The sequence below is a fragment of the Lacerta agilis genome, chromosome 9 (assembly GCF_009819535.1).
Source record: "Lacerta agilis isolate rLacAgi1 chromosome 9, rLacAgi1.pri, whole genome shotgun sequence".
Classification (NCBI taxonomy): Eukaryota; Metazoa; Chordata; class Lepidosauria; order Squamata; family Lacertidae; genus Lacerta; species Lacerta agilis.
Genome location: NC_046320.1, coordinates 35,324,243 through 35,385,190, shown reverse-complemented (window position 1 = coordinate 35,385,190; position 60,948 = coordinate 35,324,243). Strand labels below are relative to the sequence as shown.

At 43.0% G+C, this 60,948-nt stretch overlaps 1 protein-coding gene across 1 annotated transcript; it reads right to left on the bottom strand.

The window, feature by feature from the left end:
* Window positions 1-9,708: 9,708 nt before the first annotated feature.
* On the bottom strand, window positions 9,709-16,701 carry SFRP2 (secreted frizzled related protein 2). The gene is made up of 3 exons (XM_033159895.1): window positions 16,047-16,701; window positions 13,551-13,631; window positions 9,709-11,166 (listed from the first exon to the last, which is right to left on the bottom strand). The coding sequence occupies exons 1-3, from the start codon at window positions 16,543-16,545 to the stop codon at window positions 10,862-10,864; spliced, it is 885 nt and encodes a 294-aa protein (XP_033015786.1). The 5' UTR covers window positions 16,546-16,701; the 3' UTR covers window positions 9,709-10,861.
* Between the last annotated feature and the right edge of the window lie 44,247 nt (window positions 16,702-60,948).

The window sequence follows — 60,948 nt, the reverse complement described above, 5'->3', positions numbered from 1 at the left end:
ACATATCTCTCCCATTGAACTCCACAAGGCTTATAAATGGTGAACCTTGGATTGTACATAATGCTGGCAACAGAAGCCCCAGGGGTCCACCTGGCTTTTGGTCTCATTCATAGGTACAGTGGGCCCACAACTTACTCTCACTTCACATATGTGATCGCAACCTTATGCAGGTGGGAGGGAATAAATAAATGGGAGCAGGGGGAACCTGTTGTTCCCCTCTCTCCATTTATCTCCCTGCCCCGCTACCCATGCAGCCAGCAGATTCTCCTTGCTTACCAAGCTCTGGGAAGGAGATGTGAGGGCTTTGGCATGCTCTGAGAACTCATTTCACCTCTTCTGGAAGCATCCCAGAGGCTGGCAAGGAAAGTGCTGTCTTGCTTACTTGGCTCTCAGAAGGTGGAAGGAGGACTCTGCTAGCTCACCTTTGCTCAAGGACCCCAGAACCAGACCCTTGTGTAAGTGGCGGGCCAACTGTATATAGTTTTAGGTTTTGTGTGTAAAGTCTAAACTGCTTCAGAAGGCATCACTAGTGAAGGACCCCTGGATGGTTAAGTCCAGTAAAGGTGACTGGGGTTGTGGCACTCATCTCGCTTTCAGGCCGAGGGAACTGGCATTTGTCCACAGACAGCTTTCTGGGTCATGTGGCCAGCATGACTAAACCGCTTCTGGTGCAATGGAACACCATGACAGAAGCCAGAGCGCACAGAAATGCCGTTTACCTTCCCACCGCAGCAGTACCTATTTATCTACTTGTACTGGTGTGCTTTTGAACTGCTAGGTTGGCAGGAGCTGGGACAGAGCAACGGGAGCTAGCCCCAACACACATGGAGATTCGAACCGCCAACCTTCTGATTGGCAAGCCCAAGTGGTTCAGTGCTTTAGACCCCAGTGCCGCCCATGTCCCTACTGAGGGTACATAAAGGCAGAGAGTGGAGGCTGTGCAGCAAGATCTTTTAAGGTGTTGGCTCTGATGCATAGCTGTCAACTTTTCCCTTTTCTTGCGAGGAATCCTATTTGGAATAAGGGGATTTCCCTTAAAAAAGAGAAAAGTTGACAGCTATGCTCTGGTGTGAGGGTGGGTGGGAAACTATATGGGCCAGCTAATCATCAGATAAATAATTTCAAAGCAGAATGGCATTTCCAACATGCCATTGCCTATTACAAGCCATTCAATATCATTCATTTTGAAAAAGAGTGATGTGTCAGTTTTGGTCATGGTTGCCCACATTGTGCTTTGTGCCTGACCTTTTTGTTGTAAAAGAAGAAGGGAAGGGGCAGTATTTTTGTGAACAAGTGATGGCATTCCCAACACCAGCCTGCACAGCTTTATGAAAGTGATGCTCACATCTACAGGATGTAACCGTTGTAAGAGGAAAGCAGAAATCAATTTGTAAACAAACGAGCTGCTTAAGCAGCCTCTCTGTTTTTGCAGCCGTAAGTTAATTTAGCATTTCCGTTGCAATTGCAAATCTGTGCAAAAACTAGAAATGCATCGCAAACTGTTTATGCAGCAGCTATCACAGTACTCCTGCATACCAATACTTCAAAGCAGCGGCGGGGGGGGGGGGGGAGCTAACCTTTGGCTCTCCAGATTGTGTCAGGCTCCCAACTCCTATCAGCCTCAGCCAGGATAGCCAGTGGTCAGGAATGATGGGAGTTCAGCAACATCTGGGGGGCCACAGATTAGCTGCTCCTGCATTAAAGAAAAGCTTTAATAAAAAGTATTTTTAAAAAACCTCCCCTAGACGGCAAACAGTAATAATGATGGCAATTATGCAGAGGTCAACACCATAGGAAATGAGGCAACAACTGTGACTGGTGTAAACATTTGGTGAAATTGTATCCTAATATATTGGACTCCTGGGGCCAAAATGATTAGTTGGCACGGCTCCACAGAAAACAATGGCGCTGACTAAATTTGGCTGTAAAGAGTCATGTAAAGTCGGAGTCCCAACACTGACATAAGTCCCTAGCGAATCGGCCATGAACACACACACACACAGAGTTACTTTCTAAGTGTAAGCAGAATTTTCTTATGTGATTTCAGTGTTAATTTGTTGTGAGTAATGTTGACAAGAATAGAATCATAGAGTTGGAAAAAGCCTCCAAGATCATCCAGTCCAGTCTCCACACAAGAAACCCACAACATACCTGAGAGGCGGCCATCTTGGCTCTGTTTAGAAACTTGTTTGTTTACGTCTCCACTTTTGTTCACTTGCGTGTTTATTATGAATTGGTTTCTCACCTGCTCTTCACCATAAGGGGTCCGAAGCAGGCTTGTGTGAAGTGCTTCCCTAACTCAGGTGTAAAAAACCAGGATGCATTAGCCTATGACAGACTGACTTCATGAAGGTGTCGGATGCACCTCTATTGGGAGGGAATTCTACAACTTGGCTTCTCGGCCTTATTCATAGAAGCCAACTCCTGGGGGCTGAGGTCCCCCCCCCCCAAAATTGACAAGCATTGCCATTAAAATGGTGTTGCATGTGCCACGTCTTATGATGGATTATGCGGGACAGGGCTTATATTCAAGTTGGCACGCCTGCCCATATTTATGTCCCATCTTAAGCACCAAGAGTGAGTCCTGATAGATCAAGGGTCTATCTAGTCCAGTATCCTATTTCCTAGGTTGCCAGTCAGATACTGCCAGGCTCACAAAGCAGGGCATGAGGGCAGCAGCTCTTTCTCATCATTTGCTCCCCAGAAACTGATATGCAAGAACACAGGGCAAGACCTGGTCTCCATTAATTTCTCTTCTCTTTAAGCCAGTGGTGAAGAACCTCTGGCCTGTGGGTCTTATCAAGTCTGCCAGCCTTGCCCATTTGGCATGCAAAGGCATTTTGGGCAAGCAACACCCACCTCCCCATTACGTCTAAATTGGTTTGTGATGTTAGTGGGATGTTAAACAATTTGGATGAGGAGATCTGGGATGTTTCGTAATTGCTGCAAGTTGCAGGTCATGTGCATATTGAAAAGGAGTCATAGATTAAAAGCAATGTTAGATTTACCGGCGAAATAATACAGAGGGCCTGATTGCTTACTCCAGCTTAAGAGCTGTGGTTTTGTTTACTTCCAGTGCAAAAAACAACAACTCACCAAGCACAGATTGAGAACCAAGCAGTTCTCAGTGCAGCCTAACAGAAAGCAGGATGTCTGTAAATAAGCATAAGGTAAGCTAAGTTTGTATTTTGGTTTTTTGCTGCAGGGAATTGTGCTGCGCTTTCTTTGCTGAGGTAGGATGTGAAAATACATTGCAGAGACCAGTGATGTTAGGCGGTGTCTTTAAAAAGCAAAAACAAACAACCAAACAAACAGCCTTTGGTGGTTAACATCGGAGAAGTTCAGATTCTGAAAGATAGCTGTGTATTGGTTCACACATTGCTTTTGAATTGGGTACATTCACATTAAAATATAAGCCAAACAGATGTTGCCCTCATCCATAGTTTAAACTAGTAAGGCATGCTCCTGTTGAGTGCAATCAGTGGTTCGAAATATACCTGAGCAGCTGCATACGGCTTAGGACCAGTCTAGGTGTGAGGTGGAGGTGCTGTTTTGTCACCTGTAAATGTATGCTCATAGAATCATAGCGTTGCAAAGGACCTTAACCTACTGGAGGATCTGCAGGCAGACAAAGATTTGGAGCTGATTTCATCCTGACAAGGGCCAATTGGAAAACTAAGATCCAAACTATGTATGTGACTGCAACATACAAGTAAAGCTTATGCCTCCCCCCCCCCCAGAATTTTGGGAAATATAGTTTGTTGTGGGTGCAGGGAATTGTAGCTCTGTGAGGGGTAAACTGCAGTTCCCATCATTCTTTGGGGGAAGTTGTGTGCTTTACATGTGTGGTGTGCAAAGATTACCATTTAGCATATCTGGTTTTTGTTATTTAAATAGCAACCCCGAATAGGGGGATGGATGCAGTGGATCAAGATTGCAATGACAATTTTGGGAGGATAGTTTTCACAGAGACTACAGCACGGGGTGGGGGGGTAGATTAACCCCCCCTTCCCATATGTGATGCAGTCCTCATCCCTATGGGGTTCCCCTATGGTTACTGTTTAAGTAACAACAACAAAAGATTGTGTAGTTGGCCCCAACATTAGGGGAACAAAATCAAGAATATTATTTGTCAGGAACCAAAAAGTGGGGTCTTCCTTTGGTAAACAGTTGGGAGTGCATTGGTGTTTTGTTTTTAAATCACAGTATGTCTGTGGAGCACCACAAGTTTCATACCAAACATCATAGCTGTCAACTTTACCCCTTTTTAAAGGGAAATTCCCTTATTCTGAATAGGATTCCTCACAAGAAAAGGGGAAAGTTGACAGCTAGGCCAAACATATACAAACCTTGCCCATTAAATCAGGCCTAGATCATCTATAGGCAGGCATTTGCAAAACAGAGAGCAAACTTCTATCATGGTTTTGACTTTCACCCGTGAGGCAGTGTATCAGCATGCCGTGCAATAAATTAACATTTTTTTTAGGGAAGATAAGTTTTGTTAGGGTTCAAGTTTTTTTTTTTACTATAATCTGCCTATATATTGTATATTACAATTGTTATTCTCACTTGCTTTAGTCATGTGGCTTTTCCCACCAGAAAGTAGGAATTCAGCTCTTAGAGTGCCCCCTGCTGGATTGTTTGCAGAACACATTCCCAGGGATTCCTGGAAAAACAATATTGCATATAACCATATATTTTGCTTAACAGTTTGTATGGGGTGAAGCATTTGCAGATGATGCAGGGGGGGGGGGTCAGCCCCGAAGTCACAGTCCAGTGGAGTTCCCAAAGCAAGCAATCAATGGTCCATCAAGGAAGAAAGATGAACAGATGTAGAGCCTCTGCCTTGTTGCCCTTTTTCTTGATTGACACATCTGGGTTTGCTCCAGCCAAGCAGTTCTCTATTTGACGAGGCCTCAGCCTGCTCACCTGCCCTGAGCTTAATCCAGCTGAGTGACCACAAACCTCCTCCCAGACATAACAAGCTCCATGATCTCCACCTGGTCCACTAGTGAGCTGGGCTGTGTTTCTTTGCCTGCCTCAAACTCCTAGAATGCACCTCCTGCTGTTCCTGACACCTCAGAGCCCACACTGTCTGCAGAGATGGGACTACCTCTGGTTTGGATGAAGTGCCCCCTTCCCCTGGGTCCTGCAATGATACCCGGATGTCCTGTGAGTACCCAACCTCCCCTTCCCCATCTTCAGCATGTCCTGATGTTTATGTACCAATCAGAGCTACCCACCTCGCTGGGATCCTCTTCCCCTTTCTTGGTGTCCTGCCAGTTTATGGCAGCCAACAGGCCTAGTACCTGAAGCCAGGTCCCTGTAGAACATGTCCAGTTTGTGTACATGACTAAGCCATGAATTGTGAAAGATGTGTGCATATATTTGAATTTGCCCTTATGTGTTGCCTGGCTTTAATTGGGCAGGGCAAGTGGTCACAGCTGGATTCAGGAGACCATCATAGTGTGTGGCAGTGGCTGTACCAGTTTTCCATCTTACTTTGTGGTGCAAGGAGCTTTTCTAAGAGGGGCAGAGGGAGGCAAGCAAGGTGGACATAAACACTGGCCAGGACCCTTCCTTGTCTCCCTCACTCATGGCTAGAGTATAGTTCTCCAAGTCTGTCCTTAGACCAAATGATGCCCTAGGAAAGGAGTCTCTTTGATTCTTCCTCCATTTTTTTTAACTGAATATTTCTTTAGGCTAACTGGGAATACAAGTAACTCACAGCTTAGGTGTATTCAGCTTTATGTGCTTGGCAATTTTATATTTTAATTTTTTAATTTAAAGGGGTGGAAGTGGGGCAGGTGTCCAGGAAAAAAGAGACTTTGGCAATCCCACCCAACATTGAACCTGATGTTTGGGCTCCACACGATTTTGGCTTTACTTGCTATCCACGCATTGTAGCCCCTGCGCCAGCTGAGAGTCACCTGTACTTTATTTTGAATTTGTAATTCATTTCACAATTATGATTGACGGCTTATATGAATGACTTATCTCTGTCATAGTGTAAATTTGCATGTACCGACCTGATTGGTTAAATTCACACCATATGTTTGAAAGGACATTGGAGTTACACATTTCCCCCCCATGAACAGTTTAAAAAGTCAGTGTTGGCCACTGAAACAATTTGTTGTAGCTGTATAAAACTGGCCCTATATGCCCCAGCTGGAATTGAATTATCAAAAATGGAAGAATGGCTACATACGTACCATAGGTTTACAGCTCTCGACTTCCCACCAAAGAAGCCTAAGAACCGTAGTATGGTAAGCGTACTGGGAATTATAGTTCTGCAGCAGGTAAACTACAATTCCCAGGATTCTTGTCATTGGCTTTAAATGTGGTGTGTATATGCAGCCAGTTACCTGTAGCTGGAGGGGGGGGGTGATATCCAGCATCAGTTATTGTCCAAAGGACCCATGAAAATTAGTGGTTAATCTGAATATGATTCAGTTGGATCAGTTTTTAAAGTGTCAAATTAGTTAATAACATCATTTACAACTGCTGCTTGTCTTACTGGAGCTAATAAGAGGAGCGAGATGGCCGCTCTCCCAAACTGTGATGTCTATATGTGGTGTACGGCCGCAGGAAACAGTTTTCCTCATTTTTGTGTGTGTGTGTCATCTTTGTGACTTCAAAGAGCCAGGAGAAGCTGATGACTTCTGCTTTAGTGTGTTTAGCAGTCCATTTACCTTCCATCCCTCATTGTTTCCTTTCACAACCTAATAAGGGAAAAATGGCGGTGTAAATAAATAACAAAAAGAGAGGTTCCACAATCGGGCCTGTTGTGGTTGTAATGCTCCCTTGAAAGGAAGCTGTCTGGGGTGTGAATGGCGCAGCTCCTGGTAGGCAGGAGCAAGGGAATTAAATGACTTGGCATTGGACAGTTGCAGCCAGCAGGGTGCATGTGGCCTAGCGGAGGGACAAATGATGGTTAATCTGGCCCCTTGAAGATCTAATTGAGAGGACATTGTTTAACTCTTTACCCGTAACTAAACTGAAACTTGAAAAGCCTTTCGACACATCTGGCTGCTACCCCACTTCAAAAGCTTAATAGCTAAATAGTGGATCTAAGCCTTGGACAGAAAGCCAAGATTTGACGAAGTGAGCACAATGCACTTTACCCTCTTATGCAGATTAACCGTCTTGCAAGGCTATTATGTACTGGAACTTCGGTGCTGCGTTTTGATATCGGCCGGTATTTTGCAAGATCAGCATCGCTGCAGGGTAATTGAGTTGTGTGGCCTAACGCTAATTGCCCACTTCTGGATCCTTCACTAGATTTGGTGATGGCAGAGAAAGCGTCCTCATGCAGGGCTTCGCAGACTTTATTAAGGGTTCCGCCGATTGTATTTTTGCTTAGAACCTGTTTTGTCTGTGACACCCTGTGACCTGGAAATCACCCGTCGATTTAACGCTTTGTGTAGCTTTGTTTCTGGGTGCTCACTTCTGACAGGGTGGCGACCTAAACACCAGCTTCCCATGACCTAGTCACCGTATGAGATTTACTGGCTTGGAATCTCATTTCTTGGAAGCTGTACCCAAATAATGGGATATGCATGTGCTGGGGTATGCTCTGTGAAAAAGAGTAACTACCTATTGGGCAAGGATTGTTTCTACTCGGAAGTTCCACCGGAAACCTATGGTTCTTAAATCTTTAGTGCAGTATTTTTAACCATTTTACATATTTGTATATTTAAACATCTTCGGAGACATTTTAAATAATCTTTTAAATAATGGCTTAAACAAAACCCATACCTTATGAAATGAGGTTAAGTACTGTGTGTTGCAATTAACCTTACTCCAAAACAAAAAAGGATCCACAGGCAATGTTTCATAGGTTCACAGCAAAGCAGGGCATATTAATTTAGGCTTAAAGGGAAGGTGGCTGTCCACTGTCTAACCTGTATTTAAAGTCAAGAGAAAAACTTTTGTTGCCATCTAAACCACAACTATAACTGTGCTGGAAACCAATATTCTTTTTAAAATGCCAATGAATGAAAATAACAGTGTATAGAATAAAGTGTATCATTTCTGAACAACCGTCTCCTCAAAAGCTTGTTATATCCCTTTTTGGAGGAAGAAATTAAAACAGGGTCGAGAAAACCTTTGGCCCTGGACTCTAGCTCCTATCAGCCCCAGCCAGCATTGCCTGGGATAGCTCAGTTGGTAGAGCACAAGACTCTTAATCTCAGGGGTTTGAGCCCCACATTGGGCAAAAGATTCCTGCATTGCAGGGGGTTGGACTAGATGACTGCCAAGTTCCCTTCCAACTTTACAATTCGGTGATCTCTAGGAATGGCCAGGGATAACAAGAGTTGTGGTCCAACATCTGGAGGGCTATGTAAGATTATTGAACTGTGGGCGTTTTGTTCTATTAGCATTCTGTAATGGCAAGGCATGATTGTTGCACACACTAATAGCTGCTATATGCAATGTTTCTCTGTGCTGAGCTGTGGAACCTGTTAGGATTTTATTTATCCTGAGCTGCTACAGCTTGCTATTATGATTAGTATAAATCACATGAGTGTCTGAGAGTGTGTGGGAATGGAAGACTGTCTTATCTCTTCTGCCTGAGTGTTGTTATTGTAAGTTTTAGTTTCACTTCTGCAGTGTCGCAGTTTGTAGCTTGTTCTGCCGGAGCTCGGAGAACACAGACGTGATTATGGAGTCTCTGTATATATACCATAAATAAATGTAGTTTAGATCTACGGATGTTTCCTTCTTCTTGCTGTGTGATGCTAGAAGACATGTGTGCTCTTTTCATAAGAGAAGGGTCACAGATTTAGGCACTCTGGACTGAAGGAACATGCCAGCCAGAGAGAGAGAGCCATTGGGAAGAATCTCAGATGTCTTGGAGTTCGCCGTCTCACAAGAGAACGCCATTTCCAACAGAACCCAACCGCAAAGCTGAAGCTGTGTGTGTACTCAGACCCCTGACATCATTTATTCTCTGTTGAGGGGACAACCCAATCTGTCCTTTTGTTTCAGCCCTGGGTCTTCATCACAGAATAACTTTGGAGCACTTGTTTCTTCCCACTGGATTGAGCCAACATTTTGTACTACATGTGTGACTTTGAAAGCGCTTGTTGAGAGCTTGGTGCATGACCTTGATGAGAACCTCATCCATGTGTATTTTACCAAACAAGAGCTGTTCCATGTTTCTGAAGATGTTTACACGGAGAGTGCAAAAAGACCGTGCCTACACGACTCATGCATAATCTTTGTCGGCTCTTTCCTGAAGATCGTTCAGAGTTTTGGCTGTCCTAAGTTGAATAGTGCTGGAAGTGAAAAAGAACTTCAGCAATAAAGAAATGGCCAGGGAAGCATTCAATGTATGTTTGAGGAAAGTGCATGGAGTAGCTCAAACCGAACAATTTCATCTGCATCTTTTAAAAGCATTCTATCCTGGACACCTACAAATGCTACTTCAGTAAGAGATTTCGCTGAAGTTTAATTTACCACATTACCCACCTTAATGTATTTGCGGACCATGCTGTGGTCACATCTAAACGGGATGGATATATTACATCTAAGGATACAAACGTATATAATACTGCAGGCTTTCATGGGCCAATGTTGGTGGGGCAGAGGATAAATAAAAAGTTCTGGTTGTAGGACAAGTAAAATAAAAATGGCTAGATAGTAGGGAGGTAAGACTTACTGCTCACAGCCTCATTTGATCCCCCAAAGAACAAAGACAAAGGGTAAACTATGATGTAAAGTTTATATACAAGAATATAAGGTTTATCTGGAATATTTACAAGGTTTGTTAAAGTAATATTTTACAACTCTTTCAGAATAGCCACTACTTATATTACAGTTAGACTAAGGAAAGGTTTAATTTGTGAAGGCAGTAGTACCAAAATAGCACAAAAAGAAACCTTCCTCAAATGTGCATTGAGTCAGTTTAAAACTATTAACAGGTTTGTATAAAATACTGTGTGCAAATGGTTAATATGCCTTTATTGACGCAGTTCCTGCATAAGTAGCACATGTGACAATCGCACTTTCCCTATAGTGAATAAAAATAGGGGACATGTTTATCTTGGGTAAAATGTGGTCCAATATTCAAGGTCAAAATGAAACAGAATGCCCACAATTCAACACAGATTTATAGTGCAATCCTAGGCATGTTTACAGAAGTAAGCCCCACTAAGTACAAACTCCAGGATTGTAACTATAAGCTGTGTGCAAGCCCACCGAACTCAGAGGACTTAAAGCAATCTCTTTAACTCTGTGTTGAATTGTAGCCCCAAATGGAAAAGTGTATATGTGGCAATCCTAGCTCTCCTTTGCCTCATAAAGTGACTTGACATCGTTGTCAGATTCCCTTTCAAATAGACCAGAAAGTAGCCATATCAGGGGTTTACTATCTTCTCAAGATCTATCACAAGAAAGAAAGGGCAACATCATTTCATGGAGCCCTTTTCGCACCGCATCAAAACTGAACCTGACAAACTGGACTTGATGATTAACAAAACTAACGTGTGATATAACCTATACAGAAACGTTAGCCGCATTGAAGGACTGTTCAAAATGGAAAAACCAAAACAAAAGATTAAAAAAATTAAAGTCACATTTTGCACCGATGCAAATAGCTAGCTCTAAGCAAGATACTTTAATACAATCATAAAAAGTATTCATGTTTTTGTTTTTTTTGTAATGAGAGTTTTACTATATGTACAAAATTGGGGAGGGGAGGCTCCCCTTTCCTCTCCCTCCTCCCCCACCCCAAAGAAAGAAAGAAACGACGTTTCCTCTCCCACGCCTGCTGTGCTTTGCAGTGGAAGCCAGGAGGTGCAAGGCGCCTGGAAGAACTTGAGGCTGGTGACTAGACAGGGCCAAACGTGGCAAGCAACTAGCACTGCAGTTTGCGAATGCTGCGTGAGAACCTCTTGAATGCCCGCTGGCCTTTCTGCCATCGCTTGACGGAGGTGATCACCAGCTCGCCAGCCATCCGCTGTCCCATCACTAAGTAGGGTGCATTTATATCGTTCATCTCGTCGCAGGTACACTGCAGGCCACCTTTGAGCCAAAGCACCGTTTTCTTCAGATCCCTTTCTGTCACCCCATTCAGCTTGTAGATGGTTTTGCTCTTTGTTTCCGGAGTGATCTTGGTGTCCCCATTGATGTAGGCGATCTCCTTCACTTTTATCTTCAGGGCTAATAGGGATAACGGGGAGCGGGGGCATGTTGAAAGGAAGAAAGAGAGCGAGAGAGCGAGGTTTTTCCCATTAGTGCAGATAAAGAGAACCTGGGGAGGGAGGTCTTCTATTGCTAATTAAACTGTCAGGGGCTGACAGAATGGACAGCAGGTGGCTCCATTTCTAAAGCCACCAAGGGCATGCAAGTCATTTCAGTTTGAATCAACCTTGGGGTGTGTTTCTTTCTTTCTTTCTCTTTTAAACAAAACTTTTCTAAGTGGGCCTTTTTTTCTCCAGCTTTTCTCTCTCTCTCTCTAGTTTGCAAACACAGGAGGAGGGGGAACCAAGCCCCCCCCCCATTTTTGTACATTAATTATGCATTAAGGTTTCAACTTGGCACAATGTCTTCTCACCAAAGCTGCTGGGGTGGAGGGGGGGAGGCGGCCTTCGATTCATAGGGAATCTGATCGCGGCTGTTACCGAGATCTCGAGGCTTAATTTACGAGGTTAGAAAGATTCTTAGGTGAGCCTGCAAGGAACCAACAATGATTGCGTACTGTATGCCAAAGAACAGGCCAAAGAGAAGGAGAATTGGTTCAACATCTGCATTTGATTTGGAAAAATAACTGGAAGGAGGTGGGAGGAACACAAGGCTCATTAAGAAACCTACACGGCATGCTTCACACACACAAAAAAAAAGCCACCAAGAAAATGTTTATCTGAATATCTCATACTGGATGTGCCACATGAAAACTTAAAAGACTAGTTACACAACCAGTACCGTAACTCATTGTCTTTGCAATTCCCTTCTGATAAGAATATTGTCCCTGTAAATTCCACCACAAATACTTTCCCATCTCCAATCTGATAAAATTATAGCATATGTTTATAATAATAATCTTTATTTCTATGCCAACTATTTTCTCATATGTTATCTGCCTCACTCAAGAGGCTTTTCCAATTACCAGCCCAGAAATGTTTATGTCTTGTAAGGATATGCCACCCATCTCACCTCAACGCTGCCATTCTCAATCTGCTTCTGCCAAAGCAGTTGGGCTGCAGTTCGTGGCATGCTGGGTTTTCTGAGGAAACTTTAAAAAAGAACAACTCTGGAATGCAAAGGCTTTGCCGTGACTCTTGGGGATGAATGTTAAGATCTGTAAAGCACTTTGCATGTCAGAAACGCCATAAAGACCAGGTGGTTTGGAAACAAATGAGGACAAACCTCAGCCCCCTCTCACATCTTTTCAGCTTTCTCACCGCCCTATAATCCAAGTCAGGAGGAATCCCTTTCTGACTTCGTTCCCATCAGACTGGGTGCTCAGCATTCCCTCCCTCCCTCTCCATGAGAAGATGGGAACTGGAGAGGATAAAGCCTGATGCTCTCAGATTCACAGCAGGACAGGAGTTCAGCCCCCCCTCCCACCCAACCCCCTCCCCCTGCAGAAGGATCAGAAGGGAAACAGAATGGAGCCAAGGTCCTCAGCACAGCTCTGCTGCCTGGGTCTACTTTGAAAGGCTCCCTGTTGCATCCATCCATGAGTATCGGTGTAGCACACAAGCAACGGTCAGCAAAGTATATGTGGAACAGACTTTAAAATATGTTGTTGCCTTTGGTACACATGGTAGAGAATGCCATGCATATCTACAGAAGATGCTGTGATGCTCCAGCATTACTGCAGATGATTTTAAAAATACACAAATATTTTATGTGTCTAGAAAAGTTGCTGTGATCTGTCACATTCAGCGGTGACCAGGCTATGGGACCTAGGGTGGGACTATACAGATGAAGATGGCAGCAATAGTACGGCGAAGGTAGAAGCCACAGAAAATCAATCTGATCTCTATTGACTGCCATGGGACAAAGTATATTATGCAAAATGTAAAAGGAGTGGAGGAGGAGGTGCTTATACCTTAATACTTTCTTCTGCATAAGAGAATGTATGCCAGTTGCTCCTATGCAGGGAAGGAGGAAAATGAGGTACATGGTAGGGATAGATCTATCCACTGCTGCTGATACTGAGTGCTTGACTGCTACCAATAGAGACCTCGTGCAGTTTGTCTTCCACCATAGCTTTCAACAACAGATGCTGACGCTACACAGGTACTATAAGCCACACTGACATTCACCTTGTTAATAAGAAGCAAAACATGGTTGCCGTGTTTATTCAAAGGCTCTAACTCTAAACAACTTGGAAACTTGCTACCCTATTGGCACTACTTATCCTAACCGGCTTTGATTGTCCCATTGCTAATACCAATATGCCTGAATCTACTTGATTCTGAAGAAAGCTAAATGCTGGTTCCGTATGTGTCTTGCAAAACTGCTTGGTTATCATAGCAGACAGTATGACAACTCTTCCCCATTTTTAATTAGAGTGACTTCAAACAACAACAACTTACCAAAGTCATTTTTGCAGAGGTTTTCCACTATTTCATTGTCATCCTCATTCTTGCTTTTGCAGGCATCGCAAACTTTTGGTGCTAGAATGAAATATATTTAAAGAAAGAAAGAAAGAAAATAATTCAGCAGAGATGTTCAAAAGAGAACAGCAGGTGGCGTTTGGAAACAAAGTATACTCCACACACTCACACACACATACACACACACAGCTGTGGCCACCAGATTCTGCCTTATTCTTGAACCAGTTCCATAAATCAGCTCCCAAACCCATAAAGTTGTGATCCAGTGCTGAATATCTGGTGAGTAAGCCACACTGAACACAGTGGGACTTACTTCCAAGCAAAGCAATACATGGGATTGCTCTGCACATCAGCTGTGTTGAACCAACTTTAAGGCAAGAGGGAAGAACCTGTGAAATACAAAGGGGGGGGGGAACAGCAGAAAGCAAGATGTATAGCCCTCAATGCCTTCGTCAGAAGCTACAGGGACAAATTATAGTGTATTCTGAGCTTAAAAGAGTAAAAGCATTTTGTTTTAGTTTAGAAATAATAATAGCTGAAAGAAAACTAAACAGTCATGCTAAAGAAATATCTTGCGAATTCAGTGGGAAGGCTCGATGGGATATTGAAAAGGCAATAGATGTGAAGGAGATTAAAGCTCTCTCTCTCCCCCCCCACCCACCATCCTTAGGAGGAAAAGAAATCAATGCCTTGATGGGGGGCATTGAGTGGAGGGAAAGAGAGTGACAATACAATACACAAGGTTTCCCTGATGGGTTTGCTTCAGAAATCTGCCCTCTTCTTTTCTCTCCTTTATTTAAAAACTTGGGAAAGTGTCACCCTCCCTCTCTCTCTTTCCCCCCACCTAGCTAATTAAAACCATCTAAACTGTGGCTGAAAGGATTTTATTTATGTATTTAAAATGAGAATACATGACTTTGACACTCTTTGATTCCTTTGTCAACAAATGTATTTAGTATGTGCCCTCTCCATATTCTTATCAGTAGGGGTGGGTGAGAGAAACCATCAATTAAACAAAATGCAAACCTCCACAACAGTTTAAAACAATGCTAGCCAGTTTAAATAGGACAACCTGAGCAGCAGGACATCCAACTAAGTCATATTTAGATGAGACTCACTGCAGTCAATGAGCTTACTTAAGCCTGTTTCAATGGGTTTGCTCTGAGCATGAGCTAATGGGTTGAATATGATGTTTGATATTACAGTTACAGAGTACTGTGAATAACACAACTTGTGAGTAAGCCCACTCTCATTAAATGAAATTTACTTCCATGCGAACATGGACTGGGCTACTAAGATTGCACTGAAGTTCATCAGGTCTAAGACTGTAATCCTATAAGCATGCTTACTATGTGATTTATGGGACTTTCTCTGAATGAACAAATCTGCAGTTGTAGATTTGAAAAAACCTATTTGCAGCTTGACAATTACACACTACTAAGTGTACTATAAGCTTAACAGATGAATTCCAAACCCACTTACGGTACCTGGGAGCAAGCCCCACTGAACTCAAAGTCATTTATTTCTGAGCATACATATTTAAGATTCCACTGTAAGTCTCAATGAATTCAGCTTGGCTTCATTCTTATTAACTGTGCTTAGGACTGCACTGAGCATTTCAGACCTTGGAAAATTATAAACCTGTGGCGTTTGCTTTGTTAAACTGTAGTTTTCTGGAGTAAGGGGCATCCACTGAATCATTGTTTGGTGCTGCGATGGTCTGAAAACATATCTGAGGTTCTGGAGTGATTGAAGCATACAATATCTATAGTAGAACCCTGGAGGTTCAAAAGTAACAGAGTTCCATTGTGCTATAGGAGGCTCTGATTCTTCTCTTCCAAAAAAGATGCCATTTATTAAAGCTGAGATATTTGATAAGAAGAGGGCTTTTATTATGTGGCTTTGCTACTTTTGATACCTTATTCCTTTTTTAAAAAACGGGGGTGGGGGCAAGCAATTCACTCCTAAACATTCTTATCCATCCAGGCGAGTCTACTGGCTTCAGTAGCACTTACTCTGGGGTAAGTGTCCTCAGGTTGGCAGCTTAAGCCTGCAATCTGATTCATGCTCACCTGCGCAAAAACCCAAGTCAACGCATTGCGATTTGTCCCCAAGTAAGTCAGGCTGCTTGGTTGCACAGTCCCTGGGCACATTCACTTCGGAGTAACGCCACTGAACTCAACGGGGTTACTTCCAATTATGCACTTCAAGGGGTAGCCAATCCTTCCCTCCCAGAGAGACTTCCGAAGCATTCCTCTGCACGGTTATTCACTCAGTAAGTGCCCCTGCTTTCAGTGGCGCTTATCCCCTAGGAAATGTGACGAGGAGCCCATTGGAAATGCCCACGATCGTCGTTGGGAATCTGTTTCCCGCAGGCGTGCCTAGTGCGCGCTCCCCATCGAGCAAACTCCGTCCTTGCGCCCGCCCCGGGAGGCTCACCCTGCTGGCAATCGGTACCCGAAGGCGCCCTCTTACCTTCTCTGGGAGTCGGCAGGACGTGCTCGTTGCTGGCCGGCGGGATGCACAGGTCGTTGTCCTGCGGGAAGCGGCTACAGTCCAGCATGTCCGGCCACGGGAAGCCGAAGGCGGACATGACGGGCGCGCAGCTGTCCTTGACTTGCTCGCACAGCGAGTGGCAGGGCTGGATGGTCTCGTCCAGGTCGTCGATGCAGACGGGCGCGAAGAGCGAGCAGAGGAACTTCCGCGTGTCCGGGTGGCACTGCTTTTGCACCAGCGGGATCCAGGCGCCCGCTTGCTCCAGCACCTCCTGCATGGTCTCGTGGCCCAGCAGGTTGGGCAGCCGCATGTTGGGGTACTCGATGCCGCGGCACAGCAGCAGCGACGCCGGGATGGGCTTGCAGTTGGAGCGCTTGTACGAGAACTCGGGCTGCCCGAACAGGAAGAGACCCCGCGCCGAGCCGATGCAAGGCGTGGCGAGAGCCAGCAGGCACAGGAAAAGGGCGCGACGCTGCATCGCGGGTCCGGGGAGAGGAATCTGGAGGCTGCAGGGATGGGCCTGCTTTCAAAAGGGTTTAGCTCTTCTGGGGATCCAGGAGGCTGCGGCGGGGAGGGTATCCGAAGGCTGCAAAAAGGCAGAAAGAAAGAGAGGGGGGGTGCAGAGGAGGGAAGAGCGCGCGCGCAACGCTCAGCTTCTCGCAGGCTGCATGCAGCTTTTTGCAGAGCGCTCCTTCTCCGCGCCGACGGCCACACTGACCCCAGACGCGAAGCGCAGCGGAGCTTTCTGGCAGTTTTCTTATGCAAATCGAGAGGGGCCCGTGGGCGGAGCAGTCTGACAATCTGCCGGCAGGGATTGGCCGCCACTAGCTGAGGGGGTCTCCCCCCCCCCCCAGTGGTCTCTCCCCTCGTGGTTGGTCTTCCTGGCGAGAAAACTCTCGCAGAAAATGTTTCGGGACGCGCGCGCGTGCATGTGTTTAAACTAGGGCGAGCTGAACTGGTTTCATGAGGCGGAATGGCATATGCACTCCCCAAGATAAACTGTTTCATTGGAAAATCTGAAAAGCCTAAAAGTAATTTGCAGTGAATGACCTGCTGCTTCCATTATTCAGCCACTATCTGGAAGGAACCTAAATTGGAGGCTATTACTGTATTGCTGCATCCTAGAGCAGCATATTCTGCAGTTTAACTACGTGCTCTGTGGAGAAGTATCTCTTTTTGTCTACCCAGAATCTTCCAATATTTAACTTCATGGGATGACTTGGTTTCTAGTATTACTAGAAAGGCAGGAAAGCACATTCCCCCACTTTCCCCACACCATGACATAATTGACGCGCCTCTGTCATGTGCCGTCTGCTCACCTTTTCCCCAATCTGAAAGCCTGAAATGTTGCAACCTTTCCTCCGAGGGCAGTTGTTCCTGTTCATGGTCATATGGGTTGCCCTTTCTGTACCAGCTCCATAATATCCCTTTTTAAGGTGTGGTAACCAGAACTCCACATAGTTCTGCAAGTGTACTGTCAAGTTATGCCATAGATTTGCACAATAGTTTTACAATATTCATAGCTCTAATTTCTATTTCTTTCCTAATGATTCCTAACATGAAATCCATAACATGGCTCCTTACAAAATAAAATAAAAAATTCCTTCCAGTAGCACCGTAGAGACCAACTAAGTTTGTTATTGGTATGAGCTTGATATCTGAAGAAGCGTGCATGCACATGAAAGCTCATACCAATAACAAACTTAGTTGGTCTCTACGGTGCTACTGGAAGGAATTTTTAAATTTTGTTTCGACTATGGCAGACCAACACAGCTACCTACCTGTAACTATGGCTCCTTACATTTTCATTGATTTGTTTGCCTCCCCCCCCCCCACACCATAAAATGTAGCAATTCCCTGTAAGTTGCCCACTGTCTATCCATATTTGCCCACTGTCTATCCATATTAACTCTAATTGTAATAGCCTCGAAAGGAGATAGCCAAAAAGGTGTTTTCCTTTACAGCGGATTTTTACATTTCTCCCAAACTCTATACAGGTTCTTCCTAAGGATATGGTTCATAAAACTTTTTATAAATTTCCGCCTTCCCATACCAAAGACATGCATGTGTAGCCAGTGGCAGAGCGTCATGCTCCGGCACCGGGGGTGGAGAGCAGGTGGGGGCGGGGCCGGCTGGCGCACGTCCCGGGGGCGGGGCACACCACCTGCGGGGGCGAGGAGCTCAGCGCGGGTGGGGGCAACTGCAATGGAACCCCACCGGGACAGTGCGTTCCCACCGCCCCCCCTCTTCCTCCCCCAGTGTGCATAGCTTGAGTTCTTTACACTTGATTAGTGCATGCATAAAAACTTTCTAGATGTGGTTTAGGCCTTTATTGAATATGTATGTATGTATGTATGTTGTTGCTGTTGTTTGTATACCACCCTTCATCCGTAGATCTCAGGGAGTGTGGCAACATAAGATAACAGAGGATTGCTGCATGGGATCAATAAGAAACCAAGTAGCAATGTTTCCAAATATTTCCCACTAAGTGAGAGACAGCCTCTCTTACCAAATTTTAGGGTACGATAAAAGCTATGTGTCTCAGATGGTAGTTTACCCATCACAGAGCTATAATTCCCAGTGCCTTTGATGAACTACAATTCCGAGGATTTGAGTGGGAGGAGTCGTATGATTTTAACCAGGCGTTGACAAGGTTATCCGGCCATGGGCTGGATCAAGCCCACGGAGAGTGTCCATGGGCCGGACATGCGCAGCGCGATGCCGAAAATTGCATCTGCGCATGTCCGTGACGCTGGAAATCGTGTCTGCACATGCCCAGACACCGAAAATCACGCCTGTGCAGATGCGATTTTTGGCATCGTGCTGTGCATGTCTGGTGCCACTCGGCAAGTCCCTGTGTCGCACTTGCCGAGTGGACGGCTCGGTTGGCAGGTGGCTTGTGGGCTGTAAAACGGCCTTTGTGGGCCGCATCCGGCCCACGGGCCAGAGATTGCCGACCTCTGATTTAAACCATGGGTAGGCAAACTAAGGCCCAGGGGCCAGATCCGGCCCAATCGCCTTTTAAATCCGGCCCGCAGATGGTCTGGGAATCAGTGTGTTTTTACATGAGTAGAATGTGTTCTTTTATTTAAAATGCATCTCTTGGTTATTTGTGGGGCATAGGAATCCATTCATCCCCCCCCAAAAAAAATATAGTCCGGCCCCCCACAAGGTCTGAGGGACAGTGGACCAGCCCCTGCTGAAAACGTTTGCTGACCCCAACTGTTTGGTGTGCTGCACAGCTGAAGTTTCTGAACAATTTTCGTGTTGTATAGGAGTGTTTCCCAACACTTTTCCTGACCACGACCCCCTTCTCACCTTGTTTCCTACCTGTGTCCCCCCATGGGCATAGCCGGGGGGGGGACTGCCCCCCAAATAAGTAAAAATAAATACAAATCTGAGGTTCTGCCCCCCTTAACAAAAGCCTGCCCCTCTAACAAAAATCCTGGCTATGCCTAACCCCCCTTACTGGTAGAAAGGTACAGTAACTTCCAAAGGCCCTGATGCACTAGGCACTGGGGTGGATTGCACCCTGCACCTTGCAGAGTTAGGTCCAGGTTGCCACTGGGCCCAGCACTGGTGGCAGCAACAAGCAGCTCTGGCTTGCCCAACCCTATCCATTGCCACTCCACCCCTGCACTTACCTGACCTGGGGGTTCTGGATTGCGGGCTATACTGGTCAAAATGGGAGCCTCAGCAATCACCCTCTCCTGCCGTAAACAAACCAGGACTGCTGAAAGAAAATGCACATGGTGGGCTGCCCCCTTACCCGCTTGTGATTGGCCAAGTGGATAGCCAGCCAATAAGGATTTTTAAAAATAATAATAATTATTATTTCCCCCCTTCACTTCTCACTTCCCTCTGTGGCCCCCTATTCTTGTGCTGTGGCCCCCCATTTACATGATTTTCACCTCTACCTCCCTTGGAATATCCTGGGGGCCCCTGGTTGGGAAACACTTCTGTAGCACTTTGTACATGTTAGGGTTATTTAGAAATATTTCCTTCTTAATTCAGAATACTTTCATGAAACCAAAAATGAAATGTTGTTAAATAAAACACAACTAAGCAACAAACAAGTTGCCAGATCAATTTTGCATCTCTCTTTCTCCCTTTCTGTTTCCTGCTATATCTCTTTGGTTCTCTTTTTCTCACAACAAGGAAGATAAGAAATTCCTTGTTAAGAAATACACCAAGCTAAGGGTTAAATTGGGGGCACCTGCCCTTTAACACATTTGCCCCCTTGCAGAGATACCAGGGAAGGTTTGATATCAAATGACATTTTCTAGTAAAGGGATTTCACAAGTTCGGCTTTATTAGGATAGCTTCAAGATTTCTTTTTTCTTGCTTCCATGAAATGATTTTAAGAATAGGATTAGATTTTGCCCAAGGCTCCAGTTTCCCCTTTTAAAAACTGGTATTGCATTTCAGCCTTTCTAAGTGAAATTGTGTTTCAGGACCATCAGTTTTAAAGAATAGGACAGGAGCAATAACACACCAGTATATAAAGCTTTTCTGAAAGGCAGCTTAGCTTTAAACCAGAAGGACCATTCATATTGCTCAAAGGTTCCTGTGTACACAGATGAGGACGCTGTGTTTGGTGCTATGCAGAATGTTTGCCAATAAATATGCTGTTATATATGTCTGACTTTTAGTAGTGGGCTCATACAAAATAACTAACATATGCAAAAGGCATAATGCCAGCTCCCACAGGTCATGGAGCTGGCATTATAAACACCCTTATTCTGTTCCAGATGTGATTAGTGCTGTAATAGGACAGTATGACACACAAGCTGGCTTTTTGGGAATAGGCTACACAGACTGCATCCAAGGGCTGCCTTCCCCTAGCCCAACCGGTGGTCCATAATGTCATCTCTTCTGGGATTCAGCCCCCCCCCCCATCTCTACCTCTCTATTTCACATGGGAAAGGGAACTGGTGACAGCAGTTCTGTGAGGTAATAAATGTTTTATATTGCCCATGAAACATATTTCTAAAGCCAAACATGAACACCCTTCACCCCCAAATACATGTGAGCTTCTTACCTTAGAGAATTGTCAGCACATTCCTGTACCTGTATATACAGCGACACCTTGACTGTCAAACTTAATCTGTTCTGGGAGTCCATTCGACTCCCGGAACCGTTTGAAAACCAAGACGCGGCTTCCGATTGGCTGCAGGAGTTTCCTGCACTCAAGCGGAAGCCACGGAAGCCGCGTTAGAAGTTCGGCTTCCAAAAAACGTTCGCAAACCGGAACACTTACTTCTGGGTTTGCGCCGGCATTCAGGAGCTGATTTGTTCGGGAGCCAAGCCATTTGACAACAAAAGTACCACTGTACTGAGGAGTATCGCATAATAGATTATCATAGAGTAGACAAAAGAGAGTGGACCACCAACCTGGATGTCTTTCAAAGAGGATTAGATAAATTCATGGAGGATAAGTCTATTGATGGCTACTTGCCATGATGGCTATGCTATGTCTTCATAGTCAGAGGCAGTAATACTTCTGAATACCAGTTCTTAAAAACTGCCAGAGGGGAGAATGCTGTGGCACTTGGGTCCTGCTAGTGTGTTTCCCCACAGGCATCTGGTTGAAACCTGTGAAAACAGGCTGCTGGACTAGTTGGGCCATTGGCCTGATCCAGCCATCCTTCTTATGTTCTTATTCTCAGATCCACACCATACATTAAAAGCACATTCAACACACATGACTTTCTCCAATGCATCCTGGGAAGCTTGTTAAGGGTGCTGGAAACTGTAACTCTGTGGGGGGGGGGCGGGGGCGGCGTGGAACCACAGGATTGGGTTGAGAGCCCAGAGAGCAGCAACATGGATGACACAGGTATCCATATTGTATGACAAGATGGAAAGGGCTTGTGAAGAGAAGGGAGGTCTTTGCCAAGAGATTATATCCCCAGCAAGTCCTTCCTGCCTTCCTTCTCCTCCGTGGCTCGACCCAGCTCTCCTCTCCTTCTGCTCCACGCTCTCACTCCAATAAAGAGCCATCATTTCACGCTTAATTGGGAATGAAACTAATGAGATATTTATGGCCCTTGGCTGCATTTTCCCATGTACTGAACACACTAGAGGACACTCCATCCTCAAGAGCCCTCCTTGGCTTGGCCAAAGGAGCTCTGGGAGGCCCTAACCCCTATGAAGCACAGCAAGGCATTTCTCCTATGGTTTGCCTAGTGCTGACTTTTAGAGGATAACAAGCAACCACTTTGTCTGCATTCCCCTTTCTGTTAGGAGGACCTTTTCCTCACATGATTCCATAATGCCTTGGATTCCTTGACAGAAGAAAGTTGGTTACAGGTAGGTAGCCGTGTTGGTCTGTCATAGTCGAAACAAAATAGAAAATTCTTTCCAGTAGCACCTTAGAGACCAACTGAGTTTGTTCTTGGTATGAGCTTTCGTGTGCATGCACACTTCTTCAGATACACTGAAACAGAGAAGAAAGTTGGGATATGAATGTAATAAATAATACACACACCATATTGCTCACCCGATCATCAAATCATATGTTTAGCTTGCAATCATTGGACTAAGTCCCACTGAGTTCAATCAACGTGGCTTTGTACTCTTTGTGAACAGTTAGGGCTGCAGCTGTTGGAGACATTAATCCAAAATCCAGAGAAGAGTGGAATATTTATTAGGGCCAATCAATAGTAAGCAAGTCTTCAAGTTCTCCAGAACTCCTCATCAGGCTAGGATGTGGGGAGAGAGAAACAGATGGCCTGGTACTATTTTGTGATATTTTGGCACATTTTTACGTGGCACCCTACTGTTGACTTTGGAATGTTTCACTATGAAGCAACACAACTATCTGTTGTTTTGGGGTATGTTAAGCATGGTATATGAATATGATACTTAGTTGCCTGACTGAATAAAAATGCTTGTTACCTGGTCTTAATTTAACCTAAGGTTGCCATCATAGCTCTCTTTAAAAACCAAGTAATTGCTGAAGATGCGGAGATAATTCAGGAACTTTCTACCACATGTGGTGGTTATGTAAGAAAATACAGGTATTCTGGGAGAATACTCACTTAGAACTGCAAAAAATGCTAAAGATCTCCTTTAATAAAAAAAAAACCAGAGGCCTATCTCCTGGGAATTACAGATTTGGATATTCTGCAAAAAATGAAGGGTATCTTTTTATACGCTACGGCGGCAGCAAGAGTTCTCATCACAGCAAAATAGAAGAGTATTGAAATTCCCTCTATACATGAATGGATCCAAAAGCTGACAGAATATGCCAAATTGGATGGTCTATCAGAAAAAAATAAAGAATAAACCCAAACCAGAATTTGTTTCAAAATGGGAGGTTTTCAAAGAATATTTGAAATATAATTACAGTAGTTTAAACTCTGTTGGAGCATTTGAGGAATTTCAATAGTAGTTGCAAGTTAAACATAAGCGTTAAGATATATTAAGAAAAAGTTAAATTATGATAAAAGTGTGTATTGGCAATAATTAATATGAAATTGAAATAAGGAATAGTCGGGAGGTCGGGTCTATAGTGTTAAGAACAACTTATGTTTTATTGTTTGTTAAGAAAATTTTGTCTTTATTGTTATTCTTGTGTGTAATTCTGTATCTGTGTTTTCCTTTTTTGTTGTTGTATCAATTTTAAAAAAAACAAAACACCAAGATGTGTTCTGACAATGCAATGTGTGAGACAGGCAATCACGGATACAGCCTGTAGCAATTCTAAACACTGAGGAGCACCAGGAAGCCATAGCAACCTGGTTCATGCATTTCAGCCTCTGGTAAGCATGGGATTGCCAGCCCAGCCTATGGTGAGATGAGTAGGAAAGGGAAGTGTTGGTAGTTATTCACAGATCAGTTGGAGCTGAGCACAGAAAATGTGGTTCTGTAGCATAATGTTGCATTTATTCTGTATGTTTGCTTTTCTTTGACTGGTGACTTAAGATCTGGGTAGGCTTGCATATTTAAGCACACTTTGATGCAATGATTGTTCCCCACTCCTTGAGAGCAAAACATTACGGGCCTTTTCTCATCAGTTACTTTTACGTAGAAGGCAATGACTCGACCATACACCTCCTAAATGTAAGCAAACCAATTTGCAGCTTCTGCTATAGCCATCATTGTCCAAAGTGCTGATATTTACAAGGCTGCTGATTTCTTCATTCAAGAGTCAGATTCTTACATTCAGTTCTATTGCATTTACCCTTTCACCTCCCTCCACCTCCCTCCCATAATTTCCACGCTCCCTCTGCTTCTGAAGAACCAGTAATTTATTGCTCCAGTGATCTGTTGTGACCCCATGAGGTCCCTTTAAACAGAGACTCTCTCTAATTGCACACAGTCCAAACTGCTGAATGAAAATGTGCACAAATGAGGCTTAGAAACCGCTGGAGTGTCTGCAAGGTCCCCTCTCCATTGTCTGGAAGCCATGGGGAATAGGGGTCACTGGCTTAGTTGGTTTTCCACCCTAGTGGAAATTTATTGCTATCAGATAAGAAAGCAAAGTCAATACAAAAAGGGCCAGTAGCAGCAGAGGCAAAGGACAGAATTAGCTTTTTTTCAATGGAAAGCTGTATTGAAAAAAGAAATACACACACAGGAAAACACACAAGTTTTCTGTTTGGGCTTCTTGAACAAACTGTACAATTAGATAAGTGCCTTTCACTGGAATCCACTCAACAATTTCAAATGAGACTTTCTTGCATATTTTAGAACATGCACTAGCAGGCTGGGTATTTCCGTGTGAGTTGATTAATGTAGACACTTCAGCCTTTGCCCTTCATTACATTGACCCATGGTTTTAAACTGCATGTATTTAGGGGAATTTTAAAAGGAGCACAAAACAGAACAAAGCCTTACAACATAATGACCGTTAAAGCTGCCTTATTATGACTTTACAAGAGTCCATAATCTCTTAAGCTGCTGTAAATTTGTAAAGGTGGCATACATAGTTAAGCCACTTTAAACCCTTAAACTAACGTAAGCATGAAGTCATTTTTAGGCCCGCAGGGCAACATAAATCAGCAACAGAACAATCCTATCTGTGCTACTCAGAAGTAAGTCCTACTGTGTTTAATGAGAGTTACTCCTAGGAGGTAGGCATGCATAGGATTGCATCCTAAAATACATTAATTGTAGAATCATAGAACGCCAGAGTTGGAGGAGACCCCAATAGTCATCTAGTCCAACTCCCTGCAATGCAGAAATCCAGCTAAAGCATCCATGACAGATGGCCATCCAACCTCTGCTTAAAAACCTCCAAGGAAGGAGAGCCCAGAACCTCAGGAGGGAGACCATTCCACTGTCAAAAGTCAGAAAGTTAGGTCAAACTCCTTTCTTGTAACTTGAAGCCATTGGTTTGAATCCTACACTCCAGAGCGGGAAATCATTAAGCCAATGCATTTTTTAAAAGTCTCCTTAGAAGTAGGGGGGGGGATGAGGTGAGAATTTGTAGAAGTCCAGTCATGTTGTTATTTATTGAATTTATATCCCACCTCACTCACCCCAAGGAGCTCAATGTGGGGTACATGGTTCTCCCCACTCCTCATTTAATCCCCACAACAACCCTGTGAGATAGGTTAGCCAGTGACTTGCCCAAGGTCACCCAGTGAGCTTCATGGCCAGGTGCGGTTTTAACCCTGGTCTCCCAGGTCCACATATTACATGCTCCACCGCACTGTTATATGCAGTGTCCATTGGGACTGCTAGGGCAGAAGACAAGGGAGTCCAACGTGGATCTCTAGAGACAATGATAGTTGGAGCCAATTCTAGTTTTGTCCCATCATCCTCCCTGCTGAGTTCTACAAGAGCGACACTGAAACAGAGGAAGAGGAAGCTGACAGCCAGGCTCACCTTGTGGACTGCCTGTAAGAAGGCAGGCAGATGGGAGCTGACTGAAATTGGCGGGGCAGTGTCCCATTCGACTTAATAGGCCACCCTTCACTGGTTCCATATAAATGCACACCTTGTGCTTCACAGAACCATAAGCTACTTATGGCACGGAGTCCTGTCCATCAGGAAACATTTGTTGCTTACCGCTTTCTGTGTGCATTCAAGCTTGGTAATGGCTTCATCAGCTTCTTTAGGTGCCTACAAATTGACTTGGATCTTATTAAGGATTGACTATGTAAATATTGCGGGAGGCAGTGGAAGACAGGAGTGCATGGCGTGCTCTGGTCCATGGGGTCATGAAGAGTCGGACATGACTAAATGACTAAACAACAACAATGTAAATATTACCCCGCTGTGAGCTGTAATGGGAAAAGATTTCCCACGACTCTACAGAGCGTTTAGCATAGATGCTTCACTTGGTTCTCGCTTGTTCTTCACAAAGAGGAAATATTTGGTGGTGTCATGTGAACCCAATCCAGAGTGGTAGTCCTGTGTTTTCCAGAGAGGAAGTAGATCCTCCCTTTCCTATAGTGGGCAGATGGTTGGTGCAAAGGGATGGAGAAAGCACTATTCTCTGCATGGATTCACATGAACGGGGAGTTTGGAAGTTGAAAATGTATCCTCTTTAAAGGGAAAATCATCCTCTGCCTTCCTCCCCACTTTGTCTTTTAATTTGGGGCCAATTCAAGTAAAGGTCGCCTACGACCTTTTGGTCAATTAAACAAACAGAGGTTAGGAAGAAAAATATTTTCCATAACAGTAGCTGTTAAATATATCTTCATAAAAAGCACAGCAATTTTAACTGTATTTACTAGGGAGTAAACACCATTGGCAAGGTTTCTGGGGTTTGCGGAACAATATTTACATACCCTCTAACATTTATCCAATGAAAATAGGGACATCCTAAGGAAAAGTGGGACATTCTGGGATCAAATCAGAAACTGGGACAGCTTCTTTAAATCAGGGACGTCCCTGGAAAATAGGGACATTTGGAAGGTCTGTATTTAGGGTCAAGTGAATAATTATACTTGCTCTCATGTCTATTATTACTGAAAGAGGCAGAAATGAATTACTTTTCTTACAAATTCTCTTAGTATACTTTCTATATGCTGCACGTTTACATTTTAATTCATTTTAGCTCTACTCTAACAGAAGCAAACTTTCCCAGCTTCTCTGGACAACAATGAATGTGATGTACATCTAGTTTTGTAGTACAGATGTTCCCTAACAGTACAATCCCAGGGTGGTGAGAAAAGGAATAGTGGTTTAATGCTTTGCCGCTTTGCAGTTCTTGCTCTGAGTCCAGTCTTCAACATTCCTTTCCCCCACCCCCATTTTCTAGGAGGAGGAAGGGGTTTACACATGCTCATAAACACACCTACATTTGCCCTGGTAGGGTGGCATGTCAGGAGACTGGGAAGGCTTAGGGTCATTCTTGGTGCACCACAGAATGCTTCCACCTTGGCCCTACCAATGTTGGAGCTCCAAAGTGGGTTGGACCGGGGCACCAGGGGAGCTGCCTGCATTGGGGAGGAAGGCTCCAACGGCAGATCTCCCTTTCTAACAATGGAGCTGTGCCTTCAGCATTGGAGAGATAGAGCTGATATATTTTCTGGCTTCTGTGACACCCTCCCAAATATCACAGCATTGCACCATTAGTGTTTTATTTGAACACTGCTTCTCCACACGTCCACGGTTCAGGACCACAATACCTCAAGGACCGCCTCTTTCCATATGAACCTACCTAGACCCTGAGATCATCTTCTGAGGACCTTCTTCATGTGCCTCCCCCTAGAGAGGTCTGGAGGGTGGCAACATGAGAACGGGCCTTCTTTGCAGTGGCTCCCCGTCTGTGGAATGCTCTCCTCAGGGAAATACGCCTGGCGCCTTCATTATACACCTTTAGGCACCAGGCAAAAACATCCCTTTTTAACCAGACCTTTGGTTGATTTGATTGACATCCTATGCCCTTTTAAAATGTGGGTGGAGGGGGGCGTTATTGGGTTTTTGTTTTGATTATTTATTTTGTGGTTTTATATTTTGGTTTTATTCTGTGAACTGTCCTGAGACCTCCGGGTATAGGGCAGTATATAAATTCAATAAATAACAGGAATAATAAGCATTTCCTCCTTTTTTGTTTTCTCATGAGCTTCAACCTTTTCTTTCCTACCTCGGCTCTGATTTGACCAAAAAAAAAAGTGCTCTCCAAAACCCCATACACTGCAACCCTGGCAAAGATTATGCGGCAGGGTCATGCAATTCAGCATACAGATGCAAATTTGCAAGGTTTTCACAACTTTTCTGCTTGCTTATGAGAAACTCATAAGTCTTTCTTCTTTCCTGTTTCGCCACCTGGGGGGGGGGGAGCCAGTTCAGGACAAAGTAATTGGCCACTCTTCACATATGGAAAAGCTAGCTAAAGTTATGTTCTTACTTTAATCAAATTAAAGGTATTGCATAGGAATAAAATGAAAGGCATTTCCTAAAGGTTTTACAGTTTCCTCCAACCAGCCAGGAACTAGAGCTAGTGTTTAATGCAGAAAAAAACTCATATGGCGAGCATCAGCATAGAATGAACACACACACCAATTACTACTCAAATAATTGTGGTTTAGTTTGTCTTTTACTCTTTGTAATCTGTCACTTTGTGACAGGGTTCTTTGTGTAGGAAAGTATCAATGAGCCTTACAGAGATTTTGGGAGATCACCACTAAGTGTTATGCGGAAGGCCTTAGGCAGAAATAATTAAGATGAAAGAACAATTAAATCTGTTTGTTTAAATGTTCTGTGGGAACCAGAAAGGCAAAAGAGGATAATAGATTTCTGGTTATGAAGAAACATAAGTCTTTATTGTTTGAAACAGGAAAGCTGATTGCAGTCAATCACTCCTTCTCTGTGTAGTAGGCAGAGAATTATACACAGGCAAAGCTCCTCTTAGTTAAACTTTGTGGCCTTAATCTCTGGAATTTCTGCTTCATTGTCCTTAAAAGTAACAACAACACAAACACTTAAAACAGTATAGCCTGTACTTAAGGCAATTGGTAAAATGCTGCTTTTTACTCAATCAGACTAAGTTGAAGAAAAAATGGCTTTGTTTGAGATTTTTGTGCATAGCGTTTCTTCATCTCCTTCTCTACTTGGCATGTTAAATGCTACCTTCCTTAATGCACAAAAGGGCATCAGTTCTTGAGCAATAATGGCCCCTCCTAAACAAGGGGAAAATAATGTAGAGGAAATCACAGTTTCATTGGAAAGCTGCTATAAACCAAACTGTGTATGTGCCAATGGGCCAGAGAAATCCGACCACGATGTGTCTGCCAGGGGACAGGTATGCCAATGTGCCCAGGGTGCAAAACAAACAGCTGCGTCCCAACTGCTCCTGGTTAAGATGGGGATGTGGGCAGGGGAGAAGGAGACGAGCCCAAAGAAAAGGAAAAAAGAAAAGTAAATGAAGAGAGTTTTAAAAATAATTATTTTTGCATGATCATTCTCCCCTCCTTCATAGCTTTTAGGAGGAAAGCTGAAAACATGGCCACATTGTGGACAGACAGTGGACACTATGCCAACACCCACAGAAAACATTTTTAAAGGGGTGGCAGCCTGTGTTACACTGCATCACATTGCCCTTCCTTGTTAGTTACTCCCTGGAGGTGGGTGTTTCAAAGTCCAGACCACAACGATGATAATGATTAAGGAGTCTGCCAGTAGAGGCAGGACTCCTGTGACACTAACCTGGAACTGTGTTGCCAGGGAGTTTGGTCTACAAAGCAGCTTTTTGTGTTCCTTCCATCCCCAAGCTACCCAGTCCAAATCATGCAATGGCCATCATAATGTTGACCAGCCTGGCATGTGGAGCTGCCGCATGACTCCCTCTGACATCCCCTCTTCTTCAGCTAATAGTGCACAGCTTCAACCCCTGCTTCTCCCTCCAATTACAACTGCCTTCTGCAGCTCCTTGGCAGATCTGTTCCCACCCTCATCCCCAGTGCAATCACTTTCACACTGACCCATCTTTCTGACCCATCACCCTCCCTCCCCTCTACTTTAGAGATTGGCTCCATCCCTCACATCCCCCCTGTCAGTGCCCCATGGCCAAATCCCCTTTCCTATTCCCTGAAGAGACACATGCCTTCATGCCTGGCAATGATGTTTCACAGCAGGGGATGTGGCCCAAACCAAGCCTTTTAATGTGCCATTGGTTTGAATGGAAGGGATTCAAGGCTAATCCACACAATTTAGACCACATGGCTTCTTCCAAATAATCCCAGGAACTGAAGTCTGTTAAGGGTGCTGGGAACCTGTATCTTTCTGAGGGTCAAATGACAGTTCCCATGATTCTTTTGGGGGAAAGTCATGTGCTTTAAATGTATGGCGTGGATCTGCCTACTACACAAATATTCAGCTGCACCACCACTAAAGAAAGAGGGACATAAAATACAATCCTACACATGCTTGCTCAAAACTACGTCCCAATCTGTTCAGTGATGTTTACTTCCTATTGAGGTAAATTAGGATTGTAGCTTAATTTGGCCTGGATTGTGTCCTGTGTTTTAGATGGCAGCCTTAGCCACATACAATTCAGTGCTTTCATCTCACAAACTGACTTTGCACTTTTCTCAGGCTTGCACTATCTGGTTTCCAGCCACTCTTTGTGCAAATAACCTGATAGGTTAGGAAAGAATAACATTGCAAAAATGGTGATCGGTCTTTAGAGCATGACTAGCCTTGAAGAGACTCTCAATACAGGGATGTTTCATGAATCAGACATTCAGACTCATCAAAGTTTTGTCTCTTTTGTGCTACAGGGTCCAAAAACATATTCAAAGGGTGGTCTTGATAACGCTTTAGGGATTGTGTCAAAAATTTTAAAAATGCAGACACAGAGAGAAATATGTATAGGAGACTCACAGAAGTAAAAGCCTTGGAGAAATCAATGAAAACCACAACCAAGGGCAGATGCTTGTCCGGTTCTTCTTCAAATAATCACATTACACAGTAGATGAATTCCTGCCTGCTTCTTTCCTTTAGAGAACCCACTTGACATATTTCTCAAAAGTAACACAATAAACACAACATTATGCTTTAATATAAATACGTCCAACAGTATCTTAATATAAACTGTAAGAGGCTACACACTGGAATTCAAACCAATTGTATGAACATATTTAAGAAATAAAGGAACTAAGTCAATACATCCTTTCTTTCTTTCTTTCTTTCTTTCTTTCTTTCTTTCTTTCTTTCTTTCTTTCTTTCTTTCTTTCTTTCTTTCTTTCTTTCTTTCTTTCTGATGCATTTTGTTGTTTCCACATAGAAAATAAAAGGATGGGCCCTTGAAAAACAACCAGGTCACTGTTTCCCCCTTTGTTTGTTTGAAGACCACTTTCCCCTCCAAAAACAGTTTATGAAACTTTCATCAAAAGGCTCCCCACCCTGTTATAGAACATAACAGTTATGTTAATTATACTCTTAACATTCTTCATATTATTCTAGTGATTTCTGTATCCGAACAGACTGTTTTCTTCATTATTTTGTTGCCTTTTAGTGCCTTCAGATACTCTGATTCCAGTCTTACCATTCCATCCTATCCGAAACAAGGAAAAAAATTTCGTGTAAGGTGAATAAATAGCTATACAGGTTCATCCAAAGAAAACGTTTAATGAAAAAACTAAGAAGTCTAGATCTGTTACTGATCAGTAATGACAAGGTGCGATGTTTAAATATGTAGTTGTGGGGAGGGAAGGAGAATATGATGACAGTTTTGTGTAAATCAGAGATAAGGAACCTGTGGCCTTCCAGATGTTGTTGGATTGATCACCCCTGAACATTAGTTCCCTTCCCCATACTCAACTGCAGCGCTGGGCAACATAGTAGCCTCCAGATGTTGCTGGATGCCAGCCCAGCCAGCATATCCAGTGGGAATTGTAGACCAACCACAACTGGAAAGAAGCACATTGGCTACCTCTGCCCCGCATTGAATTAATTGCACATTCTTTCCCTGTTTACCTCCAATTCTTGGGCTGGCTGGGACTGATGGGATCTGAAGTCCAAGAAAATCTGGAGGGCCACAGTTTCCCCAACCCTCCATAACGTAAATAATGTCCGCATAGTCTTCATATACAGTATGTGGGTTTTGGTTTTTTAAAGAGATGGACTAGAGAGGTGAAAAATAAGGGAATGACCTCTTGGTGGCGCTTGTGCACAAATATAACTTCTGCTATGTTAGTAAAACCATCTTTTCAGTATAGGTAATCTTCAAATTACCTTGAGAAGCTTTCAGGACTGTATCTTTAGGACCAGCCAATCACTTTCCAAGGCAACAGAGACGTTTGAGGTGTCTCGATTATTGAAAGGAGAGCAACTAATATGACTGAAATGACAGAATGGAAAGCAGCCATTGGGAAGGCAGAATGCAATTGTTCCTTTTGTCGGCAAGAAAGCAGAGCATGAGCAAAGTTGTCTAAGGGCCATACTAGACATTATATCAACTGCATGAATGTAACATGTCTCATTTGCTTCTCTAAGCTATGGTGAGGTGACTGTGGAAGTTTGCTTTTCTGACCCCCGTCTCCATAGACCTCATGAACTTCTTGGGGTGATCTGATCATTCCTGTGCTCCGTGGTTATTAATTGGAGGTGTAGACAGGGGGAACAAGAAGTAAGGTCAGCTAGATACTTGGGGCAGTACTTTCTCAATATTGGCTGTTACGTTATGGAAGTCCTTCCAAAATAATATGTGTCTAGCCTTCCTGCCTGTTGCAGTATTTAAAAAGCCTTTGAAAACTCAGCTGTTTCAAATGGCTTTAAATTGATACATTTTATTCGCTATTCTGCTCTATTTCACTGAAATTTTCTTGCTGTGGCTTTTTAGACTGGTCGCATTGTATTTTAATGTATCGTTGGAGTTTTTTTTAAAAAAATCTTTTGCATTTCAAACTATTATATTATTGCACTTTCATGCCCACATTTTGTTTTTCCCTTTGGATGGTCTTGGTTGAGAAAGGTGTGGTTGAGAGGAGGCTGTATCCTCTGAATATTTAAATACACAAACTAGACACATTAAATACACCCACACAATTTAATGTTTTATCTACTTTGGCTCTTACTGCAAAGATTTAGATTGACTTTCGGCCTCCCCTCTCCAGGCCCCTGTGTAAGTAGCCCCACCCCCTTTTTACTTCAAAGGAAAGGGCGGGGGCTGATGTGCCTCCCTGGGATGTGTAGAAACATTCCTCCCATCTATCGGAAAGAGAAGCCGGTGAGGGATGCAAAGTTCTAGGCCTGAATTGGAGCTTCCAAAGGATTGCTCAGTGGGTAACTAGGTTCTTTAAAAGGTTTGGCAAAAGCACAAGCTATTCAAGGAAGCTGTGGAACTGCATTCAAAAAAATGTCTGGATGAACATCTGTAGGGTATCAAAGTATGCCTCAGTATGCCTGACATGGTGGTTGTAGCTGGATCCCCTCCACAACATTGCAGCATAGCTCAACCATCGGTAACTACGTACCACTGTCCCAATGCAGTCGTAAGTATTTTTATGCTGATTTAAGGATGTGTAATACTCACCATCTAGATACTCGGTTTATTTTACAGTACAGTATATAAGCCAATAAATAAAGACATCTGTCCACATTACATGGAAAAGATTCATACTTGTTGCTAACAAATAAAATAATAATGGCCATGTTGCCTGTCGCTTAAACTCTAAACTAAAAATATATGGGAGCTGACAGATGATAACGGATAATTATCTGGAAACATCACTCGTGTTTACAAGAAAATAGGTTCTTTATTTATTATATAGGTGGAAATATACCTAACCCACTTCATCATAAAAAAGATGAAACCAGCTTCTAAGGAATGTACAAAAATAATATAAAATAATTATCAGTAAAACGCAGATAAAATAAAATAAAAATAAAGCAAGAATACATAACTAAATGAAATGTCTGGGTAGGCCTGCTGCAAAAATAAAGTTCAGCAGAGTTTGAGCAATATAGTGACTCTCCCTAAGTTTCACTGATAACTAGGATGAATCCTTCAGTGTTCATATGGGAGTTGTCTCTGGGGTACCTCAGGGCTATACGTTTGAAAACCTCTTGCCACCTATGGGATCTTCCTCCCAGGGTTCCCAACTACTGCAGTTTGCCTTCCCTTAGTTTAGGCAAATAAGTGGCACACTTGGCTTCACTGTCCAGCCCTCTGTATGACAGGAGAATAAGCAAATAGTTTCCTCTTCCACAGGAAAGCTTTGTTCTCTCCTCTTAGTCACACCTCTAAGGTACTGATACACTGCCACAGTCAGCGAACGTTTAAGCACATTTAACTTTATTAGATAACTTGAAAACATGGATGTCTCGGGTTATTACTGGTACAAATCTTCTTCTCATGTAATTCAGCTTTGTTATAATATTTCCTGCATCCCTTTAGCAATGGTAATGACCTTTCCTCCCATTCCCCAAAGCCTAACCTCTCATTTTCTCTCTCTAATCCTCCACCCCCAACTGCCAGAACCCCCAACTGCCTTTCAAGGTTGTTCCCCCTCCTTTTAGAATGCCAACCAGCTCTGCCTCCCAGGGAACACCTCCCTAACATGGGAGTGATAGGTTAACCCATGAAGAACCTGAATCATCAGCAGGCATTATTCCGCCACAGAGGGCACCTGCCAAATAGCAATAGGCGCAGGTGTTTCCAAAGCAGTGGTGCTGCAACACCGAAAGCTCTATTTTGCATGGATGCAGAATGCACTTGTAGCAGCGCAAGTTCTTTAGATAAAGCAGTTTAGCAGGCACAAAAGGGAGTAACTGACTCTTCAAGTAAACAGGTCCCATTCTGGTACCAAAGTGTATGGGAAACCGCCATACTAGAAAAGTTAACCAACAAACTTAAACTAGCATGGGGAGAAGCAAAGGAACAGGTATGCACAACCAAAGAGCAGAGCAGGACTGTTTGAAAGTCCTTTTGTGAACGCTGCTCTTTAAATTGCTGGTTTCCCGATGTTTCCTAACAGTTAAGGCAACCCACATACAGGCTGGTGTGTGACTGTGCTTCTAGTTCCACAACCAACTTCACATCTTACTTCTTAAACGCAGGAGTGGAGACTCTTTTTCAGCTCAAGGGCCATTTTTATCATCATGCATACAAAGACTATGCATTTACATCTCTGTTGTACACTCAGGCTCTTCCAGACATTACATCAAACACACACAGGGAGGGAGGTCAGCAAAGGGGACCCACTTTCTTCCCTCTATGAATGTTCAAAGTAACTTCTGACAAGTACTAATTGAGTGATAAGCACCATAAGTGAATCACTTCTCGCTCCATAGCCATCAGCATGTGATAATGCACACTTAGAAGATTCTGAGTTTGCAGTAACTAGGGGGGAAAGGGCATTGAATTACTCACATTTTAGGTATTGTCATTTGAATTAGAAATGTTTCTCATATTATGTGCCATATGTCACAACCACATTCATAAGTCAGAAAGAAATGTGTTCTCAAAAGCACTTTTGTGGGCTTGCCTGTGCCACTGTCTCACTATGCATCAACAGTTCTGTACTACGCATTTCACACTGTGGCTTCTGCAAATCCGGTCCGGTGATTCAGATACAATACTAAAACAATCCCAAAGGAGGATAATCACAGTGCTGCAAAATGTGTGCAGAACGAATTTTTTGCATTCATCTTGAAAATTGGCTCTACTGGATGTCCAACGTTATAAGAAAGATTGGCTGCAGCGTGTTGAGGAATCTGGAAATAACCGAGCACTCCCTTTGGAATCTCTCTCTTACTTTTATCTACTCTTCGCAACATGAAATTATCAAGAGAATAACTTTGAGATAGTGGCATGATATATAAGATGGGAATGAGGGAACCAGTGGCCGCCCTCCAGATGTTGTTGCATGCCCAGGCTCTGCTCTCCTCCCACCTCACCAACAGACCATAAATGAAGGATAAAACACTGCTTATATGGGATCAAATCAGGCCACAACTTTATTGACGTCAGATGCAAGAGGTTTGGCATAGGCCTTGGGCAACCATTGGCTTGTGGACAACAGCTCCTGTTGACCCTGGTCATTGGCAATGCTGGCTCAGGCGAACAACATCTGGAGGGGCAAGGCTGCTGAGCCAGCATTCAGAATTTCAATGGGTAAGATTTGGGAGATGAGGAGGCCCACATCTGGATGAGTTCAAGATTGAATGGCAAAGAAGTAAAGTATTTTAAAATAATTTAAAACCCATTGTAACTATGGTGGTACCTCAGGTTAAGAACTTAATTTGTTCTGGAGTTCCATTCTTAACCTGAAACTGTTCTTAACCTGAGGTACCACTTTAGCTAATGGGACCTCCCACTGTTGCTGTGCTGCCACCATGCGATTTCTGTTCTCATCCTGAAGTAAAGTTCTTAACCCGAGGGACTATTTCTGGGTTAGCGGAGTCTGTAACCTGAAGCGTCTGTAACCCGAGGTACCACTATATAGCTATGTAATCACTACAGGTCAAAAAATATATATCACCTTTTGCTTAAAGGGATTTTGAGATTGCATGACAAGACCATTGTTGCAATTAATCTAGTCACTCGGGGAAAATGAGAAGATAGGAACTCCCTATTCTTTGCAGGGACACCTTTTAAAACAGCAGGTGTGTGTGTTTGTGGGGGGGTACCCTTTCCTGGTGCCCTTTTGCCAATTAAAACTGAAGACAGTGTATAGATTGGGCTTCAGTCATGCTTCATCCTCCATCTTCCTACCTCCAGCCTCTTTATTTAGATGGTTTATATGCTACGCGGTACTTTTTGTGCAAGCTACAGTGTGGCTTTGTTGCAGAATATACCCGCATTATAGTGGAGCGGCCCGTAATGTCAGAGTAATCAGGCTTTAGATCTGAATAGAACTCATAGCAGTTCCTTTCTGATGGTTTGGCAAGCCCTTATACATTTGCCTTCAAATGTTCTGTAGTTATTGCGGGGCACAACTAAGCTCCATCCTGAAACTAGACAAGTCAGCATTTGCTGATACTCTAAGTGTGTATGTGCCACCAAGTGTGTGAGTGTGCTCGCTTGCACATCTGTGGAATCAATAGCGAGAAATATGCACTGGAGTGTTGGGAAGCATTCCTCTTTCTTGGAGCATTTGTTAGATCTATTATGTGAGAAGTTCATTACTTCTACAATATAAACTTTGTCAGAGCACAGCGAGTTGCTCGCAAGCAGACCTCCCTTCTCTTAATGGGAGCATGCCATATGACAGTGGGCCAGCTTTTACTGTTCAAGGCATCACCAATATAGCTGTTTATTCTCTGAACCTGGAGGAGATCCAGCAAGATTTGGTTTTTATGGGGTTTAATGTAAAGGTGTTGTATTTCATCAGATGAAATCATAACACAGCGGGTTTGCAAGAATTCTGAAAGATTATTTTTTCAGAGGGCTGGCAAGCACCGTTCCCTCGAGAATTACGTGTCTAAAAGAGAAATATAGATCTCCTTTCATTGGATTGAAATGGTAACTAATCCTTAATTCTTCCTAGATGTGCATTTAGACAGTTATGTGCCAGGTGATGGTTCAGATTCCACAAAGCTGAACAATATTGTCTTATTCTTTAATCAGAAGTTCATTACCTACCTGCCTTCCTTGACCATTACCATTGGGGCAGCTTCATCAGCCTTTACTGCTTGGAATCCCCAGGTCCAGAACAGATTGTGAAACCAGACTTGCTCTGTTGACCTTGCAGACAGAAAGCAAAAATGGAAAATAAGATCAGTGTTCTGATTCTTTGGAGACAGTTTATTTTACAGAATGTTTGACATGATGGGGGCTATAGTTTTAAATAATATTGTTGCTTTGAATATTGTTGCCTATAGAGATGTTGACATAATTAAAAACTGACTAAATGAGAAGGTGGGGAGTGACAAAAAAAACATGGCACCCTTAGGCTATTCTATACTCACTTCACATGCTTAGAGGTCTGTGGCAGCCCAGAGATGTCACCAGACCAAACTAGGCTTCATCTTGTGTGCCTAGTGATGTTACTGCCTTGAAGCATGTCATCATATAATTGTGTATTTATATGCACACTAATCCAGAATTAGATAAAAGTTTGGATTTTACAGGACCGTGTTTGCCCCCCCCCCCCCGAAAAACAGAGAGCTCTTTAACAAACTCCGCTTGCTGGTGATAATAGATCCCATTAAACTTCCTCATCAATACAACAAGCAAGGTAAAGGTGAGAAAACCCTTGAGGACACCAAAAGGACAATGTGCATGATGAATAAAAATATGGAATTTAGATATGTATTTGCTTAAAGAACTGACAGCAAATGCAGGAGGATTTTAAAAAGATGTATAAAAGGCAAGATAAAGGCTATGGATAGCTTTGTCCTTATTTACAAACTGTAAATTGCATGTCACAGAAGCAAAAATGACAGGACAGACTTTATCCAGGTTCTGAATAAGTGTTCCTAATGATGTCTACAGATGTACAGAGTGGGCACTTTTTTTGCTCAGAGAAAGGGGAAGCATGCAATTTTGGAAGCAAACTTTTCTTTCTGTTCATGTTGCTGCAGTAAGAACTAAGCACTGGTGGCTGTTATGCTGGTAAACAGCTGGCTGGGGTGGTGGTGTCATAGGGTCATGCGTAAGTGTTGCTCTGCTGGCAGGGGGAAGCTTCACCAATACACCCCCAGAGGAGCTTCTAGGAAGCACCACAGACATAGATGTGCTGTCAACAGGTCCCACAATTGGTGGGAAGGAGGTGTATTGGGGATGGCTGTGGATCCACAAGATCCTAAATCCTTTTGTTGCCTCAATATCCCCCCCTAAGTGTTGTTGACACAAGCCCTGGAGCTGGCATAGTTAATTCTCAACATGTTGTAGGATTGTAATTCTAGTTTGGCTGTGTCAGGGAGCCAGTGAGCAATACATCGCACAGAGTATGTGAAGTTAACTCTTCACTGGTAGAACCAAGGCCTAATGAGCCCAGCAACTCTTCTCGGTAGGTCTTGTCTGTATGAGGTGGTTGCGAAAGATGAAGATCCCCCCTTCCCACAGTTGCCCCAATCTCCTCCTCCCCATGGTCGTTCCCAAGCAATCTGAGACTATGCCAGCACACCTGTGTCTGCTCCTTCCTCTTCGTGCTTCTTCTGGTCTTGGGAGACTAGGTAAGCTTGTCTCAACTTATGATTCGGGACTTCCCTCTGCCACAGTCTCTCTCTGCTCACTAAGCCGTTACTTTTTCAGCTTCTGACACCTCCTTCTTCCAATCTGCTCCCTCTTCTGCCTCTGCTACTCATCGTCATCCCACCACCACCAATCCCCGGGCTCTGAGCCTTCCTTCCTTGAGGGTTCCCCACAGTTGGTGCCTCCCACCATTCCTCTGTGTCCAGCCAGTTCATGACAGCTGTAGGTTAATATATCCATTCCTGGGTCTCCCAAACTCTCAGGAGAGGAGATCTCAAGAGGCCCCACTTCTCCATACATCACATTGCTTTGTGCATGTTATATGTGAAATGTTGAAAGTGCAGTATGTTCATCCTTGATAGAATGTTTACAGTGTCATTGCCAACTCTTCTGTGTGGAGACACTGTGATAGTTCTAAATGCCTCGAAGGCTAGTTCAGACTCTTTTTTAAAAACATTTAAAAGGGGGGGGGAGGGAAACTGTGAGAATCTTTACCAAAACATTTGGAATACATATAATAGAAAAAATGCCATCATAGACATTACAGTAAGGCTCCGTGTGTATGGTTTTTAATTTAAAAGATATGCTAAAGCCTGTAAAAATTGATCTCAGCTTCTAAAGTATTAGAACATTCATATTTCACTCCCAAAATATTTCAAGTCCTGTTTTCCTTGCAAACCACACTGGTGATTCAGGCTGAAGAATGCTGTAAACTCTTTGCTTTCCTTGTAGGCTTCTGTTTTAATTATTGCTTGTGTGTGCAAGGAGTTTTGGAGCTAGTCACAGTGGTCTCTTATAAATCATACGAACTAGTCACCCTAAGTGCTATTACTAGTGCCACACAATGAGTCAAGGCTTGTCAAAGCCTATTTTAGAAATCTTCAATAAATATAAAATTATGTGGAGACAGCTGTTAAATATATTTCTTCTTCCCCCTTCCTTCCCCCCCTCCCCAACCAATTTACGTTTTCCTGACTATGAACAATGCAACCGGGTAATGCTATTTTTAACTTTTCATTTAACTCGTATACCCCCTTAATCTTTCATGTACACTTAATTTACCCTAATGTAAGTTGTGCCAGACAATTCACTGGACCCTACAAGGGAGAGGGAGGGAGAGAGAGATTGCAAGATGAACTAAAACCTTGATGTGGCACGAGTAAGCCCATCAACCCAGGAAAACATTTAGATTCCGGTGCTTTTGGGAGAAGATGGTGCGAAAGGAAATAGGGCAGGGGACTTTGTCACAGAAGTAATTGACTTCAATGAGCAATTACTTCTAAAGGAGAGGTTCATTTCAATCTGTCCCCCACATGAAATCCCTCCCTGAAGTTTATTTCTAGAACGAATAATATCCTGAGTCACCCATGAAAGTTGTCATATGGAGCTTATTTGGGGTCACCTTTGCCTCTTATGCTTCTCAGCACCTGTATGAAAGCACTGGGACAGGTTGTCCAGGGACATGTATAGAGTCATCAAAATGCTGATAGCATCCAGCTCTTGTTTCTTGCTTTCATCAGAACCAGGTAAAGTGGTGACTGATGTCCCCAAACAGTGACCTTGGACTCAGTAGAGGACTACATAAAGTTGACTAAATTTAAGCTTAATTCAGACAAGCCCTGCCTGGAGATGTTGGGGATTGATACTGGGATCTTCTGGATGCAAAGCAGAAGATCTGCCACTGAACTCTATAGCCCTTCTCCATGCATGTCCTGATTTCTGCATGTCTAGGCAAGTCTTATCTTGCACTAGTTGGAATGGGTGTGGTGATGTTCAAAGTGAGAGAATTACAGCTCGCAATGGTGGTGGTCATGTCAATTAACTGAAGCAGCAGGGAGATTCTTTGTGATCGACATTGCACCTGCAAATGCACATGTGACTTTGACCTTAAGTTAAGAACTGAGTCCATAGTGAGGGCTCTTACTGACAGCTTAAAACAAACCAACTTGGTTCTTTGAATTATCCCTCAGAGGCCAAATGGAGCTATTGTTTCTTCACAAGCTTCACTCACCTATGTTAGTCTTCTATACCCCCTGGTGTCTTTCCACTGCACAGTGACCCTCCTTCAGACAAGTGGCTCTCTCTACTGTACTGTCAGCATGAGAGATGCCTCAGATTTTGTTTGGAAAACAGAAGAGACAGGTGTCACAGAAGTCATGTGCTGATCTTGCATATGTAAAGAGATTTATGAGGGAACAGGGACAATTCAAGTCCCATCCAGATGTCACCCCAAGCAGCCAAAACATCATGGTTAGGTTGTCTGAGCCACAGGAAGTACTTCTTATTACAAGGTATTAGGAAAACCACAGCTGTTTGATATGATAGTAATCCTGCTTCTCCTGGCGGTCCTTATGATCAGAATGAAGACCAACACCCCAGATAACTGAAGTGATTTTGAACACTAATAATCAGCAAAGTGGGTCTGGAAGCTTCACAGTTCCCACCCCTTTCTTTTCCCTCCCTGTTCAGCCTGGTTTCTGGTCAATGAAGCTGCCAAAGACAAATAAATGTAAGGTAGTTTTGTCAGTACACAAGAGACACTCCCTCCCTATCTAACTTTTAGTTAATGTCAAGTCTTTCTGCTTTAGTGCCTGGAATATATTCCACATATTGTACACAAATTGCTTTAGGGAAAAGCATTATTTTGATTGCTTTCTCAGTGTCTATATGGGAATATGGTTTAAATATTAATTTTATGGTATATTTCCCATGAACCAAATGTAATGTTCAATTATGCATTCCATCTGCAAAACTCTGGCTGTGGATCCCTGAATTAAATAAAAACACAATGTGTTTAAATTGAAGGAAAACTAAAAATGAAAGATACAGGATTAAAATCAAGGGGAAAATGAAAAACAGCTCTCAAAAATTCTCTCCCTCACTCCTATCACCCCAGTTTAACCCTTCCTGCTTTGTTGAATTTACAGTGTAGGTTTTAGGAATGGAATTAACTAGAATAGAAGTTCAGACATGATTAGTGAATGTGTTAAATGATGAGTCAAGGAGCCTATTGTCAGGAGGGGGTCCTAGCCTTGAAAAATACTCTGGAACCATCTCTCTGGGGCACGACCACAAGCAGGTAAAGGCTACTAGAAATGAAAGTCTGAAATGGGTGAATTTATTTATTTTGCTTTATATGAAAATATTTATAGGCCGCCTTTATGAGCAAAACTCTCTCAAGGCAGCCTTCAGAACAACACAATAAAAGGACGCTACCACTTCCACACTATCAGAATGGAAATGCAAGTTTGAAATGCAAAATGCAAAACCAAGTGCAGAATTTCCAGATCTTAAAAAAGCAACAAAACCAGCAATGATGAACACAGATTCAATCCCCCCAAATAAAACATTTAATATAATCTCTCCCCTCGCCGTCCTGGAGAGTTTAATTAGATGTCTGCCAAAAGAGGGAAGGAGCTAGATGTGCGCGTTGAATTGAGGAGGCACAAAAGGAGTCTGAGCTGACTTGCGGCATTGCTATTGTTCCAGTGAAATAGGTTTGAGCCTTTGCTCCAATAAAGGTGAAAAGTTTTTGGTTCCATTCCTAGTCAAGAGTGGCAGCACCCCTTGGGAAAGGCACCAAAGCCCAATCCTGGGTACTAGCCTCTGCTCTCCCAGGTCCCTTGATCTTCCCCATAGCAGCTAATGGAGCAGTGTAGCTTCCTTTGTGATATTTGGACCAAAAGTATATATCAGTAGTCTTTATAATATTTTTGTGACTGGTGATTTTTAGGAGAAAGATAACAAAAATAAATAAAAACAAGGAAAACTAGAACAAAAAGATTTATTCTTGAGTCAGATTAGTGATTTGAGTCCCAGTGCCATTTTTCTAGAAAAAGAGGTGCCAGAACTCACTATAAATGCCTCCCTCGTTCTATTATAGAGTGGCAGTAGAACCAACCTGAGAGGTGCCAGAACTGAGTTCTGGCAAATTCCAGCTGGGGAAAAAGCCCTGGTATCAACTACTGTGAGAGGTAGCTGCTGTCCAAATCTTCCTTTATACTGGAGATACCATGGAAAGGTACTATTGGACTTCCAGGATGCAAAGCATGTGCTCTAATCACTACAGCAACCTTCTTGTGCCAAGCCATCAGTATGCACTGCAGAAGGTGAATTAATGCAGTGCAATCTTCAGGATAGCACACATCTTCGGAAATATCTATGGTCGTTAACTGGATTTAGCTATTAACACTATTGAATAAATGACAGCACAAATGGAAATGGCTAAACACAAACGGGCAGATAGATTTTCCAGAGCAATATGCTTCTTGCGGCTAGGAAAATAGAATTCTGCTTGGGTGTTTTGCAGAAGACTAATTCCACCCTAGCAGCTCATGCCAAACCTAAATCAGCTGGATCCAGAATTTGCCGCTTCATTTTTAGGAATGATGAGACCTGCTTAAAGCCCAAGGTTGAGAGCTGAGTCTCTGGAGAGCTGCTAGATGCAACAGGATGCAAATGAAAGGCTAATACTTACAAGAAAATAGTTATCTCTTCAGTTTCGTTGGTTAAAAAGAAATGACATTTACAACACAGCTGTCCTTAATGCTCCTGAAAGCAGGTGCCCAGGTGCTCATGAATCCCAACTTAATGATGGAAAACTAAGTGACGCTATTGGGGTGTAGTGATGACAAGCTCAGTAAAAGAGCAGACCTCAGCTTCTCCCCTGAGACAACCACGAGTTTTCCAGTGCAGGTTTGCTAGAAGCAGAGTTTCAAGTAACACTCCTGAGCAGGTCTGTTATTTCAATACCCAGAACATTAACTTTCTTTGGCCTCTTGTTAGCACTCTTGGCAAAGTCACTGTAATAGGAGACATTATAGCAAAAGTTATAGCAGTTAGAATTGGCCGGGACACTCTATCAGTCTTCAGGATTGAATTTCTGAGGACTGATGGCAGAATGATCTCAGTGAAAATCACTTTCTCTGTCTGTCTCTGGCTGCAGTCTTACGAGCCAGATAAGGCTTGGATTTAAGTCCATTCAACCCCACTGGTTTCAATGGGAGGATAAATATTTCTGCTCTGGTTTAGCTAGCTAGTGAACTAATTTTCTAGAGAGATGTCCAAGGTGAAGCACAAACTATTTATTTATTAAAACTAACACCCCACCCGATTCTCAAAAGAAATTCAAGGCGGCCAACTTAAAATCAAATGTCACACAATATTAAAATATATACCCCAACCCCCATTTCCACCTCCCATCCATTCACATGCAATGCTTCTAATATGACTAAATGGTATCTCAACAGCCTGCTGAAAGCTGGTTTGGCTCTCAACTGGACAACGTGACCCAATGACAAGTTATTATGGCGTCTTTCAGCAAAACGCAACGCCTTCAGCTCAGTGTAAAATTCAGATTCCCACAATCATCTCTCAGCACCAAGCACAGCTTATACTGTATACTGGAAGTCTCTTTCCTTCCTCAGTCATCTGGGCAGCTTGTCTTTCACAAGCCATTGTGTTAGCCTGTTCCATCCGACAGGTATTACAAGAGTAATTCACTTGTCGGTTCCAAAGAAATATAGATATTCAGGCAATGTTTCAGATGCCACCTTACATTGGACTGTGCAAAGCAGATCCAGCCTCCAAGGAAAGCATTGCCTGCTGGCACCACCACTGCCACAGTGGCAACAACAGCTGCAGGGCACTCTTTAGAGACTGGATCTCCCATCTCCACAGCAGCCCTGACCCAAATGCCACCTCTATAGTAGTCTCTTGACAAATAGGAGGCACTGCTCGTCTCGCCTCACCTTTGTTTCCGCTGTAGATTTTTATTCCCCCCTTGTTCCTCAGGTAGATCTTCACTTACTCCTTCCCTGGCGGAAGGTACACCACTTTATGGCTTGCCTCAGGTGGCAGAATGGCTTGGGCCAGCCCTGTGGGCCTTCCCACCATTTCCATTGTTGACTCAGATGAAGCATTACAATGCTTAACTAGAGGCCAGGAAATGGTTTTCCTTTACCGTACAGTATCATCATTGCAACATCTTTTGTCGGTTCATATGTTGCTCATAAAAATATTCCAGTTCACAGTTGTCCTTTGCATCTGAAGAAATAGAGAACTTTATGAGGATTCAGATCAAAAGGCAGTTAGAAAAAAAAAACTTCTGTGAAATCATAAATTGCTTTGTTTCCCCCAAAACGATATTTAAGACTTCACTGAAAGTTCCTGAGCACAAAGCCTGATTATTGTCAGGTTTGATACAAAGCCCACCCCTATTTAAATAATTGTGTTTAATGTATCTTGTTTTTGAAGATGGGCGCTTCTTTTATGTTACTGTCTTTTAAAAATTAAACAATCTTTCTTATTTATTTATTTATTTATTTATTTAAAAGTAGATGTGATCTGACCAAGTCAAGAAATTTAAAGTCCCGTTGACTTCAGCTGGAATCTACACTGAAATCAAGGGACCTGGTGATTAATTTAGTTGAATTGTATCCATTATTTTTACTCACTCCCAGCTCTTAAAAAAAATCATCTGCAGATTTGATGGGTGTTGTTTTTATGTTGACACTATAGCTAATTAAAGTATGATTATAAACATTTGTATCGCTATGACAGCTCTTCAGAGTTAATGGTTACATTGCTCCAAATCTGATAAGCATGAAAAATATATGCAATGATTTCATATGACAAAAAACTCTACTCCTTCCAGAAAATACAATATGTGGAGGACCATGTATACATGGTCTGAGGATATATACCATGCATATATACTGAGGATGCAAGCACAGTTATACAGCTGTACCACTGGGTCTGCATGGCTTTTCCAAATATTAGAGGTAGCTTTACACTTACCAGTTCCCTCCAATCCTCCAAGAAGGTAAATGCTTAATTATTAAAATTTCATTTTCAAATAACGGCTACATGACTATTTTCCGGAATGTCTAGCAACATAATGACCACAGGTGGAATATGGGGGTTTAACCAAAATAGTTTGCAGCTGAAAAATTATGCCTGAAAGAATGGAAGACGGAGGTTAGTACATGGGAAAATGTGAGCTGCTCAGAATTGACCATGGAATAAATCATGAGAGATAGTGGGGGTGGGGGTGGGGTGATCTCACTCTAGAATTTTGGGATGGAGGATAATTTTCTTTCGTCCACTGTTTTAAGCAAATTGACCTAATTTGCATGTCTTGGTCTAATGCAGAAATCTGAAAGCAGGAGTGTCTTATCATAATGCAGAGTGAGGCAATTGCCTTAGGCAGTAGATTCAGGGAGGAGTTCCCCAGCCATTCTCTTCTGTTGCCATGTGCCTATCCTGGGGGCCCTAATTTACTAATAAAAAACCTCAGTTTTCACTAATTTACTAATAAAAAATAAAAAACCCTCAGTATTCAAGACTGAAGTGTGCCTCATTTGCCCTTATCTAAATGACCTTTTAATTTGTTTTGATGAAAATTAAGCCTCGCCTTCCACCGTGGAAGGGGACATTTTTATGAGCATTTTGTAACCACCATCTGCTTTTAATTACAAAGGTTTCATTGTCATACTTCGATTGATTTAATGGTATCACAGACTGGGTGATCTCAGCTAGGGGTATACCTTGGGATGGGAATCCTGCTGCACACCAGTCCGTATTTCCATCCTGCCATTATTGTCATTAATATAATCCATTCATTTTTGCCTGTGCTTTGTTTCCCATGTTGAAGAATGCAAGTGCAGGTTATTATTACCATTAAATATTTCCATTGCCTTAGAAACCATTTTTTTCTATTAATTTATCCAGGATTAAGCGTAGTTAGGCTTGAACGGAGAAATATGTCTTCTGCAGTCTTGGCTACGGCCTTAAAAGCACTTGCAAGTAGTCCCATTTCTAATGAGTGAGCGGTTTCTAGATTGCTTCATTATTTAATGTAAACATTGCTGAAATGACATACAAAATTAATAAGAAGCCCAGCGAATATACAAACTGCTTGAAGCAATTATTGCAAAATGCACTGAAAAAAAACTATGAAGCAGTAAAGGCAGCCAGGCCACCAATAATGTAAATTTCAAGGCCCCATATTATATCATGTGAGGTAAGCCTGTTCTTTACATTATGATGATACTGTATCTATGGCAACCATCTGTTTATATCTCCAACCCAGAAACTTCCTTAGTGAAGTAATGGAAGAGCACAGAAAGAAATGTGCAGGTTAACACTACATTTTGAATTTCTGTTTTTAAAAGTGGAATAAAACAGAAAACAACTTTCTTGTTATTACAAGTGGCTGATGATTTTTAAACCTTCCTTCAGAAATACAGATGTCTGTTGGTCTTAGCTATCTGTTGTTGTGAATGATCATTGTGCTTATCTTTAGTCCAAAGGCTCTCAGACCAGTGTAAAAAAGAAAAGAAACTATTAATAAATGGGTTGGATCCAAAGGTTCTGCTCCATGAATAAAGGGAGATTCCATTCATAGGGGGGGGGAGATTCCCTGACTAGCAGGGGCTTTTCTGTGACCAGAATCTGCTTCTGCCAGGCTAATGGGACCTTTAGTTCAGAGGTGGCTATAATCTGCTGCCCCCCAGATGTTTCTGGACTACAACGATCTGATCATCCCTTTGTCCTCTGAGATAACCTTAGGCCAGTGTTTTTCAACCTTTTTTGGGCAAAGGCACACTTGTTTCATGAAAAAAATCACGAGGCACACCACCATTAGAAAATGTTAAAAAATTTAACTCTGTGCCTATATTGACTATATATAAAGTAATTCTCTTGAATAGGAATCAAATAAACAAATTTTTTCCACAGCACACCAGGCAACATCTCGCGGCACACTAGTGTGCCGTGGAACAGTGGTTGAAAAACACTGCCTTAGGCTGCATACACACTAACCCATTTGTAGCACAAAAATGTAGTTTTTCTTAATCTGGAACCATTCTTACTTGTCCTTAACATGCTGCTTTCAGTCTAGATAAATTCTAGATCCTGCAGGGAAATTCAGAATCTCTCTCTCTCTCTCTCTCTCTCTGTGTGTGTGTGTGTGTGTGTGTGTGTGTGTGTGTGAATGAAGCCAGCTTCTCAATAAGTGCTTTTCAGAGGCAAAAAAGTGCAATAGATAATTCATTTTGCATGTGGGATAAGCTGATACTGCAGTCTTCTCCACAGCAGTGTTGACTCAAGACATCTCACCTTAAATGGCAACAGGGGAAGAGGCTGCCACTGTAGCGTGATTAGAAAGACAGTCCCACTTTCCACTAATTTTTGCTACACTTCATATTGCTTTACAGTACTTGGAAAAACTTGGCTGTTTGCAGTACTAGTTTTCTAGAAAAAGAGGTGCCAGAACTCACCACGGACACCTCCCTTGTTATCTTATAATGGCAATGGCACCCACCTGAGAGGAACTGAATTTCAGTGAGTTCTGGCTGAAAAAAAAGCCCTGGCTGTTCCTTATCTTACTTTCCCAGACTTCTATATATTCTTGCACACAGCAACTGAACAAACAGGATTACTACAGAAAGCTGCCTTACACCATTGGACCATGGGCTCCTTTAGCTTAGTATTGTCTGTGGCAGGGGTAGGCAACCTAAGGCCCGTGGGCTGGATGCGGCCCAATCGCCTTTTCAATCTGGCCCGTGGAATCAGCATGGTTTTACATGAGTGGAATGTGTCCTTTCATTTAAAATGCATCTCTGGGTTAGTTGTGGGGCCTGCCTGGTGTTTTTACAGTTACAGGTGGGTAGCCGTGTTGGTCTGCCATAGTCGAAACAAAATAGGAAATTCTTTCCAGTAGCACCTTAGAGACCAACTGAGTTTGTTCTTGGTATGAGCTTTCGTGTGCATGGGGTAATAGTTGCTTGACACAACATCGTATAACATCCCTGCAAACAAATCAGAAATAATGCTCAATAAATGGCTGGTGTCACCTAGCCTCCGTCAAACTGTGTGCAAACAAAACAGGATGGATGATCAATATATGTGTCGTCTGGAAGGGACTGACTTTGGCTCTCCCAGGTTTCAGACAGTATTTTTCCCTAGCCCTAGCTGGAGGTCCTAAGGAATGAGCCAGGGCCAGCCCTATGGTGAGGCAGAGTGAGGCAGCTGCCTCAGGCGGCAAATGCAGAGGTAGTGGGAGTGGCCTAAGCTGTGAGTGCCATGTGGCCTGCCCTTTACCCCCTATGCTAGCCTGCTGCTCTCAAGATTCAGCTACTGTACCAATCCGATTGGCTTCTGTATGTGCCTTGGGGAAGGGCCTCATCTTGTCCTTTGCCTCAGGCAGAAAAATGTCTTGAACCGACCTTGGAAATGAGCAAAGCATGTGCTGTACTGCTCAGCTACAGCTCTTTCCCCCCATGGTTGGCACCATATGCTCTGGTTACCTGCTTGGCAAGTTTTGGACCTGATTCACATCACCTGTTCATAAAGGACTCTTTCATGGAGTGTTGTTGCTCGACTGGGAGCATTACTGTTGATAGTTATGGCCAGCAAAATGAGCTATTTCTTAGCTGTCACTGGTACAAATTGAGAAATAAGGTAGCAAAATGAAATAGTATGCTGTGGCTATACTTTGTGGAGTTATTTTTATAGTGTGCTGAAGAATTATGCAGTTTAAAAATGGCTTTGGCAGGTCTCTGGGCAACATTAAGAACTCATTTAACTTGTTTCCCGATATCCAGACTTGATTTAGGTAGTTCACGTGATTTTTTTAATTAGTATAGTTATCGTATCGGATGTGAGTGAAAATTAGGATAATGCTGCAAAAGAGTAGGATAGAATACAAAATGAGATAATTTACTATGTGTATGTCTCCAGCTTTTATTATGCTAGTCAATTTCTTAATAATGCAGCATTAACCTGGGAAAGTATGTCTCAAACCCATGAAATTAAGGCATACTTTGAGGGGTGGGAATTCTTATAACAATAAAAAAGCATAGCTTTATGGCTATGTAACAAATTGGCCACATCACCTGCTCATAAATTTGGCTAAAATAACCAAACTAATTAGATAATAAGGCATAATTTATGAGACAAAATTAAAAGGCCTAGGTGAGGTGAAGAAATGTTGTGTATTAAATCTAAAATATATGTAGTTCAAATAACACCAAGACACTGACTCACTCTCATGAAAGAATGGAAACTGAGGGTTAATGTTAAATTGCCTACTTATCCCAACAATGTGCCTTGGATGCCAGGTTGAATATATAGGCATGAATGATAGCATTTTACAGCGTAATCATATGTATATGTGCCAGGTAGATTGCATATATGTGTGCTACAAGGTACAAAGAAGGCCACTTAACAGGATGGTACACTAATTCCACAAAATAGCACATTACACTGTTGCTGCAATTCTAGTAAGAGTAACTTTGTAATTATCAGTTCAAATGTATTTATTTCAGCCTTAATCCATTATCTGAAGGCAGACCTGTATAGGGAAGTTTTAAATGTTTGACATAAGAGCCTAAAATATTTGAGGGGCCCGGTGCCCCCCAAAGGTGATGGGCATTGCCATTCAAATGGTGTGTGTGCACCGTGCCATGTGATCGATTATGCGGGGCGGGGCTTACTCCCCCCCCCCCCAATATTTTTTCCAAGTTGGCAACCCTGATGTTTGATGTTTTACTGTTTTTGGTGTTTTAATTTATATGCCAGTCAGACGGGTGGCATATAAATAATAAATTATTTTTATTATTAGCATCAAAAATTAAGGGAACAGATAACAGACTGGTATTTATGCACAGTGTCCAAATTGTTCATTAAAAAAGCTACGATGCACATCTTCTGGGATGCATTCCCCGGTGAGTCACGTGGCCCATGCCATGTTGTTGTCCTGAAAAACACTTTTTCAGGGTACGATCATGCGCAGCAACCAAAAACACATGTTTTTGGGTGCAACATGAGATCACAGCCCCACCCCCAGTGCTTTTTTGAGGGTGAGAGTGTGGCATGAGAGCGGGGCACCCAAATTGGCCAATGCAACCTTGTTCAAAAAATATGAGATGCCTCTTTTTCTGGGATACTTGGCAGGTATGTTCATGTTACCTACAAACATAGAGGCCTGGGCCCTCCATTAATGTATTTCCCCCCCTTCCGGTCCTCTGCTGTGAACAGTGCTGGATGGCTGAGTATATCCACCACTTAGAAATCCACAGTGCTCTAGAGCAATGCTACACTCAGTGGCATTGTGGGAAATTTAAATGGCGCCTGGACCTAGACATTGTACGGCTTGGTGTACCCCTCAGAGCATTGCTGTTTTTTTTTTTTAATTATTATGATTACATCGTATTCATACAGCACCTGCTTGTGAAACAAAAACAAAAAGACCTCAAAGTGCTTTACAGTAAATTTAGGTACAATAAAATTAGATAGGTAAAAACAACTGTTTAAAACATTCCAAAGGTTAAAATCCATGATTAATTAAAGTGCCCATCTGGGTAGGCTTTTCTGTTGCCACTGCTGCCATCACCAAGGCCACAGATGGAGAGGAGGGCCCACCAAACTTGGGGCCAACCTTGTGTAAGTGTAAAGCTCCCTTTGGTGTGCAGAACGCATTATATGGTTCTTTGGATCCCAACCGATCCCAGCATACAACATCATGATATAATAACGAAATGTTAGGCAAGTCTGTGTTCCTAAGTTGGATCTGGCTTTCAAAATGACCCCTGGGAACTCAGAGCTCCCCAATCTGTTAGGATATTCGTAACTGGGATTTTGGGTGAAACTGAGTCAAGGCATGTATGCCTAAAGTTTCCTACTGGGGGAAAAACCACACATCTTTTTCATATTTATAGTGTAACTTCAGGCCCCTATGTAGAAGCTTGTAAGGAAGTTCAAATTAGCAGAACTGTTTTATTTGGATCTTTTCCACTAGTGTCAGAAAGCTCTGAATGTGGCAGACTCCAGATTTTGGCACGGCTGTTCAGATCCAATCTCTGTTTAGGACTGCAGATCAAATATCACCTAGGGACAAACGTAAAAAATTTGTGGATGTGTTAACTATCTCTCCGCCGTGGATTAGGACCAATGTGTATTTTGTGTTAACCTTGCAGTGATTGATTTAGCCATGCCATTAGCCGCCTGAGTGAAGCTTGACATGGTGTATCTGCCCTTCCCCAGTGCTCTCTCTAACAATGTGGTTTTCACAGTTTAAAGGGAGTCTCCCCAGTAGCAAGCACAGGCAGTTGTGGCTGGTGGGCAGAAGGCAAGGAGGCCACCAGCAGGTGGCACCAGAGCCAATGACAAGCAGAGACAACAATTTCTAGTTTTGTCCCTATTCTGCAAGAGACAAAGGACACAGCCAGTGCCACTCACGGGCCTGGATATGGGAAAGCAAGCGGTAGATGTTAGTTAAGGTCATCGTGAAGACAGCAGGGTAGTGCCTTGTTTACCTAGCCCAATAGAGCAGCCTTCACAGGCAGTTGTGAGGGCAATGACAATGGGACAGCGGGGATTTCAAGGTAGCTAACTTATTTGGCTCCTTTTTCACAGCCTTCCATTCCCTTGAAATGCAGTGTTGAAATCTGCCATAGAGCTAAGCACCACACCAAGCTGCCCACTGCCTTGCCTCTCTCCCCTTCAGGAAGTAACAGCAACACACAGCATTGGGAAGCCAGGTCAACATGTGCTCCCTGCTGGATACTACTAAGTCCTAATCTTACTTTCTTGGGCTCCATGATCACAGCAGATGGTGACAGCAGTCATGAAATTAAAAGACGCCTGCTTCTTGGGAGAAAAGCAATGACAAACCTAGACAGCATCTTAAAAAGCAGAGACATCACCTTGCCGACAAAGGTCCATATACCAGTAGTTAAAGCTATGGTTTTCCCAGTAGTGATATATGGAAGTGAAAGCTGGACCATAAAGAAGGCTGATCACCGAAGAATTGATGCTTTTGAATTATGGTGCTGGAGGAGACTCTTGAGAGTCCCATGGACTGCAAGAAGATCAAACCTATCCATTCTGAAGGAAATCAGGCCTGAGTGCTCACTGGAAGGACAGATCCTGAAGCTGAGGCTCCAATACTTTGGCCACCTCATGAGAAGAGAAGACTCCCTGGAAAAGACCCTGATGTTGGGAAAGATTGAGGGCATTAGAAGAAGGGGACGACAGAGGATGAGATGGTTAGACAGTGTTCTCGAAGCTACCAACATGAGTCTGACCAAACTGTGGGAGGCAGTGGAAGACAGGAGTGCCTGGCGTGCTCTGGTCCATGGGGTCACAAAGAGGCAGACACAACTAAACAACTAAACAACAACAAGTCCTAACCTGGAGGAGTGAAGGACTGATTTGGTATGGTCCACCCCCAGAGACTAATGGAGTCTGGTAGAGTCCTGAATCTCAGGGGTATTTTTAGGTGATTAGCACCATTCAACCTGTCAACCTTGGTGTGTTGCTGCGAGATGGCGAGATTGGAGGAGCTATTGAATGATCACTCCTGATGGTCCTCTCTTGTGCTGCAGGCCTGCACTGCTTCTTATGAAGCTGGGAGATGACTGGTGGAAAACTCACTCTGAAGCTGAGTGATTGCTGTTAGGCTGCAGAATTCTGCCTACCAAGCAGTAGTGAAGGAGACGGAGACTACTTTGCTGCCTCCATTGCATCCTCCAAGAGCAGTTCAGCTGAGATTTTTGGGTGGTCCAGAGGCTGGTCATACCAAAGTGGTGGATGGACCTCTGGAGCACTCACTGGGGTTTTGCACACCACTCTGAAAATACAATCAGTCAGATACATAATGCCTTGGATGCTGCAATCGCTGCAACCCCCATCAATTCTGGAGCAGATTGTTATCAGTATGCCGATGACACACAGCAATAGTTCTCTAGAACATCTGAGTCAGGAAAGGTCTGGACTGTTGTCTGGGAACAACAGTGGACTGGATGAGTGTCAAACAACTGAGTCTGAAACCTGGAAAGGGGGTGGATGGCTCTTTGAGTCTGGCCACTTGCCTGTTCTGGACAGGGTTGCACTCCTTCTGAAAGATTAGGTTTATAGTTCACAGGTGCTCCTGGATCCATCTTTGTCACTCGAGGCTCAGGCAGCCTCAGTGCCTAGAAGTCCCTTTGACCAGCTATGGGTGGTATGTGAACTATGGCTCTTCTTGGAGGCCAATAGCTTGGCCATGGTGATTCATGTTCTGGTAACCTCAACACTCAATCATTGCATTACATTCTGTGTGAGTCTAAATTTGGGCCTGGTCTGGAAGCTCCAGCTTGCCTCAAATGCCGTGGCTGAACTAACGGCGGGGACAGATTTCAATTCAGAAGCAGGCTAGGATAAAACAACTACAGCCTCTTGTAGGCAGAGCCAGCGCGTCCATTAAGGTGAACTAGGCAATTGCCTAGGGCGCCAAAATGGAGGGGGCACTGGCCAGGCTTGGGCAGGGGGGGCGGGCTAGCAGCAGCTTCTCCGCTACAGCAGAGAAACTGCTGCTTGCCTCTCCACCACCCCCACCTCCCGCTAAAGCAGGCTTTGGCATGGGGGGTGTGTGTGTGGGGCGCCAGAAGGTGGTCTTGCCTAGGGCGCAAGAAGCTTGTAGGTGTGTTGAAAAAGGAAGGTCTTTGATAGGTGCCAAAAGGACAATAGAGACAGCGTTTGTCTGATATGTAATGGAAGGGAGTTACTTAGGTCCTGCCACACATCGTGCAGAACAGGCCTTCTCATGAGATGCTCCTGCACTCAGCAATTGGTTGGGGCACCAATCATTTACCCTGGTCTCAAGCTGTATTGAGCTCTGTACAAGCCTCTGTAAATAAACAAAGCAAGCAAACCTCTGTAAAGTCAGAGAATAAGGGACCCTATGCTTTAAAAAGAGCTCTGCTGGAAAGGACGGGCCAGAATGAAATATGTGCAGCCAATGTAGGGTGAGGAGAAATCCTTAAATGTTACCAGAAACTACTTGATTATTGGCAGCAGAGGGATATCAGCCAAGTTGTAATGGATTGTCAAATGAAATCCTTGTTTCTATAACCTCCCAAGTCTGTATAAGGTCTGAAGTCAGCATTTTGCTATCTGGAGTGGAGGGAAATAAAAGTTTTTTTGGGTTTTTAAAAAAGTTTTATTTATGTTTGGGTCATAAATGAAGAGGTGCTGGAAAGAAAAACATGCCCCTTTCTGGTATGTTTTTAAAGTTATCTGGGAAGCAAGGCGGCTCTTCTGTGACCTGCTCAACTCAGGAAAGCTGTGCAATCCTGGGAAGCTCGGCAAGGTTCTAAGGGATTGAGGGACCAACTGAATGGTAGAAGCAGCTGCAAGTAACCAGTGGCTTTTTTTTTCTAAAAAAAATTTTTTTTAGGGGTACTCTCATTTTTCTACTCACATTGAAATACTGCCCCTCAAGGAGGCCAAACTTAGATTCACAAAATGTTTATGGATATACATACCCCTCTGTGCCCCCCCCCAGAAAAAAAGCACTGCAATTAACAAAATATTCACACACACACACACAGAGAGAGAGAGAGAGAGAGAGAGAGAGAGAGAGAATGAGAGAGAGAGAGAGAGAGAGAGAGATTCTTTTTAGCAAAACAAAGGGGGACATTTAGAAGTTCTGCTTTTTATGATTGTAATGATTTTAAAAACTGCATACTGTATTGCTGTAACTTGCTCTAGGACCTCATGGTGGAGTTAGGAGTTTTCTGCTGCTATTCTGTTATTGCTTAAGAGACACAATAAAGTTCTTGTCTAGCCTTCTGACGGGTGTTCTCTGAATCTGCCATGACAGTTCCTGCAGTCCTGTGATCATTTCTTCTATCTACCGGTACTTTGGAAATGCAGAATATTTCTAGAAGAGTAGACTCTTAAGATTCTTTCTGTTCAGTTCCTTGCTGTGTAGTTCTGGTTCAGGAGCAGCTGATAGTAAGGATGGGCAGATACATCCATTGTGCTTCTCTCGGCTTCTCATTTTTCCAAGCTCAAATTCAGTTCTTCACATTTCTGCACCAGTTTCCTTTTAAAAACAAAGTTCACCGGCATTTTTTTGTGTGAATTTCTCCTAACGTACACATTTGTATTTGCAATGTTGCCTAATATACACATCTTTGTCAAGCAATTTCCCATAAAATACAGCATTTTGTGCGTTATTTTCACAAATGTATGCATTTTTATGCACACTTTACCACTGCACATGTATCTTTGTACATGTTATGTGGCTGAAGAACTGTACCGCAAAAAATTGGATAAGTGAGGATTTCGAAGGAGAGCTGCATTTCTCTTCACGTATTGTTTCAGAATATGCAAATTTGGCAAGTTCACTTTTAAATGTGAACTGAATCAAATTTCTGCCCCATCCCAAGCTGCCAGGAATTCTGAGTTACTGCAATAGTCCCTTTGTATATCAGGAAAGTGTTTTGTCTAACCAAAGTTTGGATGAAGAGGATATTGCTATGCTTTTTGTGATTAGAGATTGCGTTTTTTTCTGCATACCAGAGATTTTAATGCACCACAAATTAAAACTAAATCGAGCAAAGTTAAGGAAGGGAACCATTGACATGTTTGAAATTAGATGCTCCCCTGTATTTTAACTATGAGAGCATCAGGCTGTGGTTTCGTTTCAGGTTCTCCCCCCCCCCTTTACATATTGATCTGAAAAAAAATGCCTGAGTCATGAGAAGGTTACAGAAGGAAGTGATTCCCATGACATGCATATATTTCACAGATGGAATTTGCAAATCATTTCCACTTAGGGTGAACATTCTTTTTATTCTCTTTTATTGTCTGCCTGGGAAGGATTTCAAAGCAAGCATTTCTCTTCCCCCCCCCCCACCCCACGCATTCACTCCTGTTCCTCTAGACACCTTTCCCTTTCACAATGTCATAGGCTCAGTCAGAAAATGAAGCCTTCTGACACATCCAGGCTCTGTGATCTTCATTACAGTTTACAGTTGGCATCAACCCAGTCACTCCTTGTCTAGGGAGTAGTGCCCAGTATATGTTCTTTGGAAGAATGCGTACAAATCCTCTCTCACCTGACAAGCAAGATGTGAAGATGTGAATGTTAAACTATGTCCAACTAAAGTATCTGATGGGGGTGGGGAGGTGGTGGTGGGGAAGGGAGAAAAATCAGATAAGGACAGAATGGTTTAAGAAGCGGAAAATAAGCTGATCCCACTAGGTTCTCTTACTCTCAAAGTAATGTACCGGTACTCCAACTGTAGAATCTTCATGAAAAAGAAATCTCTGCAAATATAACTAGACAAAGCATGTTAAACTGTAAATGTAACTCTTCCTGGCAACCTTTGATTAATTGTCCGAAATCCAAATACCTGATTGGCTTGATGGTATAATATTACTACTTACAGCTTGCGAAATAGGCCAGGATTCTGATGAAATTGTACCCTGTGTTGGTTGCATGTGTTTAGCCAAGAAACAGCTGTAATGCACACACACAAAATATGTTTTTAAAGGATTTTGGTTTGGTCTTCACTCTTATTTTCTTAGCGAGAGATGCAGGGTACCAGCCCATCATTTGTAGAAATGTTCTCTGGTTTAAGGTATGCACCAAATGATAGGCCCCCCTAAGCTGAGCAGAAAGATGCGGACTTGAATGGAACACAGTTCTTGTGGAACTCTGCATTCCATACCCTATACCAGGCATAGGCAACCTTCGGCTCTCCAGATGTTTCGGACTACAATTCCCATCATCCCTGACCACTGGTCCTGTTAGCTAGGGATCATGGGAGTTGTAGGCCAAAACATCTGGAGAGCCGAAGGTTGCCTATGCCTGCCCTATACAATGGAAATAATGCCCAAAGAGTTCATATCCAGCAGAAAGCCAAGAGACACCATAGGTTGCAATGCTGTTTCCAGGGAACAAACCCTATGGACCTCATTGAGATTTACTTATGAGCAGCCATGTGTAGAATTAGTTAGTCACATTATGTAGCGGGGATGGGGAACCTGTGGCTTTTCAGATGTTGAACTACCATTAGCCATGCTGCCTGGAAGCTGGAATCCGACAACATCTGGAGGGCCACATCTTCCTCACACATGGTATAAATGATGTGAAGGAGAAGTCTAGAGCTTCTGTCCTAGTATTGGGTGAAAGTCACTAGAGACTTGAGTCTTAATTTACCAGCAAGAGAAGTTGCATTGCACTCCGCACACTGCTGTTCATCCCCCCCCCCCAATTCCCCCCAGATAAATGTGCTGTCTGTCTGTTGTTAGATTTTGGAAGGAAGGGATCCTTGCACCACTCGGAGGCCATGTTTGTTTGCCTTTCTGTTCAGACTGATCCTGTGTGCATCCAGAAAGAGGATGTTACACTGCTGGGCCAATTTATTAAATTAGATGTTTGCTACAGCATTTATCAAAACTACATTTTGAAACGTAATTTCAGGCTAAATTAAACCCAGTCAGCTGCTTCTGGACAATAAAGTGGCATTGCTTCATTTCTCAAATTAATGTAGTCCTTTCCTCCCCCTCCTTGTTTTGCGGATGAAATTAAATGCATATGTTTTCCATATCTAATAGTTAGACTAATCTGATATGTATATGATCATCATGAATATCCCCCATAACTTGTCTTTTAAAAATAATTTGCAATTAGGTTAAGAGATTTAGCGCCAGGGAAACCTGTGTCTTGGGTCACTTCCAGATGACCTGTTTATTTAGCATTCATCCTGATTTCATCTGCATACAATTTGAATGGAGTTTATGCAACGTCAGCTGCTTATTGAGTTTTCATCCTGATTTGTGGTGAGGTTGTATGATGCCATGTCAAGCAATTGCTATCCCACACTTTCCAGGGTGCATTTTCCTCACCACAAAAGGTCTGGATTTTTTTTTAAAAAAAATTGGGATTGTTGCACAAGGGTGCCAAATCTGCTTTAATTTTGAAACCTGAATTTGCCAGCATATAATTAAATCGCACCCATAAAATAGCAACAGTCTGGAAGCACTCTTAGTTGTCTGTTCTATATGGCAAAAAGCTGCTTCTCCTTGGGTGCATCACTGCCTCCTTCATTCCTTGCTGGGTCATTTATTTCTAGTGTGGGAGAAAGGAAGAAAAAGACCACTGGCCTGCTTAAGGCCAAACAATCAAGAGCTGCTGCAAATGTCACAGCAATTAGTTCTTAAGCTGAAGTCTGAGCAACTTCATTAAACAACATTTGCGTACACAGGTATATTTGACTTTGCTCCACAAACGTTTTGGAGGCCAAATCTCTATCTGATCTGTTCCAAAATCAGTGAGCTTCTGGGACTTTGGGATAGAATGCTACTTAATCCGCAGTACAGTACATTGATTTAAAACAATAGCAATAGTTAAATGGGCCAATTTCTTGTCAGACTGATGGCTGCTTTGGGGCCTATGAGGAACGCATTTGGTGGTTTGGCACAGTCATAGCTATTATCTGTGCCAATACACTTCCCACCACCCACTACATACACTGAATACTCTTTCTTTGATTTCTTATTTATATTTCTTCCCCCCCTAATTTAATTTGGAGTGTAGCAGGTCACCAGAGTTATTTCTCCCCAAACATAGACTTTGTTTTCAGTGTCAAAGACACCTACCCCAATTTGTTGGGGTACAACATTTTCTCCACTGGCATGCTTCATGTAGCTGTTCACCTCACACAGTTTCACACAATGTTTACTTACTCCATCAAGGCCCTTTTCTCTCATGCCTCAGTCCCCTGAGTCGACACATGAGTGACCAGGCTCAGAAGGTAACAGCATCCTCAGTCCCCATAACAATCATTGTTTTTGTAGACCAGAGGTTGCCAGTTTGATGCTCTCCAGATCTTTTTCCAACTACAATGCCCATCAGTGTTGGGAATGAAAGTGTTGTGGTGTCGGAGAAGCTGTGGTGGGGCTGGCAGCGAGGCAATGGGGTTGGCATCAGAGCAATTGAGAAGTCACAGGTTGGATCTGTCACCTGAGGTAAATTGCCTCAATGAAGCATTGGGCTTGATGAGGACAAACAAGTAGATAGGAACAGCAACCTAGGGCAGAGGGAGGAAGAGAAAGAAAGGAAGAGAGCAATTGACAAGTCTATAAAATGGAGATCCTTTGTTCCAATATTTTTGGCAGGTCTGGTGGCTGCGGAAGGGATAGGAAAAGTTCAATGCCCTTTGGATGGTAAAAGTAAAAGAAGCGGGTTCTCCCACTGAAAACAATGGGAAAGTAATAGGATGTGTTCTGCAACAAATAGTGTGGCATTTCCAGAAAGAAAACACACATCCCCAAATTTAAACTGCTGTTTCTCAGTTGGTTTTCATCCAGTTTTTCTGAAAAGCCAGTAACTTGTATCACTCACCGGAGAGATGGTCCACACCAGATTTCATACTGATAGGATAATTCATAGGGAATATAATTGTGGTTTTATCAGAATGTTCAAACAGAATGCTTCTCCTACAGCTCTATAATATACAGATAGATTTGGAAATCCTAAACTGAAAGCCCAAGAAGGTTCTTCCAATGCAACTTCTTGCACATGAGTGTCTGTGATATTACTTACACAGGATTGCACTGATCATAGAATTATATGGAGCTCCCATAGTGAATTCAAATAATCAGCAGATTTGGTTAATCAAGGTTCAAATGACAGGCCATATCTGATCTGTTTTTTATTGGATTCCCATCAGTTGTGGTTTGGCAAGGACTGCAACTGAGTACAAACTGAATAAAGATTTGTCCCAGGGCCTCCAACCTTTTCACAGTTTCCAGAACTCCTTTTTCTCTCCCCCCACTTAGCCAGTCTTACCTCTCACACAAAGCAATTAATCATCCACTGAATGAAAGGGGAGGGCAGTTAGTTTCATATTTTCTGAGTTCCCTAACATATTCCATTTCAAAGTTATTGTTTCTGAAAGGTTATGCTGAAATGGAGAATGAATGAGGTTTCAACATTTTTCTCTTTTCCTTAAAGACTAGTGCCAGAAAAACAAAATGATATTGTGCCAGAATTTT

Excerpts from the sequence above, each read along its gene's own strand:
- SFRP2 (XM_033159895.1), bottom strand. The coding sequence starts at position 16,545 with ATGCAGCGTCGCGCCCTTTTCCTGTGCCTGCTGGCTCTCGCCACGCCT. Across the intron at positions 13,632-16,046 it reads CCTGCCGACTCCCAGAGAAG|CACCAAAAGTTTGCGATGCC; the intron begins GTAAGAGGGCGC and ends ATTTCATTCTAG. Across the intron at positions 11,167-13,550 it reads CCTCTGCAAAAATGACTTTG|CCCTGAAGATAAAAGTGAAG; the intron begins GTAAGTTGTTGT and ends TATCCCTATTAG.